General features: G+C 45.5%; 3 protein-coding genes across 6 annotated transcripts in view; 2 read left to right on the forward strand and 1 right to left on the reverse strand.

Moving 5' to 3' along the window:
• The first annotated feature begins 25,947 nt into the window (after positions 1-25,947).
• LOC136519702 (potassium transporter 24-like) lies at positions 25,948-31,116 on the forward strand. Of its 2 annotated transcripts, none has more exons than XM_066513075.1 (9): positions 25,948-26,747; positions 26,898-27,381; positions 27,479-27,532; positions 27,722-27,946; positions 28,053-28,105; positions 28,976-29,099; positions 29,187-29,441; positions 29,585-29,991; positions 30,124-31,116. In XM_066513075.1, exons 1-9 carry the CDS (start codon positions 26,703-26,705, stop codon positions 30,757-30,759), a joined length of 2,283 nt encoding a protein of 760 aa, XP_066369172.1. In that variant the 5' UTR covers positions 25,948-26,702; the 3' UTR covers positions 30,760-31,116. The 2 variants fall into 2 exon arrangements, with proteins under 2 accessions (XP_066369172.1, XP_066369171.1); XM_066513074.1 differs by having other exon boundaries at positions 25,951-26,747; positions 27,686-27,946.
• A 35,475-nt stretch (positions 31,117-66,591) lies between these two features.
• LOC136522069 (uncharacterized) lies at positions 66,592-71,133 on the forward strand. Its single transcript, XM_066515858.1, has 7 exons — positions 66,592-67,046; positions 67,127-67,210; positions 67,304-67,489; positions 68,165-68,335; positions 68,858-69,067; positions 69,227-69,315; positions 69,953-71,133. Exons 1-7 carry the CDS (start codon positions 66,944-66,946, stop codon positions 70,637-70,639), a joined length of 1,530 nt encoding a protein of 509 aa, XP_066371955.1. The 5' UTR covers positions 66,592-66,943; the 3' UTR covers positions 70,640-71,133.
• LOC136522070 (uncharacterized) overlaps positions 70,308-71,925 on the reverse strand; it is a 4,544-nt gene continuing 2,926 nt past the window's right edge. For 2 of the 3 annotated variants that reach the window (XR_010775778.1, XR_010775777.1), the window contains exons 7-9: positions 71,888-71,925; positions 71,474-71,708; positions 70,308-70,436 (exon numbers count right to left, since the gene is read on the reverse strand). The exon at positions 71,888-71,925 is cut by the window's right edge and continues 277 nt beyond it. The gene's annotated coding sequence lies outside the window, so the exon portion shown is untranslated. Of the gene's footprint in view, positions 70,437-71,473; positions 71,709-71,844 lie in introns of those variants that run through there. The other variant, XM_066515859.1, reaches the window with a different exon arrangement.

Raw genomic sequence — 71,925 nt, forward strand, 5'->3', positions numbered from 1 at the left:
AATTCTGGCCAAAGACAGCAACGCGCACCTTTCCTATTTTCCTCGCCACAACGTACGGATAAAAACACTATTTGACTAGCAAAGTTGAATTCGACAATAATTTAATTTAGAATCAGAAGAGGCAGCAGCAATTCGTATCCTCCTGCCTGAGAGAGAGAATTAGATTATTACATCAGGCTGACACTCACACGGTGTCATAAATCTGGTGTGGGTAACTGTAGTTTTCATGAGTGGTTGGTGCTAGCTAATTAATTAGTATTTGTCAATACCAATACCATAGCTAAAAAGGCGTGTTTGATTTCGCCATAGATATATATGGTACAGATTTAGGCCTGAATGAGAGGGCAAAAAATGAGGATGGCCACGTTAGGTCACGGCAAATCTCCATATGTACTGGTAAAATCTATGCGTGCGACCTACTCGTGATGATGAAGATATGTAATGCTGCCATGTTGCTCTGTTGGAATTAAGCGCGAATTAACCATGATAAGTCATGTTAGTATTGTTGTAGTAAATCCTATCTCTTCTCCTTAAAAGAAGCTTTTCCACTCATGTGAAAATAAGGTATATATCCTGTCAAACATTTCTTTTCCAATTTAGCGTGAAGTATCAATAAGTGTTTGCAACACGATAATTAAGATATTTTAACTAGTACTCCCTCCATTTTAAATTGTAAAACGTTTTGGTTTTTTAATACATAGATACATGTATTTTACTATGTACTTAGACATAACAATAACTAGGTACATAACAAAACTTATTCTAAATTAGATATTTTGGTTTTCTTAATATATATATTTTACTATGTACTTAGACATAAAGCATATCCAGATTCATAACAAAGCTTAATTTACATCTAGTTACATAATCTGCATCTCAATTATACCACCTATTCCATTATGAAACTTAATTTAAATTAACACCTTAATTTACATTTAAATTCCCATCATGTCATTATGATAGATAATCTAAGCAACCTCTAATATTTGCATCTAAATTACAACTTTTGCCATTTCAAAAATAAAATAAAACTATCTTTCTAAATATACATCTAAATCACCAAAATCTTCTATTGTGAAAATTATTTATGTAACCACAAATATATACTTCATCCGTTCCAAATTATAAGATGTTTTGGCTTTTTAGATATGTAGCTTTTGCTATGCACTTAGATATACATTACATCTAGATACATAGTAAAAGCAATGTATCTTAAAAATCTAAAACGTCATATTTTGGAACGGAGGGAGTAATAAGTTACCCATTTTTATTACTATTACTGTATAAAAATCTTACTTAAAAGAAAGTAAACATACATGTTCTTCCTTAGTAAAAAATATCCTTTAATGACTCCTACACTTAATGAAACTAAAACTTATACTAAAATTATATTAATAATGCCTATGAAAATAACTTAGGTAAGTTGTTAGTTTAGATAAATATATGCATTTTATTATGACACATCCACATCAATAACTACAAGCACACCTCATGCGTTGCTGCAGAAATTACGGTTGATTTAGAATGAAATTCAACTACATATAATTACTTATATCAAGGAATAAACTATTTTATTAAGGATGGTGTGACACGATGATGTGCACAACTTATTCACATACTCCATCACAGTCATATTTCCTTGCTTCAGCTTCAGAAACTCGAACAACTTCCTGTTCAGCAAATCAGTAGGAATATAGTACTGACGGAAAGCAGTGGTAAACTCCCGCCAAGTCACAAGGTGGTCCACAGACTGCATGGCGTTGAAAGTGTCCCACCAAGCACTGGCAGATCCTAGAAGCTGTTGTGCGGCAAAGCGCACCTTTTGCTCATCCGTCACATTGAGCAGCTAAAACTTCTGCTCCAGAATACGAAGCCAATGCTCGACGTCCAAAGGCTGCGCAGTTGGCATGAACGTGGGTGGGTGTGTCCCCAAGAAGTCCTGTTAGGAACAGGGCCTCCTAGGACCACGGGCACCACCCCCGTTCCCACCATTGCCATCGGGGCCTCCACGGGTGAAGCCACCAATAGCATGTGCCAACATCTCTAGGGCACAGATTGACTCGCGACGAGCAGCCATCATCTCAGCATAGGTCATTGGAGGCGGTGGTGGTGGTGGAGGAGGAGGACCAAGGAGTGGGGCCTCATGGCTCTCCCCATTGGCATTGCCATGATCATCGCCACGACCATTTTCACCCTAGTCTTCACCAAGACTACGGCCCGTCCCAGCACTCACGCTCCTACGACCAAACCTCAGGTTTATCTGTAAACATATAGGAACCCACTGTTAGGGACCAGGCCTCCATACTTAGAAACAAACGACTAGAGAGATGATAAGGCCCAATAAATGGTTACAAGCGAGAACTTTTCCTTAAGAGTTAAAGCATTTCTCTTTATTTATTATCCTATTAATTTACTACTCAAAATTATACATGTGGGGCAGTTTAGTTTAAGCAAGATTCTCTTTTCATGATGCATGGATAGACCTATTCGTTCGCTCAAGCCGAAATATAGCGGTATTTGTATAAAATTTTGGCATAGCGCACACTCACTTCCCATACAGTAACGATTCTAACGTAGCGTAAGTTAGTGTACCTGTAGAAATTGATTAGATAAAACCAATGCCACTATCCTAGATAGACCATATCACTAGAGCTTATACTTATTTACGTAAATTTATCGCATCCTATTTTTCACAAATCTTTTGTTCGTCAAATTTTAGGTTTTTGAAAAGAGTTTTAATACTCATAGACTTATTATTGGATCTGATACCACATGTGGCAGAAACACCTGAAATAACACATTTTTGGAGGCGCTCGTCTTCCACTAGACACTAAGCACCCTGAAAGTTAGCTACATCAGACAGTTCCGTCGAGCATACCCCATGGGAGAACTCGAATCAATCCATGTTTTACCTCTAGAATCTAATAATGAGTACAAGCTTATAATACTTAGTTTATTTTATACAACAAAAGTTTTTAGAAATTATTTATTACAATACCATGGTTTAGAGTGCGATAATTAAACAACCAAATAAAAATAAACATCTAGCGGAACAATACAAGGATCTATCTGTGCCCACTAGCAGAATCCTCCACACAAGAGCTACTCCTCAAGTTGTACCTGTAACAGGGTAAAATAAACCCTGAGTACACAATGTACTTGCAAGACTTACTCAACTAGTGGGAATAGTTTCCTGACTCTAGGGGGTATGATAGGCAATATAGGTTTGTTGTTTACTTTTTATTTGCGAAAAACATTACTAGAAGTACGTCCTTAGGATCAAGTTTAATTAGCAGTCATGATTACTTCATTAGCTAACTATTCTAGGTAAGCACCTATTCTACTTTTAAGCAAGGGTTGAGCAATCAGAACCAATTTATCATCTTTCATCTTCTAGTTCTTACTACGGTGCTAGACCATAGCCAAGTTGTACCATCTCATAGAAACGGTGATTCACGAACCAATGTATCCCAGCTGGGTACCTCGAAACACACATCCCGTTTGTACCACAGGCACAAACAAGACCAACCTATTTGTAACACCCAAAATTTTTACCACAAATTAGCAATTAATTCTTAGCCTTTATTATATTTTCTAAGTATTTTTAACTTAGGCCAAATAATAAATATTGGTTAAATAAAATAAACTATAAGGTTTAGAAATATGTTTATTGCATTCATGCCGAAGCATATTGTTTTTTTTTGGTTGAGTGTAGGGCTAGTTGATTTGAAGTTTGCATTCAAAACTTATTTGAAATTGGCTTAAAAATGAAAATGGAGAAAATAGAATTTGATAAACATTTGATTTGAAAAAAAATAAGAAAGCCACCTTCTGGCCCAACCCAGCCAGCCCGGCCTTCTTCACCCTCCTCCTCCCGTGGCCTGCTTTGCCTGGCGCGGCCCACCTGGCGGCTGCCCCGCGCTGACGAGCTGACGCACCCCGCGCGGCCCAGTTTGCCACCCGCGCGCGCGCTGTCAACACGGCCGGCCTTCACCGCTGAGCCAGCCCACCAGCGCAGCCACCTCGGCAGCGGCCCGCCTTGGCTTCATCCGCGAGCGCCTTGCCCTTCTCTCTCTCTCGCTGCGCGTCTAGACCCACTCGTCAGCCGCGTCGTCCACCTTCCTTCCCCGGCGCTCCCCTTCCTTCTTTTGCCCGGCCATGGCGCGGCATCGATGGAAATCCACCGGCGCCGTTTGGAAGGTGCCGAGCCCCTCCCTACTTCCCTTCCTTTCTTGCCGCAGCCACCCGCCTATAAAGGCCGAGCCTCCCCTCAGCCCTTCTCCATCTTTGCCTGCTACCGAGAGCTACCACCGCAGGTGAGAACCCCCCCTTCCGAGCGCGAACGCCGACGCCAAGGCCACCCGAAGCACCATCGGATCTTCCCGCGCCCGTAGGTACTTCCCATTTCACGTTTTGGCATTGTTTTGCCCGGCTGCACCCTCACCCGCGTGCCTCTTCTCTCTCCAGCTCGCGGCCGCCGTCGACGACCAGCCTCGGAGCCTTCCCGAACGCCACGTTCCCCTCCAGGCGACTCGCGGTGAGCCCCTCCACCTTCCTGTGCCCTCAGATCTCGCTTTGGCGCCCTAGGAAGCCGTAGCCCAAGGTCCGGGCGCACCGGCCATGGCGCCGCCGGCCTCTCTTTCTTCCCCGGCGAGCCACCTCCCGGATTTCGCCCTGCGCCGTTGGATCTAGCGTGGATGGCCAGGATTAGGTACCGGTTGGGTTTAAGTGGCCGGTCCACCGTAGACTCGTGGACCCAGCGCACCGTGCCGCATCAGCGCGCCCACGCCCGCGTGGTGCACCGCGCCCAATGAACAGCTGCCGCGTGTCGATGAGTCAGCAGCCCGGTCAGTCGTCGGGTCAAACCCCAGTCAACTGAGCGCGTTTTGCAGAAAAGCCCTCGCTTTTTCCAGTAATCAACCCGCGGTCCAGTCCAGTTCAAACTAATTTTTATTTAGTCCTGTTTTTATTCATTCAAGTCCCTGAAGTTTCTAGAAATAGTAAGCCCGGTCCAGATTTCATTTAAATTCAGATTTTTAATTATTTTAATTCGAAAATAGGTTAGTTTATTTACAGAATTGCCATTACATCTTATTTCATGCATAACTTTCACGTTTTAAGTTCGATTTGAGTGATTCTTTCGCTCATGTGTTCGTAGAAATGCGTAGAACAGATCTGTAAGCTTTTGAACATATGTTTTCACTGTTTGGTGTACTGTTCTAATAGAGTTCTATCTTGTATGCATGTAATGATTGGAATGATGCTTGATTGATGATTGGATCACGGTTAGAGGGTGAGCTATTCGAGGTGACTGAGGACCCCTAGCAGGATCAGCAGTATTCCCAAGACGACTTTGAGGAAGGCAAGTGTACCAAAGGCCCCTTGTTACCTATGAACTACTACCACTTACATTCATGCATGAGTTTAATTTGAATTGCCTTTAAGGAATTTACCTAGATGATTTATTGTACCACATATCCTTGATACCTGGGTTTATTGGGTAGGCATTTTGGATAGATGCTGCAGCGCTTAATATGAAGTAATTGTTAAACATATTTAAAGACTATATGCAATGTGATAAAATAGAACTTTTTAGCAATAGATAGGGGGCTAGAGTACGGGGTTGAGTACTCTAGTGCCTCTCCATAAGGACTTTATCCTGAAGCGGCAACCCAGGAGGGACCGTACAACCCCGAGTGTCAAATGGCTCTGACTTTAGCCTATTATCTAGTTTGTACTAGCTCGTCTATAGCTCCAGTAAGGGGTAAGAGGGTATCTTTCCTTTTTCTGTTAGGGTGTGCACCGTGCTACGATGCCCACGTGTGCCATTCCTTTGTAGCTACGATTTGTTAGTGCAACTAGCTAAGGGTTTCATAGTGAAACTCTGCCACACTTCCTAGGAAGAGGTGTAGTGGGTCTCGCGAACCCCGGCATTGGGAATCACGGCTCGGTGGGTAAAGATGTACAATTTCTGCAGAAATAATTAACATGTTATAACAGTCGTGCTCACGGATACGAGCGGTCTGGATCCTTCGAGATTAGTGGTTACTGTGGATGATGGATGGTTGGGAATTGAGACAAAGCTGGATGATACTTTAATACCACTTGGGAATTGGGACTGTTCATTAAAGTAGTAATTTAGGTTGCTAAAAAAATTGATCAACTAAAATTGCGAACCGCAGTCAAACAGTGTCAAGCCTATTTGAGCCTCATAGATCCCTTTGTTATACTTGCTAAGCATGGTGAGCTTACACTTGTTTTACATCCAATGAAAATCCCGGATGGGTAACAGATAATGGATATGAAGAGTTTCCGGAGGATGTCCAGGACTACTAGGAAGACGTTCACCAGTTGGAGTCCCTGTGGCAGTTGGGCTAGTTTTTCCGCTGTGTTTGTAATAATATTGCCTTTGACCAAACTTTGTATTTAACTTTATGATGAGATATGCGATGTAATAAGTACTTTACTTTGATACTACTGCAATTTGTGATATATGTGTGTGTTTGGACATCCTGGGCGCACATATATGAGTACTTGGTTTTGCTTTGCAAAATTGAGTGCGACAAATTGGTATCAGAGCTATAACTGACTGTAGGACGAACAACCTAGATAGAAATGGACGTTTTTAGGATTTCATTATCTTTATTTTACTACTTTTACTTTGCTATAAAATTTTTGCTTATATCCTGTTCTTTATCTGTTGCCAAAATTATTTTGTTCTAATACTCAATCTTTTCATTCTTGTAGATGGCCCGCACCAAGCAGACCCTGCGCAAGAGGACCATTCTGATGCCCACTAGGAGGACCAGGTTCACTTTGGGCAAGCGTGTCCTGGCACACCTTGTGGAGGCTCTAAGGAACCAAGAGGAGGAACCGCCTGTGGAGGTACCCATGGGGGAACCTCTGGAGGACTTGTTGGAGGATCCAATGGATGAAGAAATAGAGGAGGGACCCATGTTCGAGGGACCCATTGAGATAGAGGAGTCTGAGGAAGATCCCGAGGAAGTACAGGAACAAGGTGGCCAGGAGGGAGCAGGTGACCCCGATGATGGAGATGGTTCTGACGATTCTGATGCTGATGGAGGTGATGATGGTAATGGTGGAGATGGTGGAGACGATGGAGATGGTGGAGACGATGGGGATGATGACAATGATGATGATCACAATGCACCGTTGGCTCAGGGATGGACTGCGGAGATCCACTACGACTTGGAGGGTGATGGCTACTACCACCCTAGGCTTCTTGCACTTGTGCATCGCTACCACCCTGGAGGCACTGTTCAGTACAGGATGGAGCATTGGACCCACCCCGACTACACTGGCTTCTAGGAGACAGAAGTGTACATCCGAGAGGGGACTCAGGTGCGCTACATCCACCGCGCCACCACTGCACGGCTCACACGTGCGGCCATCATCAGGGATGCAGCTCGACAGGCGTTGATGGTCAACCATGACCGTCACTTCGATGACATCGCCTGGGAGGATGACTGCTATCTTCCCCACCGTCGGAGCGGATAGTCTACGTGCAACATCGCTACACCACTTGGAGAGGCAAACCTGAGGCTGAGGCCTACCTTGTTGTGCTTGGCTGAGACCCACACTGACTTGGATCAGGCCCTGGATGAGCTCGATGTCATGGGGAGGGCCTACATGCAGCTGGCTCGTGAGAACGCTACACTGAAGCAGCAGCTAAGAGGTCCAGATGTGGAAGATTCAGGAGTACCCGCTCAGTCACCCCCGAGGACCAGAGGAGAGTCTGGAGACCCCAGCACCAGCACCACCATCGACCCGTACCCATAGGAGAGTCTTAAAAATATGTAATAAGCATGCGTAGCTACGCGAGAGAGTATTTAGTTTCTTTCTTTTAATGGTTGGACAAGTGTTAGTTGCATGGTTGGATGTTTATCATTATGAATAATGTTTGATTTGGATCTTTGATATGATTGTGATGACTTGTGGGCATGTCCACGGTCATTTAGTTAAGGTTAAGGTTTAGGGATATTATGAATAAATAGTTGGGTTTCGTTTTATCATGCTGTCCATTCTGTATCTTTCGGAACAGTCTGTCTTTATCGGTTCATATCTCGTAATCTAGATACTCAAAGGTCATGAAATTTTTATGGAGATAAGTAGACTTCAACATCTTTCTTCTAGCTCTGGAATCACCTCAATAGCTATTATAAATTGTGAGATACAACTGTTGTAAGTCGAGGTTTCTGTGCTGTTAGGATTCCAGAACAGTACTTCTTATCGTCTGAATTTGACTAAGTAAACGTTGGAATCTAAAAAAGTGTTCTAAACGAAAGTTGTAGAGAATTCCATAAGCTTTCCAGAAAGGTATGCTACGCAATCATATGATAAACAGAGACTGAGATATGCCCATTTTACAGCACTGCTGCTATCCAACTCGCTGGAAAAATTCAGAACAAATATCTTCTTGCATACCCTACATATATCTCTTGTCTACACCTACTCTTGTTATACCAGTATCTTGTAAGAGTTATATGCTTGGACATGTGAGACTTATATGATGCCTCTACAGATGGTGAACACCAGGAGGAACAACTAGGGAGGCGAGGAACCGCCACCACCACCCCTAGTCTCCATGGAGCAGCTGATGATGATGCAGACCCAGTTGCTTCAGCAGATGGCCCAGAACATGCAGAACATGGGGCAAGGGAATGGAAATGCACCCCCTCATGTCAGGGATAAGAGGGGAGAGTTTCTGAAAGGACACCCACCTGTATTCAAGCACTCTGTCGATCCACTCTAAGCTGATGATTGGCTACGTGCCATTGAGAGGCAACTGGAGATTGCCCAATGTGATGATAGGGAGAAAGTTTTATATGCTTCTGGACAGTTGCAGGGAGCTGCACAGGATTGGTGGGACTCATTCTGCTTCGGCCGCACCGAAGCTAATCCCATCACTTGGGCTGAGTTCCGTAGTGCCTTTCGCACTCATCACGTGTCTGCAGGACTGATGAAGATGAAGAAGAAGGAGTTCTTAGCTCTCAAGCAGGGGGGTATGACTGTTGCTGAATATCGTGACAAGTTTATACAATTGTCATGGTATGCACCTACTGAGGTAGACGAGGATGGAAAGAGGTAGGAGCTGTTTATGGAGGGCTTGAATGATGGTCTCCAGTACTAGCTGTTGTCCCATACCTTTGCTAACTTCTAGCAGCTGGTGGACAAAGCTTTAGTGATTGAGAACAAGCGCCGCCAGATGGAGGACAAGAAGAGAAAATTTCAAGGACAGCAATCTGGGAGCAACTCTCGCTTCCGTACCAACCCTCAACAAACTCAACCTCAGCAGCGCTATCAAGGTCAGATAGGTCTCAACCGCAACCAGCAGCAGCAGCGTGCACAGCAGCAGCAACAGTAGTACAAGGCACCAGCTCAGCGCCGGCAGTAACCCAACAATGTACCAGTGAGGAATAATGCCCCCAATGCTCCGCAGAGGAATGGCGCACCAAAAGTGCCAAATGCAGTTAATGACAACAAGTGCTTCAATTGTGGAGAGCCGGGACATTACTCTAATAGATGCCCCAAGAAGACTAACTCACAGTAGAACTACGTTCGGGGAAAGGTGAACCATGTTACTGCTGAAATAGCTCAGGAGGCACCGGATGTGGTGATCGGTACGTTTCTGGTCAACTCAAACTCAGCTACAGTACTTTTTGATTCTGGTGCTTCGCATTCCTTCATAACATATACATTCATAAAGAAGCATGGTATTCCAGTAAGTGTTATGAAGAAACACATGTTAGTAAGCTCACCTGGTGGGGTAATGAAAGTAGAGTGGATATGCTTAGCTGCTAGTCTCAGCATAAGGGGGGTAGAATTTCAAGCAAATCTTGTAGTCATAAATTCCACTGGTATCGATGTCATCTTGGGTATGGATTGGCTAAGGTTGCAGAAAGCAGTTATTAATTGTGGTAATAGCTCAGTGAATCTTATCACTTCAACTGGAGAAGAAGTGGTGTTTGTGGCAACTTAGTCTGCTACAGAAATCTGTCGGGTTAATCAGTTGGAGGGCACAACCTTAGAAGATATAAGGATAGCAAATGAGTACCCGGATGTCTTTCCCGAGGAATTGCTAGGTATGCCACCTGACCGAGACATCGTGTTTATAATTGAACTTTTACCTGGAACTGCACCCATAGCTAAGAGACCCTATAGAATGAGAGTGAATGAATTAGCAGAACTTAAGAAACAACTAAGGGAATTGCTAGATAAGGGTTATGTTCAACCTAGTTCATCACCATGGGGTGCACCAGTATTGTTTGTAGAAAAGAAGGATGGTACACAAAGGATGTGCATAGACTATAGGTCACTTAATGAGGTCACAATTAAGAACAAGTACCCATTGCCTAGAATTGATGACCTATTTGACCAATTGAAAGGGGCTTGTGTGTTTTCCAAGATTGATCTTCGATCTGGATACCATCAGTTGAGGATAAGGCGTACTGACATCCCCAAGACCGCCTTTGTGACCCACTATGGACTGTATGAGTTCACAGTCATGTCTTTTGGTCTAACTAATGCACCTGCCTACTTCATGTATTTGATGAACAAAGTATTCATGGAGTACCTTGATAAGTTTGTCGTCGTGTTCATTGATGACATACTAGTGTATTCTAAGAATGAAGAAGAACATGAAGGACATTTGAGATTGGTGTTGCAAAAACTTAGAGAACATCAACTTTATGCCAAGTTCAGCAAATGTGAGTTCTGGTTAAAAGAAGTATCTTTCCTTGGTCACATAATCTCTAATGGAGGAGTAGCAGTAGATCCCAAGAAGGTTAGAGATGTGTTGAGTTGGAAGCCACCTAAAGATGTTAGTGAGATTCGGAGTTTTCTAGGTATGGCTGGGTATTATAGGAGGTTCATCGAGGGATTCTCTAAGTTAGCCAAGCCCATGACTGCGTTGTTGGAGAAGAATGCCAAATTTGTATGGACTAAACAATGCCAGGACAGTTTTGAGGAGTTGAAGAAGAGACTGACTTCTGCTCCAGTGCTCATCTTACCTGATCTCACCAAAAGTTTCTCTATCTATTGTGATGCCTCACGGCAAGGTCTAGGAGGTGTTCTTATGCAAGAAGGCAGAGTTGTTGCCTACGCATCTAGACAGCTGAGAAAACATGAGCTAAATTATCCGACTCATGATCTGGAATTGGCAGCTGTGGTGCATGCTCTTAAGATTTGGAGGCACTACTTGATTGGTCATAAGTGCAAGATTTACACGGACCATAAGAGTCTGAAGTATATATTCACGCAATCAGATCTGAATTTGAGGCAGTGTAGATGGCTCAAGTTAATCAAGGATTATGATTTGGATATCCACTATCACCTGGGAAAGGCTAATGTTGTAGCAGATGCCTTGAGTAGAAGGAGTTATGTGAACATGGCCTATACAACTCAACTACCTAAAGAGTTGTGTGAGGAGTTCAAATACTTGAATTTGGGTATTGTGGCCAACACCATGGAGTTAGAGGTAGAATCCACTCTGGAACAAGAGATTCATAAAGGACAGTTGGGTGATGAGAGGATCAAGGATATTGCAGAGCGTATAGTGATTGGTAAAGCCCTAGGATTCCATATGGATGATCAAGGGACAGTATGGTTCGGTAAAAGGATTTGTGTGCTAGAAGTAAAATCTATTAGGGAGTCTATCTTGAGGGAAGCTCATGACTCAGCCTATTCCATACACCCAGGAAGTACTAAAATGTATCTTGATCTTAAAGAGAGGTACTGGTGGTATGGACTAAAGAGAGATGTAGCAGAACATGTGGCTATATGTGACACGTGCCAAAGAGTGAAAGCAGAACATCAGAGGCCAGCAGGTTTACTACAGCCTATGAAGATACCCGAGTGGAAATGGGAAGAAGTTGGAATGGACTTTATAGTTGGATTACCCCGTACACAGAGAGGATTTGACTCTATCTGGGTGATTGTTGACCGATTGACAAAAGTGGCCCATTTCATTCCGGTCAAGGTAACTTATTCGAGTGCAAAGTTAGCGGAGTTATATATGGAAAGGATTGTATGTTTACATGGTGTACCAAAGAAGATTGTTTTGGATAGGGGTACACAGTTCACATCATATTTTTGGCAAAAATTGCATGAGTCAATGGATACGAAGTTGAACTTCAGCTCAGCTTACCATCCTCAAACAGATGGACAGACCGAAAGGACAAATCAGATCTTAGAGGATATGCTAAGAGCCTGTGCTCTGCAGTATAGGACAAGTTGGGATAAGAGTTTACCTTATGCCGAATTCTCCTACAATAATAGCTACCAAAAGAGTCTTAAAATGACACCGTTTGAGGCATTGTATGGCAGGAAGTGCAGAACACCATTGTTTTGGAATCAAACGGGGGAAAGCCAAGTCTTTGGACCAGATGTTTTGCAACTGGTAGAAAAACAAGTGCAAACAATGAGGCAAAACCTAAAGTTTGCACAGTCCCGACAGAAAAGCTATGCGGACACAAGGAGAAGAGATTTGGCATTTGAAATTGGTGATTTTGTCTATCTCAAAGTTTCACCTATGAAAGGAGTAAAGAGATTCCACACCAAGGGAAAGTTGTCACCCAGGTATGTGGGACCATTCAAGGTCATTAACAGGAGAGGAGAAGTTGCTTACCAGTTAGAGTTACCGGAGCAGCTCTCAGGTGTTCATGATGTTTTCCATGTGTCATAACTTAAGAAATATTTGAGAGTACCTGAGGAACAACTACCCTTGGAAGAACTAGATATCCGAGGGGATCTACCATACAAAGAATATCCAGTAAGAATCCTAGAAACAGCGGAGAGAATCACAAGGAGCAAAATAATAAGAATGTGCAAGGTTCAGTGGAACAGACACTCAGTGGATGAGGCAACATGGGAAAGAGAGGAAGATCTGAGAACTGATTATCCCAATCTCTTTGAACCATCCGAATCTCGAGGACGAGATTCATCCTAAGGGGGTAGGTTTGTAACACCCAAAATTTTTACCACAAATTAGCAATTAATTCTTAGCCTTTATTGCATTTTCTAAGCATTTTTAACTTAGGCCAAATAATAAATATTGGTTAAATAAAATAAACTATAAGGTTTAGAAACATGTTTGTTGCATTCATGCCGAAGCATATTGTTTTTTTTGGTTGAGTGTAGGGCTAGTTGATTTGAAGTTTGCATTCAAAACTTATTTGAAATTGGCTTAAAAATGAAAATGGAGAAAATAGAATTTGATAAACATTTGATTTGAAAAAAAAATAAGAAAGCCACCTTCTGGCCCAACCCAGCTAGCCCGGCCTTCTTCCCCCTCCTCCTCCCGCGGCCTGCTTTGCCTGGCGCGGCCCACCCGGCGGCTGCCCCGCGCTGACGCACCCCGCGCGGCCCAGTTTGCCACCCGCGCGCGCGCTGTCAACACGGACGGCCTTCACCGCTGAGCCAGCCCACCAGCGCAGCCAGCTCAGCAGCGGCCCGCCTTGGCTTCATCCATGAGTGCCTTGCCCTTCTCTCTCTCTTGCTGCGCGTCTAGACCCACTCGTTAGCCACGTCGTCCACCTTCCTTCCCCGGCGCTCCCCTTCCTTCTTTTGCCCGGCCATGGCGCGGCATCGATGGAAATCCACCGGCGCCGTTTAGAAGGTGCCGAGCCCCTCCCTGCTTCCCTTCCTTTCTTACCGCAGCCACCCACCTATAAAGGCCGAGCCTCCCCTCAGCCCTTCTCCATCTTTGCCCGCTACCGAGAGCTACCGCCGCCGGTGAGAACCCCCCCTTCCGAGCGCGAACGCTGACGCCAAGGCCACCCAAAGCACCGCCGGATCTTCCCGCGCCCGTAGGTACTCCCCATTTCGCGTTTTGGCGTTGTTTTGCCCGGCTGCACCCTCACCCGCGCGCCTCTTCTCTCTCCAGCTCGTGGCCGCCGTCGACGACCAGCCTCGGAGCCTTCCTGGACGCCGCGTTCCCCTCCAGGCGACTCACGGTGAGTCCCTCCACCTTCCCGTGCCCTCAGATCTCACTTTGGCGCCCTAGGAAGCTGTAGCCCAAGGTCCGGGCGCACCGGCCATGGCGCCGCCAGCCTCTCTTTCTTCCCCGACGAGCCACCGCCCGGATTTCACCCTACGCCGTTGGATCTAGTGTGGATGGCCAAGATTAGGTACCGGTTGTGTTTAAGTGGCCGGTCCATCGTAGACTCGTGGACCCGGCGCACCATGCCGCATCTGCGCGCCCACACCCGCGTGGTGCACTGCACCCAATGAACAGCCGCCGCGTGTCGATGAGTCAGCAGCCCGGTCAGTCATCGGGTCAAACCCCAGTCAACCGAGCGCGTTTTGCAGAAAAGCCCTCGCTTTTTCCAGTAATCAACCCGCGGTCCAGTCTAGTTCAAACTAATTTTTATTTAGTCCTGTTTTTATTCATTCAAGTCCCTAAAGTTTCCAGAAATAGTAAGCCCGGTCCAGATTTCATTTAAATTCAGATTTTTAATTATTTTAATTCGAAAATAGGTTAGTTTATTTACAGAATTGCCATTACATCTTATTTCATGCATAACTTTCATGTTTTAAGTCCGATTTGAGTGTTCTTTCGCTCATGTGTTCGTAGAAATGCGTAGAACAGATTTGTAAGCTTTTCAACATATGTTTTCACTGTTTGGTGTACTATTCTAATAGAGTTCTATCTTATATGCATGTAATGATTGGACTGATGCTTGATTGATGATTGGATCACGGTTAGAGGGTGAGCCATTTGAGGTGACTGAGGACCCCCAGCAGGATCAGCAGTATTCCTAGGACGACTTTGAGGAAGGCAAGTGTACCAAAGGCCCCTTGTTACCTATGAACTACTACCACTTACATTCATGCATGAGTTTAATTTGAATTGCCTTTAAGGACTTTATCTAGATGATTCATTGTACCACATATCCTTGATACCTGGGTTTATTGGGTAGGCATTTTGGATAGATGCTGCAGCGCTTAACATGAAGTAATTGTTAAACATATTTAAAGACTATATGCAATGTGATAAAATGGAACTTTTTAGCAACAGATAGGGGGCTAGAGTACGGGGTTGAGTACTCTAGTGCCTCTCCATAAGGACTTTATCCTGAAGCGGCAACCCAGGAGGGACCGTACAACCCTGAGTGTCAAATGACTTTGACTTTAGCCTATTATCTAGTTTGTACTAGCTCGTCTGTAGCTCCAGTAAGGGGTAAGAGGGTATCTTTCCTTTTTCTGTTAGGGTGTGCACCGTGCTGCGATGCCCACATGTGCCATTCCTTTGTAGCTACGATTTGTTAGTGCAACTAGCTAAGGGTTTCATAGTGAAACTCTGCCACACTTCCTAGGAAGAGGTGTAGTGGGTCTCGCGAACCCCAGCATTGGGAATCATGGCTCGGTGGGTAAAGATGTACAATTTCTACAGAAATAATTAACCTGTTATAACAGCCGTGCTCATGGATACGAGCGGTCTGGATCCTTCGAGATTAGTGGTTACTGTGGATGATGGATGGTTGGGAATTGAGACAAAGCTGGATGATACTTTAATACCACTTGGGAATTGGGACTGTTCATTAAAGTAGTAATTCAGGTTGCTAAAAAAATTGATCAACTAAAATTACAAACCGCAGTCAAACAGTGTCAAGCCTATTTGAGCCTCATAGATCCCTTTGTTATACTTGCTAAGCATGGTGAGCTTACACTTGCTTTACATCCAATGAAAATCCCAGATGGGTAACAGATAATGGATATGAAGAGTTTCCGGAGGATGTCCAGGACTACTAGGAAGACGTTCACTAGTTGGAGTCCCTGTGGCAGTTGGGCTAGTTTTTCCGCTGTGTTTGTAATAATATTGCCTTCGAGCAAACTTTGTATTTAACTTTATGATGAGATATGCGATGTAATAAGTACTTTACTTTGATACTACTGCAATTTGTGATATATGTGTGTGTTTGGACATCCTGGGCGCACATATATGAGTACTTGGTTTTGCTTTGCAAAATTAGGTGCGACACTATTCCACTCCTGTCACGGGGTCTATGTCCCCATCCAAACTTGGACTCTAAGCCCCCACACTTGAGACCCGGTCTCAATATGGTGCTTAGACCTCCACCTTTCCCCGCCTCCAATCAGTCAGTTTGGAAAGAGCCGGAACCCACGACAAGAGCGTAACGAGCCTTCCCGCTCCCATAAGAAAGTATGTGCTTAGGATAATAAGTCTGTGACCTAACTACCAACCACACCAAAGATCAGCTCAGAATTTAAATTAGAAAACCATTTACTAATTCCTTATGAAAAAGAAAACTAAATCTCCAGCATGGCCCACACGTGAGGCCCACACAAAGTAGCGCACGCGTGGTGGCCCATGGATGCGGCCCACGCGAGGCTAGCCTGCAGCGTGAGCGGCCCACGGCGGGGGAATCCCGTGTGCGCTTGCATTTATGCAAAATAGGCCTCAAACTTACTCCAAATCACAACTAAGTACTAACACTATTTCCCCATCTCACAAGCCTTCTCACTTAACCCCCGACCTTTCCCTAATTCACCAGCGTGCATTGCTAGTGACTCAGTGCATGGCGGTGTGGCGAGCGGTGACACAACGCGATCACGTCGACCACTAGAGGCTCGCATTAGCCTGTGGGTTGGGCCGACCTTCAACTATGGTCCAACCGCCTACACCAAGCAGCAACGCGGGGCAGCGAGGCGCGCTGGAGCGAGCTACAGCAATGTGCGGTCGTCTATGGCGGCGTTGCACCCGCTCTGGTGAGCTAGGGCTGCTACAGACCTAATTGGCTCACGCGTGAGCATCAGGAGGCTACCATGGACCAGGAAGAGGTGACGGTTGGGGTGGAGGATGGCGATGGAGGGGTGGCCACGTGCGGCTAAGCCATGCGGCGACGCACCGTGGTGGCACGGTTGCATTAGCGGTGATGGGGAGGCGGTAGCGGTTCGTCTAGCGTGCGCAAGGTGGAGAGGGAGGCAAGGAGAAGCTAGTAGTGCAGGTGAATTGGCTCAGGGTGGTGGTAGGAGGGCTACCCTCGACCACGGTCGATCATGGCCTTATTGGTACGGTGGTGGGAAAAGCTCTAAATTAGAGCTTAGCAGTGCATGCTTCATGGCTGGGTGGGGTTGGACAGCTGGAGAACTACTGGTAGGGCCATAGACAGGCAGAATTGACTGGAGATGACCTCTCACTGCCTAACGTGCTGGCGTGGCTCTGACGACGGTAGCAGAGGGAAAGAGGGAGAGGGGGCCAAGCTTTGGCCATCCTCACCTTGGCTGCCTGTGGTCGACCAGACTCACAACCATCTCTGCACACTCGCTACATGACACATGACCAGACCATGTGCACGTGTGGGGAGCCAAGTGGGGGCATGGCCTACGCGGCCGCAGCGCCATTAAGGAGAGGGAACGGCGTGAGTGCAGTCAGGACACCCCATGTGCACACGGTGGCAGAGCGAGCGGCAATAGCACAGCATGGCATCGCGATGGCGTCAGTAGCGGCAACGTGAGGTAGGGCAGCAGTGCACAGATGCAATGACGAGGTGATGGCACTAGTAGTGGCTTTGTCGCGACACGGGGCGGGGCAGGTGATAGCAGTAGCGTGCCGCACGGCGGTGCTAGCGATGACCGGGCCACAGCCAGGCCAGAGGCAGCCATGGCCAACCACGTGTGGTAGCACGCGCACGCGTGACCCGTGCGGTGACGCCAAGCCCCTGAGCTTGGTGACCGCGTCCACCCGGTGAATTGACCCGAGAACGTGTTGTGCACGAAATTTAAAGCACCTATAACTACTAAATGGTTGCTTATGGACCTAAGCCATCTTTACCTTGCTCAAGAGGGCTTATAAGGCTACCAACTCGAGCTAAAACACGACACCACTTCTTAACTCGATTTTACAAAATAAATCGCCAAACATTGCATTGTCTTGTTGTTTATAAACTTGAAAATATTCTAAGTCTTTGAGCTGAACTTGATTCCAAGTTGCATTTCCAGGCTATTAGAAATGTTGGCTAGCAATGTTATTTTTCCACAGCAAGTATTTCATTGTCAACTACAAAGTTCATATTCCGAACTTTATTTATGGCCACATATATGTTCTATAGCATTTTTGTTCAATAAAAATTAGTTTTAAACCCTACTTGATACATATGAGTTATGGAATAGCTTATCATTTAACATTTTTATTGATCATCTCAAGTTACAAAAATATTATCTACACATGCACTATCACATAAACATGATGCTCATGACATGGTTTGGTAATTTGTTTAGGGCGTAGCACCGAGAGTGTTATAGCTCTCCCCCTTAAATAAAATCTCGTCCCTAGATTTCATGTGAGTGCCTAGTGTGGGAAAAGGGATAAGAAGTAACTTTTAACTTAAACCATTATCTTGATACTTCGGGGAGAAGATGGGGATAATGTTCTAGAATATAACTCTCCTGTTCCCAAGTTGCTTCGTCCTCCAAATGATTTTGCCAGTGGACCTTATAGAATTTCACCACTTTGTTCCTAGTGACTCTCTTTTTCATCCAAGATTTTGACAGGGTGCTCAATATAGGAAAGATCAGGTTGGAGAGGGAGTCCTTTAATTTCCACCACTTCATCAGGAACCCACAGACACTTCTTTAACTAGGAAACATGGAAGACATTATGTACTGCTGACAAAATATCCTGAAGTTGGAGACGATAAGCAACAGATCCACACCGCTCTAAAATTTTATAAGGTCCAACATAACAAGGAGTTAACTTTCCACAAACTCCAAACCGATGCACACCTCTCATCGGGGATACCTTTAGGTACACATGGTCACCAACTTCAAACTACAAAGGTCTTCTCCTCTTATCCGCATAAGCTTTTTTGATGGTTCTGAGCCGCTTTCAAATGACTCTAAATAACACTGCCCTATTCTCTTGCTTCTTTGATAAACTCAGGTCCAAAGTAACCACGGTCACCCACTTCCACCCAGTTAAGAGGTGTCCTACATTTCTTGCCATACAAAGCCTCGAAAGGTGCCATTTGAATGCTCTCTTGATAGCTATTGTTATAGGAAAACTCAGCTAAAGTCAAGTATTCGTCCCACTTTTCTGGATAAGAAATGGCACAAGCTCTCAACATGTCTTCAAGTACTTGATTGATCCTTTCTGTCTAACCGTTAGTTTGCGGGTGTCGGCATGAAATTTTGTCTCGTGCCGAGGCCCATGAGTAAGCTAGAAGGGTCTGCTCGATGGAGCTAGAGATCCACCTAGCTTCAACACAGGGATTATCGATCCTGCGCACTCCTCCCGAGACATGCTAGTTAATTTGACCCTGTAATTGACAATGAGAGAAAGCTAATCAGTAATTCAAGGCAAAACATGTCAGTGTTGCTAGACAGTCCCAAATGTGTGGCTCTGATAGCCAATGTGGAAGGAAATCAACTAAATAGCTGATTTTAGCATACTCATAAGAATAAACTAGTTAAAGCTCATGAGGTTGTGGAAGAAAAATCAATTATCATTTAGGATGAATATTGTTATTTAGATAAATATTAGTCAATGGCAAAGGATGTCAACAATAATCAGTTTATGCTAAGCCAATGACTGCAAGTAACCGAATCCCTTTTTATATAAAAGAAGCATCTCATCATCATTTAACCATTTAATAGTGATAAATCTAATGAACATATTAGATCTCATCTATCATTATGATCAGTGGGGCATGAGGTAGAATCATGCAGGCCGTAGAAACAACAATAAATTCGACGACCCTAACTTATTACTAATATCAGTGGGGCATAAGGCAGAATCATGCAGGCCGTAATACAATAATAAGATCATGGTGCTAACACATCTTTCAACCCATCTTTACTTCAAAGGTCTCGTGACGTGAACTGCATATGTGAAAACGCTCGATATCGGCTAAAACAGCCAATTCATGCATAGCACACAGTCAAGGTCATGCCCTGTCAGGAACAAATCTACCAAATAACGATCCCCACTCCATGGTGCTAACAGTGGGGTGTGAGGTAGAATCACACAGACCATGATAACGGGCCATGGAATGGTTCTCGTTAGCCAATAGATCTATTCAAGACCAGACATGTCTTAACTGCACACTATGCACGATCAAGATTGACATAAAACAGTCGATAAAACATAACTCATTGTTTAAGGTGTAGATTAGATCAGTTTAGATTAATAAATGATGGGTTAAAAATGATATAAGGCTGATCTAGATCAATCTCAATCGGGCGAAGTGATATTGTTGTAATTAAATAAATAATGAAGGCAATAAGCAATATCGGTAACTTAATGAATCTATCCGAAGGACGTCACCCTTAGATAGAGCCGATAACTTGACCTTAATCTAGTTCAAGTAGTGGAGGTCGACCGGATCAATGCAACCATACTTGAACTAAACAAGAGTCAATAACTAGCTTATACCAGAGTCACAGTGGAGGTCGATCAGATCGATGCAGCCGTACGAACAGAAGTATAAGCCATGACAGTACTTACAAACAAGCCAGATGTCAGCCAGACCGATGCAGCCCTGCTCACTGAAGAACTCACCGAGATTTACTCTACTCCTACTCCTAAGGGGTGGTCGGAGCCGAAAAAAGTAAGTAATTTATATTTGATTGATTGTGTGTCCTTTACAATATCCAGGGGCCAATATTTATACCCGAAACATACGCATGAATCCTACTTAAGCATGACTCATCACAATTTTTGGCCTAAGAGAAAACATCCCTAATTTAAGATAACTTGGACCCTAATCTTTCCGTTTTTGTAGAGTCCAACATGATTTTCTCGGCGCCGATCATAGCTCTTGTCGTTATCTGCTGGCGCTATCTGAAGAAAACCGATTCCAGTGCTGCATTCGAATTAGCTGATACCAACCTTCATGCAATCGATTCCTTGATGACATGATCTTAGAAGCTTTCGAGTCCCTGTAATTCTTCTTCCAAATTTTGGTATAAACAACGGGTGATAAGCTAAACTTCGGAGGAGATGAGTTCCAAGACATTTCTGGAGTTGCTCCCAGAAATAAGACACAAAGACTGACCCTCTATGAGAAACAATGGTAAGAGAAACTCCATGTAGGGTCACAACCCAATCAAAATATAACTTGGCATACTTCTTGGCTGAATACCTTGTATCCACCGGGAGGAAATGAGCAGACTTGGTAAGGCGATACACAATGAGCCAAATAGAGTCGTACCCCTTTGCCGTGCGGGGCAAACCCACAACAAAGTCCATGGAAATATCCTCCCATTTCCAAACAAGTATAGGCAAAGGTTGTAGAAATCCAGGCATACGCATATGGTCCACCTTAACCCTTCCACAAATGTCATATTCTGAGATGTATTTGGTAATATCCTGTTTCATATTTGGCCGCCAATACAAGTGACGCAAATCATGATATATTTTGTTAATTCTCGGATGAATGGATAATTTGGAGTTGTGAGCTTCATCCAAAAATATGGGTTATCCATCGGGGCTTGCCTTGGGTAGGCGCAGTATCAGTCGAGTTAGTCAGTGGTGGCTCCGAGACTTCATCCCTTATGAGGACCTCCTCCTCGTATTCCTCAACGATCTCCTCAAACTCGCGATCGTCTGTGGTCAATATCTCCACCAGCTCGTTCTCTACATGCATGCGATGATGATGCAACATTTAGCATCTAAGCAACAACAACTCTTAAAATAAGATTACACATAGCAAGCTACAAAGCTAGCTCTAATGAGTAAGGTACTAAGCTAACCACCACCTTTACCAAGCAAGGTGTTGGGTTCACTAATCGACGTTTAGCTTAGCAAACTAAGGATATATATCTATTTCTACTAATGATTTAATGTATATTGAAACAAGGAGCATTTAACTACCCTAGTGCTTAGTCTATCCTAAGGTTGCAAAATTTACAATGAGCTACAGCGACGCGCGACCATCCACAGTGACGGCGCACCCGCTCTGGTGAGCTAGGGTTGCTACGGACCTAATTGGCTCACGTGTGAGCATTAGGAGGCTACCATGGACCAGGACGAGGTTATGGTTGGGGGTGGAGGATGGTAGAAGAGGGGTGGCCACATGCGGCCGAGCCATGCGGCAGCACACCGTGGTGGCATGGTCGCATTAGCGGTGACAGGGAGGCGGTAGTGGTTTCTCTGGCGTGCGTAAGGTGGAGAGGGAGGCAAGACGAAGCTAGTAGTGCAGGTGAATTAGCTTGGGGTGGCAGTAGGAGGGCTGCCCTCGACCACGGCCGATCACGGCCTTATCGGCACGATGGCGGGGAAAGCTCTAAATTAGAGCTTGGCAGTGCGTGCTTCATGGCTAGGTGGGGTTGGGCAGCAGGAGAACTCACTGGCGGGGCCATAGATGTGCGAAATTGACTAGAGATGACCTCTCGCTGTCTAACGTGCTGGCGTGGCTCTGATGGCGGCAGCAGAGGGAAAGAGGGAGACAGGGTCGAGCTTTGGCCGTCCTCACCTTGGCTGCCAGCGGTCGGCCGAACTCACGACCGTGTCTGCGCACTCGCTACGCGACACGCGACCAGACCACATGTGCGCGGGGAGGCAATTGGGGGCGCGACCTATGCGGCCGAAGCGCCATTAAGGCGAGGCGATGGCACGAGCGCAGCTGGGATAGCCCACGTGCACGTGGTGGCAGAGTAAGCGGCAGCAGCGCACCACGGCGTCGCGGTGGCGTCGATAGCGGCAACACGAGGCAGGGCAGCAGTGCACGGACGCGACGACAAGGTGATGGTGCCGGCAGTGGCTTTGTCGCGGCGCGGGGCGGGGCAGGTGACGGCAGCAGCGGCTCCGCACGGCGGAGCCAGCGGCCAGGCCACAACTATGCCAGAGGCAGCCACGGTCGGCCATGCGCGACCAGCGTGGTGACGCCGAGCGCCCGAGCTTGGTGACCGCGTCCACCCAGCGAACTGACCCGAGAACGTGTTGTGCACGAAATTTAAAGCGCCTATAACAACTAAACGGTTGCTTCTGGACCTAAACCATCTTCACCATGCTGAAAGAGGGCTTATCAGGCTACCAACTCGAGTTAAAACACGACACCACTTCTTAACTCCATTTTACAAAATAAATCACCAAACATTGCATTGTCTTGTTGTTTATAAACTTGAAAATATTCTAAGTCTTTGAGCTGAACTTGATTCCAAGTTGTATTTTCAGGCTATTAGAAATGTTGGCTAGCAATGTTATTTTTCCACAGCAAGTATTTCATTGTCATCTACAAAGTTCATATTCCGAACTTTATTTAAGCACCACATATATGTTCTATAGCATTTTTGTTCAATAAAAATTAGTTTTAAACCCTACTCGATACATATGAGTGATGGAATAGCTCATCATTTAACATTTTTATTGATCATCTCAAGTTACAAAAATGTTATCTACACATTCCATCATATGCATTATCACATAAACATGATGCTCATGACATGGTTTGGTAATTTGTTTAGGGCGTAACACCGAGGGTGTTATAGTCAGGCTGCCTGCGTCGGGTTCGGGCGAAGAGAAGACTTGCGTGGGGGGAAGAAACAAGCGAACGAGAAAATAGGTAGTCTCTGATGGGCCAACAGGAATGGGCAGTGGGAGGGCGGATTTGAGTAGCCAACAAATTTATTGGGTCTAGTAGGTAGTTTTCTGGAGTTGTTTTTTCACCCCCACTACCAAAGTTAGGGATTAAATTAGGGATATGTAGCCTGTTTAGATAGTCTACTGAAGATGCTCTTTTAGCTTATAAAAGATATAGATACGATTCTATACATTAAGTATCTCCTTAATTTGTAGAATATTCTATTGGATCTTATCTCCTTTTGTATGGAAATAAGTATCTTCTGTTTTTCATTATATTATATTTATTTTATATGAGTCTCAACTTTAAAAGTAATTAATTAAATGGGTTCAATACGACATACTATGTAGGTACAGTAGGTTGCTTTATGTAGCACTCCGTACGTATGATGAATACGATAACCGATAGAAGCAACAATCGCCGCCATTTTCCGGTCGTAGCACGCAACAAACTCACCGTTTACTTTATTTGCTCACCGACTCCCACAGATCGGCACGTCACTGGCAGCGACGGTACACGCGAGGAGAAAAACCTGAAAAGGAAAGGAGCGATCCTCCCCGGCCAACCACGCCTCCCGTCCGCATTTCTTTTTTTTTTTTTTTTAGTTTTATTAGCCCCCGGAGCGGAAGACGGAACAGCATCGGATGCAAATGCAGGTCGCATCGCAGCAGCAGACAGCCGGACACATACCTAAGACCTAACAAAATCCCAAAGCCGATACCGCTGACGCGCGGCGGCGCCCCCACCACGGCATCGTGACCGCGCCGCGGGAGGCGTCGCTTTCGCCAGCCACCGGCCGCGCGTACGGCTCCGGGCTCCGGCAGCAGCAGACGCCGCCGGCTCCCGGCCTGGACCCTGTCATCTAGGCGTATTTTTTTCAAGGTCCCGTCGCCGTCTCGCCCTCCGCCACTCCACGCACGGCGGTGCACATGCTATTTTTTTTTCCTGATTTCCTTATCATGCTGGCCGCTGGATCGACGATCGACGGGTTCTCACCAGCTGTTCTGTGCCAGTGTAACAGGCAACCTTTGGAGAGCGACGGCCGGAAGCTAGGAAAAACTTCTCTACTTGATACTTTATCAAAACTACGAATCACTAATCAGCTGGCTTATCAGCCTCACAACAAAACAGCTTCAGCCGACTTTAATACCAGCCGAACATGCCCTAAGGAACGTATTTTTCTCTCCTTTTCTTCGAAGTCTTGCTTCATTAAATTACTTGCTCTCTCAGCCTCAGAATAATAATCAATATTCAAGTACTTTATGCTAAATTCTATGGCCATATTCGGCTTACCCCATATTCAGCTTCAGCTTGTTCGGCTTTTTTTTTTCAGTCGGAACAGTATTTTCTCTCCCAACAATTCAGCCGAAACCGTGTTTTTCAGCCAGTTTCATCCAAATTTCAGACCAGCGAACGGGGCCTATATAGCAATCAATGTCTGAGGGCATAGGCTTAGCTACTCGCTCGGTGAAAGGCTTTCCTGGAAGAAAGTTGAAGACGACTTCTAAGGAACGTATCTCTCATCTTTCTCTCTTCACTGGGGAAAAAATAGCGTAGAAAAAAAAGTAGGACCAGATCATGCCAAGAGCTCTTCACCTTATTGATTAGAGGGTGTTTGGGTCTTTAGTCGCTCCTAAAATTCATGTCACATTGAATGTTTATATACTAATAAAGAGTATTAAATATAGATTAATTACAAAACCAATTACATAAATAGAGGCTAATTTGCGAGACGATTTTTTAAGCCTAATTAATCTGTCATTAGCACATGTTTACTGTAGCACCACGTTGTCAAGTCATGGACTAATTAGGCTTAAAAGATTTGTCTCACAAATTAGTCGTAAATTGTGTAATTAGTTTCGTAATTAGTCTATATTTAATACTCTATGTATATATCTAAATATTCGATATGACAGAAATTTTAAGAGGATACGTAGAAACCAAACATGCCCTTAGGAATCTTGATCAGAAACCACCAGACCATGTCTCCCGATAAAAGATGATCCCCTCGATGGATGTCAGGCCTCAGATCAGATATTCAGACATCAGACCACAGGTGTCGACCCATTCCCGATCCCGGCTCGGTTCTTCCTATCTTCTTGGACTTCTGGTGCAGGCGCAGGGTAAAAAACTGCTTGTGAATTACCGCGACGACATTAGTTTCTGATAACGGTGTCTCGTCGCCTTTCTAATTGGAAAACCAAGCTTCAGAATGAAACGAGGGCGAAATGGAATTGTGTGGGAAAAGGAGCTTATCTTTGGCAGTGATAGTCACAGCTGGAGATCCCACCCACGGCGGCACAGGCCTAAAAGGAGCAACCGCATATCAATTTCGCCTGTGATACGGTCATGATACCTGAAAATACTCCTCCCTGCTGATACTTCACCCACTCATCACTCCCCCAACAACCAAAGTTTTAGGGGCTGTTTGGGCATGGAGCCGGTGAAGCTGCAAATCGTGGCTTCTATGACTCCTTCTCTTTGTAGTTTATTTTTCTTCTTGAGGAATAAAATGGCTCCTTAGTACCGTGCAAACAGTGATGAGGAACCGGAGCTGCACGGAAGAGCGCCTTAAACTTTTCCCAAGAACATCCTTGTCTCCACCTGCTGACCCTCGCAACTGCAGCTATAAGTACCCGCGCAGGTCTCGCAATTGTAAAAGATTGCTACACAAAAGGTTGGGAGGAACAGGGTTGCAGTAGAAGCCAGTTTTCGCCTTTTCCATCCCCCTGTTCTTGCTTGTGCTTCTCCTTGTCCTGGCCCGCTTCTCGAACTTGGATTTCGATTTCTTCCTGCTCATCAGCGAGGGGCAACTGCCAGGGGGCCGCTGATCTGAAATTTAGCTGATCGAAAAATATTGTTCCAGCTAAATTATTGAAAAAAAAAATACCGTTTCAGCTGGGAAAAAAAAAACCAGCCGAATTACGGGGTAACAGGGCAGCGGCTGCGGCTGTGCTTGTTGCTATAGGAAGGAACGGAAGTGCCGCTTGCTGATTGTCCTGCTTGTCCTTCTCACAAGTCAAGTCCCGAGCCGAGAGAAATCTTCGCCCAAATTCTTGCTTCTCCGCTCTCAATTAGGCAACGCTGCGTGCATGGGCGCAGGAAAGGCGGCACCTTGAGCTGCTGCGTGAGGAGGCGCGAATGGATGCAGAGAGCGGCTGCGGCGCAGCGAGTGCGCGCAAGAAGGTGAGTGAGCCCGGTCGGTCGCCTTTCTCTCGGTCGGATTCCGTCTGAAGGATTGGATTTCTTTTTCTTCTTTTTTTGGTTTGTTTGGTGGTTCGAGAGGCTTGGTGGTGATGGAAGTTTTTTTTTTCTTGTTTCTTGGTGGGGTTGCAGTCGTGGCGGTCGGAGCTGGTGCTGGCCTACCAGAGCCTCGGCGTGGTGTACGGCGAGGTGGCGACGTCGCCGCTCTACGTGTACAAGAGCGCCTTCGCCGGCGGCGACATCGACCACTCTGAGGGCAACGAAGAGATCTACGGGGTGCTCTCGCTCGTGTTCTGGACGCTCACCCTCATCACGCTCCTCAAGTACGTGCTCGTCGTCCTGCGCGCTGACGACGACGGCGAGGGCGGCACCTTCGCGCTCTACTCCCTCATATGCCGCCGGGTCCGTGCGGGCCTCCTCCCTGGCGTCGGCGACAGTAGCGCTGCCGACGACGACCTCAAGGAGCAGCGCGACGGCGCGCTGCTGCCGCCGCCGGTGTCGACCGCGCGCGCGGCGCTGCAGCAGCGCCGGGAGCTGCAGTGGCTGCTGCTGCTGTTCGCTCTGCTCGGGACGTCCATGGTCATCGGCGACGGCGTCCTCACCCCTGCTGTCTCCGGTCGCACCTCCCCTCCTTGCCTCAACCGTCGTTGTTAATGTCTATTGGTTGGTGTTGGTGACAAGAATCTGACCTGTGCTTCTGTTTCTTTTTTCAGTATTCTCAGCGGTTTCGGGGCTCAAGCTGTCAATGGTCAATGAACAGCACCAATGTAGGTCGATTCATTTCTTGCTCACGTTTCGTTTACTGTTGCTTGATGACGATGTGGTACCAGCTGGTTCTGCTCTGATTGCTGCATGGATAGAGACCATTCTGTTGTGTCTATGAAAACTGGATTCTTCTGTTGTGTCATGTTGATTTGCAGATGTTCTGCTTCCAGTAACATGTGTGATCCTGGTAGGCTTGTTCGCCTTGCAACACTTCGGCACACACAGGGTCGGATTTCTCTTCGCGCCTATTGTTTGCCTGTGGCTTCTCTGCATCAGCACCATAGGGGTGTACAACATCATCGTTTGGAATCCCCATATCTATAAAGCCCTTTCACCATACTACATGTACAGTTTTATCCAGAAGACACAGGTTGGAGGCTGGATGTCACTGGGTGGGATCCTTTTATGTGTAACTGGTAAGCAAAGAAGATAGACGATTGCATTGCATGCCACAGTTTAGCTCTGCCACTTTGCTTAAATGATGACGATGAATTGACCCTTGAAAACTGTTCAAACTCTTAGGTTCTGAAACTATGTATGCGGACCTTGGACATTTCTCGCAGTCTTCAATCAAGGTAGGCAATGGAATGAGTTCATGTGCAAAAAAATAATCATGTACAATATAAACTACTGAAACCATATGGCCTATTCAGAAGGAAGCAGAGAGTCTAGAGCTTCTGAACCTGTCTCTGAAGGGCAGCATGTAGAACATTCCATTGTAATTCTGAGGTACAAGCACATAAAAGTGGCTTACAAACATAGACTGCAGTATAGCAGGTTATAGAGCAAAGGATGGCATGCAGATAAGAAATGAAATCAGAAACATTGCCCAAGCAAATTGCATTTTGTTACATCAGTTGAAGTTGAACATTAATTATTTTGTAAGTGGTTAACAGATACAGAGCGGTTAACATATCTGGAATACCCAAAATCTAGATGGGAAGGTTGGATCTGAAACTTCCCTATTGGTTTAAGTACACATGCTTTAGTTTATTAATATAACTAATGGAACTATTATCTGCTCATCTTCTCATTAAGAATTGCTTAAATACATTTATATGAAAACTGGCACTAAGGATGGAGAGTGGGAGGTACAAATCGTACATGATGGCTACAGTTTCTTTCCTATGTTAGAAAAGGAACAGTAATCTAACTGATGGACAGATTAGATGGAATGCCCATGAAGTTTATTCGACTGATTACTGTGTTGCACACTTGCACTAAAAAGAAATGTGATTACTTGGATGCACTTGCACTGAAAGTTTGATTCAACCATGTTCGATTATCTTCCAATTGAGAGTGCTCCAGAAATCACATCATAATATATTATTCGTTCCAATATTATACTCTCAAGATGTGACACATGTCATCTACCCATTCTGATCATCCTAGGGGAAGCTTGTCTAAGTCTAAAATTCTGTGCCACTCCTTTTTGATTCCAACAGATCGCTTTTACAATGGTGGTTTATCCATCACTCGTGCTTGCCTATATGGGACAAGCTGCTTACATTTCACAGCATCACAATTTTGAGAGGAACCACCATATTGGATTTTACATATCAGTACCTGGTACACTCTTTGCCTTTTTATGCTCGTAGACAAATATTCAGTAACTAAATGTCTTTGGTGCTTACTGACGTGATAATCTTTTTATAGAAAAAATCAGATGGCCTGTTCTGGGGATTGCAATCCTTGCAGCTGTAGTTGGGAGCCAAGCAGTTATCACTGGTACATTCTCAGTTATCAAACAGTGTTGTTCCTTGAATTGCTTTCCAAGGGTGAAGATTGTGCATACATCCTCCACGGTACATGGCCAAATATACATACCAGAGATCAATTGGATCTTAATGATATTGTGCTTGGCTGTTACTATAGGCTTGAGAAACACGAAACAGATGGCAAATGCACAAGGTAAGAGCACACAAATTCGCTAGCAAATATTTTTTTTTGCTTTCTGAAAATAACAAAGTCATGAGATATGAACATTTTCAGTTAGTTATATAACTTCAACTTCATATGGATTGAAGGTTAACCCCACTATTTTTTGGTTTCAGGGTTGGCGGTTATAACAGTTATGATTGTCACAACTTGCTTTATGTCACTCGTCATTGTCCTTTGCTGGAACAAGAATGTTGTATTTGCTCTTGCCTTCCTTCTTTTCTTTGGTGCAATCGAAGCTGTCTACTTCTCAGCTTCCCTCGTGAAGTTCCATGAAGGAGCTTGGGTACCTATAATTCTTTCCTTCACTTTCTTGACTGTGATGTGCGTTTGGCACTATGGCACAACAAAGAAGTATGAGTTTGATGTGGATAACAAGGTCTCAATAAGCTGGCTTTTGAATTTAGGCCCTTCATTGGGTATTGTTCGGGTCAGAGGCATTGGTCTCATACACACAGAGCTTGTGTCTGGGATTCCTGCCATTTTCTCCCACTTCGTCACCAACCTCCCTGCATTTCATCAGGTATCTTGTCATGCCTTTTGTGTTCTTTTGACGGTCATTGATGTAAATGCTAATGTTCTTTTATGCTCACATCTGAACACACTAGTGAAGGAATTGTTTAACTTACCAGTGCATGAATGTGTGTTTCGTCAGGTTCTGGTCTTCCTATGCATTAAATCCGTTTCTGTACCACATGTCCAACCTGAAGAGCGATTTTTGGTCGGACGCATTGGCCTGAAACAATACAGACTATACAGGGTAGTTGTCCGATACGGGTACCGGGATGTTCAGCAGGACAGCCTGGAGTTTGAGAAGGCCCTAGTGAGCAGCATTGCAGAGTTCATCCGCTCTGGGGACTCTGACAAAAATGGTTATCCGGATGGTTCAGAGAGTCCTTATGAGAGGTTGTCTATTATCAGCAAAGGCCTGCCATTTCAAGAGGCCGATGGTGAGGTTGAGGGATCACCTGAATCATCTGTTCGGAAGGATACAAACCCAAATTTAGTATCTTCCAAGTCGAGGAGGGTGAGGTTTGTGCTCCCAGAAAATGCGCAGATCAACAGCGAAGTGTGCAACGAGCTGCAAGAGCTGACTGAGGCAAGAGAGGCAGGCATGTCCTTCATCATGGGGCGCTCGTATATGAAGGCGAAAAGTGGGTCTAGCCTGATGAAGCGGATTGCCATAAACTTCATCTATGAGTTCCTGATGAGGAATAGCCGAGGCCCTGCCTACGCGGCTAACGTGCCACATGTTTCCACCCTTGAGGTAGGAATGGTTTGCCAAGTCTGATAGATATAATATCACTGTGGCCATGTCAAGTTGTATAGAGGTAAAAACAGTTCATCTTCTTATACTTGTGTATATATATATAGATCCTAACAAAAGGGTTAGATTGTTGATGAAGCGGGACATCATTGTGGCCTGCGAGGATAGATGAAGTGTGCATAGTTTTCTGTTTTCTCTGTATATTCTTTTTTGTTAGGCTCTTCCTTGCTCTGCTTTTCCAATCTGCCAATGCCGATGTTGCTCTGTGCTATAGTTACAGAGTAGGAGGGAGACCATTTTTGTGTTCATGAATTGGTTTGTGACCAATTAATTGTATGTACTGTATGAGAATCTGAATAAGTTTATGTGGAAATTGTTTCATCCGAGTTCTGAGAGGGGACTGAAAATTGCTATTCGTCACCATGACAGTGATTTACCAGGTAACAGATATGCAGGGTGGGAACTCTGGTAAGCTCAATGAAGTGATCTAGAGATGACACTATGACAGTGATCATGACAGTCACCATAACAGTGATCTAGTCTAGAGATGAATCCATTTTGGTATAGTAAAACAAGATTAAAAAAAAAGAGGAAAACAAATCTCATGGTTAAAGTTGTACATTCTAGTTTGCTTTATAACTAAAAATGTTTCTATTATTTTTCAAGAAAGAAAACACAGAAAAATTACTAACAGAGATAAGAAGTTTTGTGTCTACAATTAGTTCATCATTTCCTTCACTTTTATGCAGCATAAATTTGTTGCTGGCAGGCTTGTATCATATCCGTTCAAAGGTAGATCTTGAAGATGCATTATCTTGTACTATACTCTAGAACTCTGCACCCTCTAATTGCAAATGTGAAAAATACTCTCCCATACTAACCAAATACCACCTTTTAGGTCTTCATCATATCGCTCCTACCTTTTTTGTGTATTTTTCCCATCCCTCTGTTATCCCTTCCCTTGTCCCAAGTAAGCCCTAAAACATGTGATAGAGAGAGTAAATTATATTGGTTGAAGCAAACTCCAGTAGTAAATCGAGCTGCTCATTGGAAACTTCATGTTGTTTTTGAAAATAATTTTTGTAGGTGCACTATAGTTTAGTTAACAGAATTGTATTATTGATACATTTTTTGTGAGAGGAGGGATCTGATTGAAAATTGGTTTATAGCACTGCTTGTATCTGTTAGCATTACAAAAATAGTACATGAACCTGAGCATTAGATGGTTGTTTTGTTCGTCGGTAAACTTTATACTCCTGCATAAGGTGTTCAATGGCAAATTGTTATGGCATCCAAGCTCATTAATTTTTCTTTAATTTAATCTTAGACGCTAATAAGCGCAAACCATTTGTGTGCTACTTCTTTCTTCTATCAAATCTATTCTTTATCTTAGTAGAGCAGTTTTTTTTATCTACGTGGTAGTTTCTGGTTGTAACCAGAGTGCGCTTAGTCGAACAATTTTTCCCAAACAGAGTTTACACCCCCTCGGGTTTCAAGTGAGTAAAGGGGATTATCTTATGGCTCGTTCGGTTGCTTAGGAATGAGGCCCTGGAATAATTCCCAATTGGAATGGTTCACTAATTTATATAATCTTGATAAGCTGGAATTGTTCCTAGGCCCAATCCTAGAAATGCAAACGCACCCTTAATCTGTCCGATTCCTGGAACAAATCATCTTGGGGAATTAAACCCATGGAAGAAACAAGACAAGTATATTGGTATAAACAACTCACATAGTGCCATGTCATTTTGAGGTTGTGGAACCCTATGGAAGAAACAGAGCAAGTATATTATTTAGACAATGGGTTGTCTTTTAACTTGTCTCATAGTAATTCCATGATCATTGTTTTATGCAATGAACAAAGAAAAGTTTATTAGTTATATGGCAACATCTCGTAGAATAGTGAACAAATTTATCTCATAGTTTTAATTTTTTTACTAATTATGAGGCAATTGGTTTACAAATAAAAAACAATGATATCTCTCTCTTATTCTTCTCACCTTATTATTATCTTGTTCCAAATTGTAAATCATTATGATTTTTAGAGATATAGTTTTTATTGCGTATCTATATATAATGTATATATCTATCTAGATGCGTAACAAGCTATGTACCTAAAAAAATACGACTTACAATTTACAACTGAGAGAGTACTAAACAATTTTACTTGACACTGTACAAGATGAATTCTAACCAATTATGACTGCTGAGACCATCACCCGATATAACGGAGTACTTTGCTACCCTAGTATCATCATCCTTTGGACCCGCATGCCAAAGGAGCCGGCACCCTTCAAGGCTTCAACAAGCAATCACGTCGTCGTCCCCGCGCACAGTGATCCACAGCTGGAGGCTGGAGCCCTTTGCTGTTGTTGGCTCGATACTTGGCGCCCCTTTTCGCAAGCTTTTGTCCGGTCAGGGTCGGGCTGACGACTGATGTGAATGTGATCTGATCCGGCCTCTCAGCCGTGCTCCTCCTATCATTGCATATCTAGGCCACAAAAAGGCAAGAGAAACAAGACAATTATTAGCTGCATATATAGTGCACCCCAACAACACTAATCGAGGATTCAAAAGTTTCATAGTAAGCAGGTTTCCAATGAACAATTTTCGAATTTAATTTGTCAGTAAACTTGATTTTTGGAGAAGGAAGGATTGAACGAGTAGTGAACTAGTACATGATAGTAGCAGTAAGGATTGAGCTACCTGGGACAGTCAATTTGCATCTGGAATTGACAACAGTGAATGCCTGCCTTTGTGAATGAAAAGGAAAAGAAATGAAAACTACCGACACGGTATCTTTGGATCTTTGAAGGAGCGATTGGTTGGTTGGTCAAGATCTGAACAATGCATGGTTAGGGCATCCCAAAGACTTTCAGTAAAGAAGGATTGTGCCAAGCCTAAATTAAGCACACTAGAGGAATTATATAGCAGTAGAAGCATGGATACATCAATGGACCTTTGAGCTTTCTTCTTTACTGATCTCAAAAACTACTCTTGAGTTGGTGTGATGGTGAAGACACAAGAAAAGATGTCCATGGATCCTAGAAAGTGAAGAACCTAGATTGCGTGTCACACATGCAAGCGAGATTGTGTGTGTGAGAGAGAGCGCATAGTATGTGTCATGACTCGTGAGAAACGTCCCTGGTGCAAGAATATATGGCTTAGATCTGCTTCTTTTTTCATCCAGAACAGTGTTTTCATCTCACAGATTCCTCCAAGCGAACGGGGTCTATATGTAATATGTTACACGGATATACTCAATGGGCTTCTCTTATAATTCGTACTTTTCAGCTTGTTTTTTTCAGCCAGAACAGTGTTTTTCTCTCACAACAAATCACCCAGAACAGTGTTTCGGTATGTTTTTTCAACGAAGCGAACGGGGCCAATGAGACGAACAACCAAACCTGGTATGGGTGCCGATCGCGCTACGGCTCTGTATATATGTAGCTGTAGTCGTCTCTAGTAGGGCATATCCAATGGCGGACCCAGGACCCAGCGAGGCAACAACATGGGCGGTCACCTAGGCTCCAGCACCGACGAACTCTGAACTATTGATCAAACGGAGTTGCTAGCGCCCGGACGTTCGATCCGGGCGTTTAGCATCGGACGGTGCAAATTCCCGCTGAAACGTTAATATGTGAATAAAAAAATTTCCCGCACCTTACCATGTGTCGGTGCAGAAAATGACCAACACGTAAATATTTATAGTTTTGTCGTACGTTGTGATCGGATGTGGTCTAGCACTCAATAATATAGGGTTTATACTGGTTCAGGCAACGTGCCCTACGTCCAGTTTGAGTAGGTCGGTGACGTTATTCCTGAGCCCAGGTGTTCGAAGTTTGTTGTGGGGTTACAAACAGAAGGGAGTAAGAGGGGGGTGCAAGAGGTCCAGTGAGACTCTGGACCGAAGGGCTGAGAGTGACGAGAGCTCCTACGTGCGCTAAGTATTCGAGCGTGTGCTCTGTGTAGCTTTAGAGTGCCTAAAGCTAGCAGAGGGTGAATCGATCGCTTGTTGTTCGAATGGTTCGAGAGTCATTGATGTTCTCTGTGTTTGTGAGATTGATCGATCTTATTGGGAGAGAACGCATCCCCTTTTATAGATGAAGGGGACGGCCTTACAAGCGAGCGAGAGAGAGTACGTCTACTAAGTCTTGTTGTCCACGCCGTCGGGTACAAGATGATTGTAGACACCCACAATACTGTTTATGCCAAACGCATGTGGGAGGTTTTACCGCATTCACCATGTATGGCAAATGACGGCGCCCACAACACTGTTGATGCCCAGAGGCATGTGGGAGGTTTTACCGTGTTCACCTGGTATGGGAATTGATGGCGCCCACAACACTGTAGGGCAAACGTCAGCTCCCACAACATTGCTTGGGTTCTAACATGCCTAGAAGGTGGCAGGGCACCCTTCTGACATGTCCTGTTGGTACTGTCATGTAGGTGTATAGGGTACGGTCCTTGGTATTGCGGTTGACTTGAGCGCCCTACCTTACTTACTCTACCCGTTTCTTGGGTCCTCACCGAGCAGGCGTCCTGGTCGGTTGGCCCAGTCGAAGAAGGATGTAAATAGAGGTTCGGTGCATCCCCAGTCGGAGACGCGGGTCGAAGTTGGAAGTGGCGTTCCTCCTTGGCCAGGCCTTCCGGTCGGAGAGGCGGGCCGGAGTCGGAAGCGAGCGTTGTTCCTCCTCGGCCAGGTCTTCCGGTCGGAGAGATGGCCAAAGTTGGAAGCGAGGCCTTTCGGTCGGAGAGGCGGGCTGGAGTCCGAAACGGGCGCCGTTCCTCCTTGGCCAGACCTTTCGGTTGGAGATTGGATCGCCCTTTTGGCCTATCGTTAGGTATTTGGGCTGGCCCAGGAGTTACGCGTCGTTCGCAACGTCGTCTGCTGGGCCGAGCTTTTGCTAGGAAGTAGGTCCATGTGGGACCCCGGGTTTATGAACCCAACAGGAGCCACCGAGCCCCGGGCGATTAAGGTAGAATCGTCTGGGGGATTTTCTTGGTTTTGACGGTGGGTGCGCGCTAGCGCACCCGCGGGTGTAGCCTTCGAGCCCCGGGTGATTCGGGTAGAATCGTGCGAGGGTTTTTTCATGTTGCCGGTGGGGAAATTTTTTGTTTCGACGGCGGGTGCACGCGAGCGCACCCGTGGGTGCAGCCCCCGAGCCCCTGGGTGATTCGGGCAAAATTGCCTAGGGGGTTTTGTCAGTGGGCGTGTGTGTGTGCCTTGATGGGCATAGCCTCCTCTTTCCTGTTTCTGACCCATCGTCTCCAGGAGCGCGGTCCCAGGCGTTTGGTCGTAGCCAAGGGACTAGGCGAGATGGAGTCATCAACCAGGGCGCTGGGTGTGCCGAGGGTTCGGGTGAGTCGGAGTCGGAGTCGGAGTTGCCAAACAAGGCGTCGGGCACGCTAGGGGATTGGACGAGACGGACTCACAAATCCAGGCATCGAGCATAGCCGAGGGATCAGGCTAATTTGAGTCGTAGACCCAGGCGTTGAGTGTAGCCGAGGGGCAGCCAGGTGTCGGGCGCAGCCAAGGGATTGGGCGAGTCGGAGTCATGGATCTAGGCATCGGGTGCGCCGAGGGATCAGGTGAATCAGAGTCATGGATCCAGGCGTCGGGCGCGCCAAGAGATCGAGCGAGTCGAAGTCATGGATCTAGGCGTCGAGCGTGCTGAGGGATTGGGCGAGTCAGAGTCACAAATCTAGACATCGGGTGTGCCAAGGGATCGGGCGAGTTGGAGTCATAGATCTAGGCGTCGGGCGCACTGAGGGATCGGCCGAGTCGGAGTTGTGGATCCAGGCACAGCCAAGGTTGTGCCGAGGTGTTAGGCATCCCGAGCCCCTGAGCCCCATTGGTCTCAGAAGGCGTTGGTTGAGCTTCGTGCGTTACCCCATCCACGGTTTCCGCAACCAGAGGGCTGAGCTAACGTCGCTTGCCTTGATGGCTCGAGTGACATGCTCGGTGAGCTCGCTAATGGGTATGTTTGAGTGGAATTCAGGTCCGTCGTTTGTGATGGGGTTGGCATAGCCGTCATGTGGCATTCCACTGCTCCTTAACCCATGTCTCGGCAGATGCCCAGGTCGTTCCGGAGACCGACCCAGGTGGCCCGCTGGCCTCCCCTCGATGGAGATTCTGTGGGCATGGCTCGAGGTTAGGATCGAATAAGAAGGTTGAGATGACCCTGTCTGCTTTTGGGGTAGACTAGGCGAGGGCCGCTGGGGCTCATTTGTGTTTTCTCCCTTGGCGTTGTTTGACACGAGGCAGCCTCGAGCCCTTCGTGGGCTAACCTTCGAACCCCGGTCGGTCGTTGCTCATGTTGAATGAGGCAACTGCCGCTTCATGACGCAACACGGAGCGTTGTGATGCATCAATTGCATATGTGATGCTTCAGATGTATGGGATGAATAAATGACTGTATGAATGAATGTGTGAATGCGTGTATGCAAATGGATGAATGAATGATCATGCATCAGAGGAAATAATGTAAGAGGGATTGGTAGAGTTACCTTGTTGACCTGAGTGACAGGTTTGAGGAGTTTTTATCGGATATGTCCAAACATGATCCAAGATCATCGTTCATGATAGAGTCGGCGTGGCCTGTATGGGGCATCCCTCGACTCCTTACTTGTTTCTCGGCATTCACCTGAGTTGTCCGATCAACTCAGGAAGCTCGTTGGTCTCTCCTGGGCAAAGATCCCATTGTTGGGCCCTTCTAGGTCTTGCCTAGGAAGGTGAAGGGCCGCCTGCTCGCAGTTGCACCTTATTTCCCGTGCCCAGCGTGTGGTAGTGGTGGGCCATGCCCAGGCCACGTCCCATCTGACTAGGCGTCGTCTCGTTGGGCGAGGCCGTATCCCTTCCGCATTGAATGGGGGAAGAGAGAGGGTTTTTCGCCCCAATCCCTCTCCTTTCCCCAACTGCTGCGCCTTCTCCTTAAATAGGGGAAGGGAGAGGGCTTTCGTCCCATTCCTTCACCTATTCCTCATCAGCCTCTTCTCCTTCTTCCTTCTCGCCAAAAGCGTTTGAGTGCTGCGGTGGTTCCTAGGAGAGAAAGGGTAGAGCGAGGGAGAGGAGAAACTCATATATCCGTTCATGAATCCAGAGCGCAATGTCGAGCTAGAGGTCATCCGTTGTGAGTGAGTCAGTGTTGGTCGCCTTCAGCGAGAAGGGGGTGCCGCCACCGAAGGAGGTGGCACACTAGATCCTACGCGAGCTCCTTAATGAGTGGGGCCTAGAGCTGCAGCACCTCAATCAGACTAGAGTGCTACACGTTGCTGGCTTCGTCATCATCTGCAAGGCCTTCCTCGGGATGGAGCCACACGTGGATTTTTTCCGGTAGATCTTCACCAGGTGAGCTTTGTCGGCGGGGAAGCCGCTCAGGACCACGCCGGTGGGGGTTTTTGCCCCTATAGCTGCTAAGGTCAGCCAGTTCATAAAGTTTGATGAGATGCTAGAGACATCATCCAGCTATGGCGGCCATACTTCAGCAGGCAGCATCCCTATCCAGGAGCTGCTCTGTTTGTATGGGAAAGTATAGAGCTCCATGTTCTTCTGCTGAGCATCTATAGCTTGCTGCTTTGGCATTTGCCTATGGCATGTGCCATGGCCTTACTTTTGGTGGATGGTTGGGTCTGAACCCTGGTGGTAGTTATGTTTGGTGGCAGTAAATGCTCTTGGATGATGCCCATGAACTTATGAACTTGTTGCGGTACTTGGTGCCTGCCTCCGAAAGACACCTGGACCTAGACTTTGTCGCCATCTACAGAGGGTACACCGATGACTAGAGCATGAACGCCATCTATGTGCTCGGGGAAAGCTTGCTACCACATGCACAGTTTGGTGGCCAAGCAAGTCTCTGTGTAGTGGGTGATGAGACGCCATGCGAGCGTGGCTGAAGGCATGCGTCAAGAAGATGTCACCCAGCCTACAGATGGAGTGGAGGTTAGGTCGAAAGCTCTGTCCGAGCCGAGCGTTGCCCCATCGGAGGGGGAGCACCTTTTATCTTCGCTGGTCGTGTCGTCAGCTGATGATGTCGGGCGGCCATAGTAGAAGTAGCCAATAGATGTAATAGTTTAAGTTCGTGGGGGAGCCCTCATGTGAACAGTTGTATTGACGAATACATCAATTTTTGTTTTGTGATGAATTACTTCGTTCGGGAAAGCCTGTCCCATCTGTTCCTTATTTTTACCCTAGCATAACTTTGTTTTTATTCTTTCTTTTTCACACCTACCTCTTCGTCCCGTAGGCTACAACCTTAAGAGCCTAGGCATGGCCTGCGAGGCTCAGCTGCTCGTAACCGTAGGTAGTGGCAAGGTGCAATCGGTCGGAATGTTAAAAGTTACGTAAGGTAATTAAAGGAACGAACTACCCTTTTGTTCGGGTAAAAAAGTTTTTACCATAAGATAGTAAAATAGAGAGGTGGTATCGCACCCTCGTGGAGCCCCCGAGTGACCCAGGCTAAAAGTGTTTGGGCTAGGGTGCTTTGCAAGAGGGAATGTTGAATGAAAGAAAATGGTAAGACCAAAATTTTAAGGGAAGAAACGATGTAATTATTCGATGTTCCAAGTGTTGGTGAGAATGTCGCCGTTGTTGTCCTTTAGTTGGTAGGCGCCCGGTCAGATCACTTCGGTCACTGTATAGGGTCCTTCCCATGGTGGAGAGAGTTTGTGCTTCTCCTTGGTCGATTTGGTCCTTCAAAGCATGGGGTCTCCGACCTGGAGGATCCTTCCTCTAATTTTCCTCTCGTGGTACCTTTGGAGAGTCTGCTGGTAGTGAGCGGAGCGAATGATGGTCGTCTCGCGGGCCTCCTCGAGTAGGTCGACTGCGTCTTGCTGAGCCTTCGTGGCTCGGTCATGGTTGAAAGCCTTCACTCTTGGGGCGCCGTGGTCGAGGTCGGAGGGCAGCACTGCTTTAGCTCCGTAGGCTAGGAAGAAGGGTGTGAACCCTGTGGATTGGTTTGGGGTCGTTCTTAGACTCCAGAGGATCATTGGGACCTCTACGACCCATTGTCCAGCGTACTTATTGAGCTAGTTGAAGATTTGTGGCTTGAGTCCTTGGAGGACCATGCCATTAGCTCGTTCGACCTAGCCGTTAGTACGTGGATGTCCAACCAAGGCCTAGTCGATCCTGATGTCGTATCCATCACTAAAGTCTAGGAACTTCTTCCTAGTGAAGTTAGTTTCATGGTCAGTGATGATACAGTTAGGAATACCGAATCGGTAGATGATGTCGAGGAAGAATTTGACCGCCTCTTCTAAGCGGATGTTGGTGATGGGCTTCGCCTCTATCCACTTGGTGAATTTGTTCACTGCTACAAGTAGGTGAGTGAAGCCGCTTGGGCCCTTTTTGAGAGGTCCTACCGTGTCGAGGCCCTAGACCATGAACGGCCAGGTGATGGGGATGGTTTGGAGCTCCTGTGCCAGTAAATGAGTTTGCCGAGCATAGAACTAGCATCCCTCGCACCTGCAGATGACCTCTTCTGCATCTCGTAGTGCGGTGGGCTAGTAAAAACCTTAGCGAAAGGCTTTTCTGACTAGCGACCTCGGGGCTGCGTGATGTCCATAGATTCTGGCATGGACCTCGAGGAGGAGCTGTTTCCCTTGGTTGGTAGGGATGCACTTCATGAGTACCCCCGATGGACTTCACTTGTAGAGTTCATCACCAATGGCGATGAATGTCTTGGCATGGTGAGCGATCCGTCGAGCTTCGGTCCTTCTGGGTGGGAGAACCTCCTCGAGGAGGTAGGTAAGTAGCGATGCTCGCTAGTCATTTTGATTGAGTGCCAATACGGCGATGTCGTCGGGCAACGTTGTCATGGAGGCACTGGTGTTGGAGCCCTCGACCGCTGGGTTGGCATCAGGGTGTGTCTGGATTGGACCTTCTAGGATACGGGTGGATGGCTCATGGAGGTCATTGATGAGGACCCTACTCGAAGATAGATCCTGCCTGGTGGCCAATTTTATGAGAAAATCGGTGGCATCGTTATCCTTTTAGGGGACGTGATGCGGCCCGATCCCCTAGAATTTGTCCTTGAGCTTGCACACCTCTTAGCAGTATGCTGCCATGAGGGGGGTTTTGTAGGAGGACTCCTTCATGACCTGGTCAATGACCAGCTCCGAGTTGCCGCGAACATAGAGTCACGTAGCACCAAGCTTGATGGCGATGCGCAGTCCATTGATGAGGGCCTCATATTCTACGGCGTTGTTTAAGGCTGAAAATGGAGGCGGATGGCGTAGCGGAGCCTACTCCCATCTAGGGAGATCAGAACCACTCTAGCCCCTAAGCTGGGCGCCATGATGGACCCATCGAAGTACATCGTCAAGTACTCGTGGGTGACATCTAGGGTCGGTAGTTAGACCTCTGTCCATTCGGTGACAAAATCTATGATAGACTAAGACTTGATAGCGGTACGGGGGATATACCTGATGTAGTGGCCCATGAGTTCAAGTGCCCACTTGGAGATCTGTCCTGTGGCATCGCAGTTGTGGACGATGTCTTTGAGCGGGTATGAAGTGACGACCATGACTTCATGGTCGGTGAAGTAGTGTAGGAGCTTACGGGTCACCATCAGCACGTCATATAGGAGTTTTTGCACCTGGGGGTATCAGACCTTGGGGTCAGTGAGTACTTCTCCGATAAAGTATATGGGTCATTAGACCTTAAGGTGGTGTCTTGGCTCCTCCCTTTCGATGACTAGGGCGGCGCTCACAACGTGGTTGCTTGCCATGATGTAGAGGAGGAGGGGTTCTCCCTGTTCGGGAGCGATGAGGATTGGGGCCGACGTCAATGATATTTTGAGGCTCTCCAAAGCCTGCTATGCTTCCTCGATCTAGACGAAGGCGTCCGTTCTTTTGAGAAGCTTGTAGAGAGGCATCCCTCGCTCATCGAGCCGGGAGATGAACCGACTCAGGGCAGCCAAACAGTCGGTGAGCCTTTGCACGCCCTTGATGTTGCGTATGGGGCCTATGTTGGAGATGGCTATGATTTTTTCAGGGTTGGCCTTGATGCCGTGCTCAGACATGATGTATCCAAGCATCTTCCCCTTTGGAACCCCAAAAATACATTTTTCAGGATTCAATTTGATGTTGAACCTTCGGAGGTTCGTAAATGTCATGGCCAAGTCTGCGATCAGGTCGTAAGCTTGAGCCATTTTGACCACTATGTCATCAACATAGATGGCGATTGTTGGTTTTAGCCAGTCGACTTGATTGGGTTGGTTGAGTGGGTAGATTTGATTGGCAAAGCATTGCTGCATGCACCACTGATAGGTGGCACCAGCGTTCTTTAGGCCAAGAGGCATGGTTACATAGCAGTACAAACCATATGGGGTGATAAACGATGTTGTGAGTTGATCGGACCCTTTCATCACAACATGGTGATAGCATGAGTAGGCATCCAAAAAGGAGAGGATCTCACATCCCGAGGTGGAGTCGACTATTAGGTCTATGCGCGATAAAGGAAAGTGATCCTTTGGACATGCTTTGTTAAGGCCAGTAAAATCAACGCACATTCTCTATTTCCTAGTCTTCTTTTTAACAAGAATAGGATTGGCAAGCCAGTCAAAGTGGAATACCTCTCTGATGAATCCGACTACAAGGAGTTTGGCAACCTCCTCACCTATGGCCCTGCGCCTCTCGTTGTCAAAGTGGCACAGGCATTGCTTGGCGGGCTTTGAGCCTAGGATGAGGCGCAGCGCATGCTCGGCGACATCCTATAGTATGCCCAGCATGTTAGATGGTTTCCATGTGAAGACATCGTGATTGGCGCACAGGAAGTCAACGAGCTCGCATTCCTATTTGGCCGAGAGCTAGGTCCCAATCTGCACCATCTTGGTAGGGTCAGCGGGGTCGATCCCCACCACCTTAGTTTCCTTGAGTGGATGGAAGGCAGTTGAAGAGGTTGGCTTGTTGTAGTCCTGGACTACTAGGGTCGACAACTCCCTGAGCCACGGGAGCTCCGAAGAGTTGATGACGGCAGTGGCGAGCTCATAATGCTTGTGGTCACACATGAAGGCGTGCGAGAAGGTGCTACCCACAGTGATGATGTCGTTCGGTCCTGACATCTTTAGCTTCAGTTAGGTGTAGTTGGGGACCACCATAAACTTGGCATAGCATGGGTGCCCCAAGATGGCATGGTAAGACCCCGAGAAGTCCACCACCTCGAAGGTAAGCACCTCCGAGCGGAAGTTGGCTCAGTCGCCAAATGTGACAGGTAGGTCAATCTGCTTGAGCAGGTATGCTTGCGCTCCCAGGATCACGCTGTGGAAGGGAGAGCTTGCCGGACGGAGCTCTGACCGGGGGATGCGCATGGCGTTGAGGGTGTTGACGTAGAGGATGTTGAGGCTGCTGCCTCTATCCATCAGCACCTTGGTGAGGCGCTTCTTGCGGATGATGGGGTTGACGACGAGCGTGTAGTGTCCTGGTCTAACGACATAGGAGGGATGGTCCCTCTAGTCAAAGGTTATCGGAGATTCTGACCAGCAAAGTAAGGAGGGGACGGCCGTTTCGGCGACGCACGCCTCTTTGTAGTGCACTTTGTGCTGGCATTTGGAGTAGATGGCATCAGACCCCCTGAAGATCATGATGCATTCCTCGAGGTCGAGAAAGTTGTCCCCATCCTTGCTCGTCGTGCCCCCTTTCTTGGCTACTGCCTCCTTGCCCTTTCCTTCTTTCGGCCCGCCAGCCTATCATAGGAAGCGCTTGAGGAGTTCGCAGTCCTTGTAGAGGTGTTTGATGGGGTAGGCATGGTTGGTGCAGGGGCTATCCATGAGCTTGTTGAAGTGGTCAGGCAGGCCCTGCTAGGGCTGCTTGCCCACATGATTAGCTGTGGCGACCAACACGGAGTTGGCCTATCGGTGCCGATCCTTCTTTTTCTTCTTGCCCCTCTACGTGGAGGGGCCCTTGTCTTGGTCCTTGTGCTTGGCCTTGCCCTTGTCCCAGCCTCTGTTGAAAACCGCTTCAACGACCTCCTTGCCGGAGGTGTGGTTCATAGCAACGTCGAGCAGGTCGTGGGTGGTACAAGGCTTCAGGCAGCCAAGCTTGTGGATCAAGGACTCGTAGGTTGTCCTAGAGAGGAATGCGCTGATGATGTTCATGTCGATGACATCAAGTATGGAGTTGCACCACTTTGAGAACCTATGGATGTAATGCCACAGGGACTCGTTAGGCTCCTGCTGGCAGCTCTTGAGGTCCTAGGAGTTTCTAGGGTGGACATATGTCCCCAAGAAATTTCTGACAAAGATCCTCTTGAGGTTCGCCCAATCACGGATGCTGTCGTGCGGGAGGAATTTGAGCCTTGCTCGAACATGTTCCCCCATGTAGATGGGGAGGTACTGAATGATGAAGTGGTCATCATCCACTCCTCTGGCTCGGCAGGCGAGCCGGATGTCCTCGAGCATATACCAGGGTTTGTCTCCCCGGTATACTTTGTGATGTTGGTAGGCGGTCGAAAGCGCTGTGGGAACAGTGCTCTCTAGATGCGCCAGCCAAAGGACTATGGTCCTAGGCCATCTGGGCTAGGACTCCAGTCGTTGGGTTGGTGACCACGCCTGAGGTGCGTTTCACCGGTCCCCTCAATGGTCCAGTCGAAGCCCGTGCTGCCTGCTCTCATCATCGCCCGATGGACATCATCATCATATTGGGCCTAACGCTGGTTGTTGATGATGCTATGAACGTCTCAGTTTGGCCCGAGGCGTTCACACACAAGCGGTAGGTGTGGAGCAGGCGTTGGGTTAGGTCATGGCATAGCTGCGGCCTCCTGTTTTGTGCCCGATGGCTGTAGAGGCGAGCAGATGGAGCGATGCGTCTAGTGCGTCCCCGCCCCCTGGTGGGGAGAGAGGCCATGAGTCGGTGTCACAACGCAGAGCTCTCCGCCTGTTGAACGACGGTGGTATCCACTAGCGCCTGGAGGTTCCAGTGGACTGCCTACTCCTATGGGTCGACAGGCACGGGAAGGCCACACATAAGCATCACTACCGCAACGATGTTCTAGCCAGCTCGAGCGAACCATGGGGGATTGTTCCCCCCACCAATGATGTTGCGCTAAACCTAGCGGGCGCAACCTCGAGCGCCACTTGCCAGGTTACGTGCACGGGGCGCATCATGGTGCACCGAGCGCGCTGGCATAGGAGGTGGCTGCTTCTACCGCCTTTGTCGTAGAGGGTCTGTAGAGACTCCACTACCATCGGTGGCTGTCCTAGGGCATCCGCCATAGCGCACTCCTAGGACAGAGGGTGGCTAGGTGCCACGACGTCGCCGATGCTAGAGTCGTCGCTCTCAACATCTTCATCCATGAGGTCGTGAAAAGATATGGGAGCGTAGCTCGGCATCCCAACAAATTTAGATGTGAGAGGGGGTGGCGCCAGCATCCTTTGGAGCCCCTAGGCGTATGCGTCCATGGGGGACACGAAGCTATAGGGGAGCTAGTTGCATGGTGGTCGCAGCAGGGACAACGGGGTCCCTCCGGAGAATCAGCAGAAGATAGTAAATAGCGAGTAAATAACAAAGCATACGTTACTCACAGTTGGGTTTGAGCCCAGCATAGGCTCGGAGTGAAGCATAGGTGCCTCATCGTTGAGGTCACCAGGTGGCCCAGAGCCGACGGAGGGCGCCCCTCCAATGGGGGCCAGAACAAGCACCTTCTCACAAAGGCGAAGCACGCCAAGCCGGTCGGCGATGAAGTCCAGGCTTCCAAAGAGGAAGGCCTGGGAAGGCTCAAAGACAGGAGGAACCCACATCCCAATAGGTGGGAGTGCTGGAAACTCCAGCGAGCCGAAGCAAGTCGTATCGCTTGAGCCCGCCACGACAAAGATGGTGGAAAGGTGGGCCATCTGATGACCAAAAGCGTGAATGTACGGCGTTGTCCCCACGGACGGCGCCAACTGTCAGTGCAAAAAATGACCAACACATAAATATTTATAGTTTTGCCGTATGTTGTGATCGGATGTGGCCTACCACTCAACAATGCAGGGTTTATACTGGTTCAAGCAATGTGCCCTATGTCTAGTTTGAGTCGGTCGGTGACTTTATTCCTAAGCCCAGGTGCTCGAAGTTTGTTGTGGGGTTACAAACGGAAGGGAGTAAGATGGGGGTGCAAGAGGTCCGGTCGGACTCTGGACCAAAGGGTCGAGAGTGGCGGGAGCTCCTACATGCGCTAAGTATTCAAGCATGTACTCTATGTAGCTTTAGAGTGTCTAAAGCTAGCAGAGGGTGAATCGATCGCTGGTTGTTCGAATGGTTTGAGAGTCATTGATGTTCTCTATGTTTGTGAGATTGATCAATCTTATTGGGAGAGAGCGCATCCCCTTTTATAGATGAAGGGGATGGCCTTACAAGCGAGAGAGAGAGAGAGAGTACGTCTACTAAGTCTTGTTGTCCACGCCGTCAGGTACAAGAAGATTATAGGCGCCCACAACACTGTTTATGCCAGACGCATGTGGGAGGTTTTACCGCATTCATCATGTATGGCAAATGATGCCGCCCACAACACTGTTGATGCCCAGAGGCATGTGGGGGGTTTTACCGTGTTCACTTAGTATGGGAATTGACGGTGCCCACAACACTATTGGGCAAACGTCGGTGCCCACAACATTGCTTGGGTTCTGACATGCCTGGAAGGTGGTAGGGCACCCTTCTGACATGTCCTGTTGGTACTATCTTGTAGGTGTACAGGGTACGGTCCTTGGTATTACGGTTGACTTGAGCACCCTACCATACTTGCTCTGCCTATTTCCTAGGTCCTCACTGAGCAGGCGTCCCCGATCGGTTGGTCCCAATTAGCTCTAACTGCACCAGTCGGAGAAGGATGTAAGTAGAGGTTCAGTGCATCCCCAGTCGGAGATGCGGGTCAGAGTCAGAAGCGGCGTTCCTCCTTGGCTAGGCCTCCCGGTTGGAGAGGCGGGCCAAAGTCAGAAGCGGGCGCCGTTCCTCTTTGGCCAGGCCTTCTCGTCGGAGATTGGATCGACCTTCTGGCCTATTGTTAAGTATTTGGGCCGGCCTAGGAGTTGCACGTTGTTCGCAACATCGTCTGTTGGGTCGATCTTTTGCTGGGAAGCAGGTCCATGAGGGACCCCTGGTTTATGAACCCCAATGGGACAAGGGGTTGTTCCTAATCTTTTGGTGAGTGTGGAAAAACTCGATTTGGGCTGGATTCGACGTTGGTTGTCCGACTACAACGACCACAAGGTTGTTGCGCCTTAGCAACAGGTACATCAGCTCCGATTGTGATGTTCTTGCCATGCCAAGAACACCATGAACCTACAAGCAACCGAGAACAAGCAAGAACAAGATGAACAAACAAATAACTCATGGATTTAAGCCAAAGGCTGAACCTAAATCACAAGTTGGGGTCTTGAAATAAGCAAATCGGGTGGTCTAGCCAACACATGCGTTTACAAGGAAGAAGCAGCAGCTATCTTGCATCTAAACAAAACCCACCCTCATTCTGATGGCTGCTGGTTCTATTTATAAGGAGGAGAGCACAAGGCGGAGTGGGAAACCCTAATCTTGGCATCCCTCAATGGGCTCTAGTCAGTACAAGACCTAGGCCCAAGCTGTAGGTCTGTGCATCCTTTTGCTTGCTGCGCATAGCTTCGGTAGATTATGATAGTGGGGTTGGACCTATCTAAAAGAGGACGACGAGCTCTTTCCAACAAGTCAAAAACGAGCTCTTTCCAACAGTATCAAAGAGTTTTGGTATTTTTGATGGAGTGTTTCCTGCTGTCTCGAGATGAGCTGAGCACCCCATTAATGATGATTCCCACTTGTTCGGCTGCTCCATCCTCATCATGGGGTCTAAACATGAGGCAATGGGGTCTTGACCAACATTCCTAAGAATAAGCCAATCATCACCATGATTTAGTAGCATCCAATTCTGAGACGAGTTTGTATGAACAGCAAGGAACGACTTTACCTGATAATTAAGTTGTCATGCTTGAGCTCTTGTCATCGGACCTTGTTGTGCAGCAGGTGTGGTTGTATCAATGGAAGGGATGTTCTCATCATCCTCCCCTTCTTGCACTTGAGTCGTCCTCGACTCTAGTTCATCCTCTTCTCCCAAATATAGCTTCAAATCTACAATGTTAAATATGGGGCTAACCCCAAAAGCTGCAGGTAGCTCAAGTTTGTACGCATTATCATTAATCCTTTCTAACACTTTAAAAGGACAATCGGCTCTAGGCAACAACTTAGACTTCCACAAATCAGGGAACCTATCTTTTCTCAAATGGAGCCAAACTAGATCACTAGGTTAAAAAATGACATGTTTCTTTCCTTTGCTACCAGCTAGTTTATACTTTGCATTCATCCACTCTATTTTCTCTTTAGTGGTTTCATGCAATTTTATCATCAGTTCAGCACGTTGTTTAGCATCAAAGTTCACTCGCTCTAAGGTCGGAAGATGTAACAAATCAATAGGAGCACATGGCACAAACCCATAAACAATCTCAAAAGGGCTTTTCTTAGTGGTAGAATGTTGTGAACGATTATAAGCAAACTCAACATGAGGCAAGCACTCTTCCCACATTTTTATGTTCTTTTTCAAAATAGCCCTAAGCAAAGTAGATAATGTTCTATTAACAACCTTAGTTTGGGGATGACAAGTAGTGGAAAATAAAAGCTTAGTCCCTAGCTTAGCCCACAAAGTTCTCCAAAAATGACTAAGAAATTTTGCATCCCAATCAGAAACAATGGTGTTAGGCACACCGTGCAATCGAACAATCTCACGAAAGAACAAATTAGCAACATGTGTAGTATCATTGCTCTTATGACATGGTATGAAATGTGCCATTTTAGAAAATCTGTCCACAACAACAAACACACTATCCCTCCCCTTCTTTGTTCTAGGCATTCCTAAAACAAAGTCCATTGAAATATCTTTCCACGGTGCACTTGGAACAGGAAGAGACATGTATAAACCATGAGGATTAAGGTGTGACTTAGCTTTCTAGCATGTTGTGCAGCGAGCAATGAACCTCTCCACGTCTCTCCTCATCTTGGGCCAAAAGAAATGACCAGCAAGGATGTCCTCTGTCTTTTTCACACCAAAATGTCCCATGAGTCCTCCTCCATGTGCTTCCTGCAATAATAACAAATGCACGGATCAAGCTGAAATGCATAGCTTGTTAGCTCAAAATACAAACCCATCAGCAAGGACGAATTTGTTCCAAGTTTGTCCCTCTTTGCAATTCAGCAACACATCCTTGAAATCATCATCATGAGAATATTGTGCTTTAATTGTTTCTAATCCAAATATTTTGAAATGAAGTTTGGACAGCATGGTATAACGCCTAGACAAAGCATCAGCAATGATGTTATCTTTACCCTTCTTGTGTTTGATGATATAAGGGAAAGATTCAATGAACTCAACCCATTTAGCATGCCTACGGTTTAGTTTTGCTTGGCTTCGAATGTGTTTCAATGACTCATGATCAGAATGTATAACAAATTCTTTGGGCCATAAATAATGCTGCCATGTTTCCAAGGTTGTAACTAAAGCAAGCAATTCCTTATCATAAGTAGAATAGTTTAGACTAGGCCCACTCAATTTTTCGCTAAAATATGCTACATGTTTGCCATCTTGTACCAGCACACCACCCAAACCAATTCCACTAGCATTGCATTCAAGCTCAAAGGTTTTATTGAAATCAGGAAGTTGGAGCAAGGGTGCATGAGTTAACTTATCTTTGAGTGTGTTGAAAGCATCCTGTTGGGCTGTAGCCCAAGTGAAGGTTGCACCCTTCTTAGTGAGTTCATGCAGCGGGGCTGCAATGGTGCTGAAGTCCTTCACAAATCGATGGTAGAAACTAGCAAGTACTAGAAAACTCTGCACTTGTGTGACCATGTAGGGAATAGGCCAGCTATGTATGGCCTCAACCTTGGCTTGATCAACTTTGATTCCCTGCGGTGTCACAACATATCCAAGAAAAGAGACTCGATCTATGCAAAAGGTGCACTTCTCAAGGTTGCCAAACAAGTGTGCATCCTGTAGAGCATTGAAAACGGCACGCAAATGATCAAGATGTTCCTCTAATGATCTACTATATATCAAGATGTCATCGAAGTATACCACCATGAATCTGCCAATAAAATCATGTAAAACCTCATTCATTAATCTCATGAAAGTGCTGGGTGCATTAGTCAATCCAAAGGGCATGACTAGCCATTCATATAAACCAAACTTAGTTTTGAACGCTATTTTCCATTCATCTCCTAGCTTCATGCGAATCTGGTGGTAACCACTACGCAAATCAATTTTAGAGAACACAATTGAGCCACTCAATTCATCAAGCATATCATCTAACCTTGGAATAGGATGACGATATCTGATTGTGATGTTGTTTATCGCTCTACAATCAACACACATGCGCCATGATCCATCCTGTTTAGGAACTAAAAGCATGGGAACGGCACAAGGGCTAAGAGACTCACACACATAACCTTTGTTGAGCAATTCTTATACTTGTCGCTGAATCTCTTTTGTCTCATCCGGGTTGGTCCTATACGGTGCATGATTAGGCAAGGAAGCCCCAGGGATGAGGTCAATCTGGTGTTCTATCCCTCAAATTGGTGGCAGCCCCAGTGGTACCTCCTTTGGAAAAACATCGGCATACTCCTGCAAAAGATTAGTGACAGCAGGAGGCAAAGAAATAGATGTATCTTCAAGTGAAAATAAAGTTTCTTTGCAAACCAAAGCATAGCAAACAGTAGTACTAGCATCAATCTCATCCAAATTAGATTTGGTGGCAAAGTAACAAGAGCCTTTTAGCTTGATCTTATTTTTATTATGATGAACAGATTTGCTAGACTTCTTCTTATGTTTCTCAAGTTCATTAGCGACAATCTGATTTTTCACTAGCAACAGTCTGATTCTTAACTTTGCTAGCTCTAGCACTCTTAGAATAGTCTTAGGGGACATGGGGTGCAACACAATCTTCTTGTCATTATGCATAAAAGAGTATTGATTTATTTTACCAAAGTGCAAGGAATCTTTATCAAACTGCCATGGTCTACCTAACTACATAGAGCATGCTTGCATAGGCACAACATCGCAGTCAATGGAATCATGATAAGAACCAATGGCAAACTCTACCCTTACCAATCGTGTTACCTTCATCTTGCCGCTGTTGTTAAGCCACTGAATGTAGTAAGGTTGCGGGTGTGGTTTTGTGCTCAACGAAAGCTTCTCCACCATTTCAGCACTTGCCAAGTTGTTGCAGCTTCCTCCATCTATGATCACACGGCAAGAGCGTTCCTTGATCACACACTTGGTTTGAAACAAAGTGTGGCGCTAATTTTGTTCAGCCCTCTCCATTTGGGCACTTAGCACCCGCTGCACCATGAGGCTCTCATAGTGCTCAGCAGCTTTAGCCCCAATGTGCTCTTCATCTTGTTGGAAATCATCTCCTTCCGCTACATTGTTAGCAGCAAGCAAAGCATATGTTTCTTCATCAAAATAACTAGCAGAGGAGTACCCACCATCAACTTGCACAACCATCACATGTGTGCTTGGGCAGTCCTTGCATACATGGCCATATCCTTTGCAGCGTAGGCACTGAATATCCCTTGTTCTCCCCATGGATACCACTGAGGATGAACTCTTGGCAGATGTAGCCATTGCTCCTCTAGTTGGTTCACTTGGGCATGGTACAGAATTTATTGTAGAGGAGCGTGGCTTGATGGTCGAGGAAGATTGTGGGGGGTGCACATGTTGATAGTGCAGTAGCATTGGAGGGTGTCCATGGGCTAGCACGACCTATAGGAATGTTAGCCCTCATGCTAGCTCGTCGTCCCTGCACTTCTTGTTCAGCTTTACAAGCAAGGTGAAATAAACGATTGACAGAATTATATTCCTTGTAAGCTAGAATGTCCTGAATCTCCCAGTTCAGCCCACCCATAAATCTAGCTATGGCACCATCCTCATTTTCCTCTAGCCCGCAACCAAGCATACCCATTTGTAGCTCTTGATAGTACTCTTCTACAGATTTGGATCCTTGCCTCAATTGTTGCAACTTACATAAAGATCACGGGCATACTAAGAAGGAACAAATCTGGCCTGCATGACCCATTTCAAAGCATCCCAAGTTGGTGTGTTATTTGGGTTCTTACGATGGTATTCAGACCACCAAACAGAGGCAAAGTCAGTAAACTCACTAGTTGCAGCCCTAACACGTTTGTCCTTAGGGAAATCATGGCAAGTAAATTTCTGATTAATAGCTAATTCCCAACTAAGGTACATGTCAAGATTATACCTACCATCAAAAATAGGTATGGTGAATTTAATCTTGCCAAATGAGTCATCGGCACGTACCTCTTGCCATGGTGGGCGAGGACCTGTCTCATGGCAGCGGCGATGTTGTTCGATGCGTCGATGACCATTCACCTCCTCATTAAGCTCAGTGTCCACTGCATATTCTTCTTCATCATGACTAGTAGCGCTGCCCATGGTGGTGGTGTTGTTGTGTTTGTGTCGTTCAAAACCATCACATCGATTCTGTTCCATCCTCTCTAATTGCTCCAAGACACCTACAAGACATGCATTAACAGAACCAAGAGTGCCTTCCAAGGAAGCCAACTTGGTGTTGGTCTCAATCTGAGCCATCTCCAATTGACCAAGGCGCTCATTTGTGACACGAACATCTTCATCAAGGTGTTCAGCATGGAGCCTCACTTTGCGTTCAAAGTGTTGCAGCAAGGCTTTCGATCGAGGTGATTGTGGAGGGGTCCTTTCACCTTCTCCTACCATGGTTAGAATGCAGTAAGGGAATCATAAGAAAATATGTCCTACCAACTAACTGAATTAGGTGACAACAATTTTCATTCTCTTAGCATGTGCAATCGAGTTCTTACATGTCCTTACCTTGCTAGGCAGATGGTGTTGGCGACGACAAGAACAACACAAGTAGTAGCAAGTAGAACCCTGTGATGTTGTAGATAATTTGTGGAGCTGTAGGTGGCTTAAAAATCAAGGTACAGCTGGAACCATGTTAGTCAATGCAAGTTGAATAAGTGTTCAAAGATAGTACCGTGCTAGTCCTAGGCTAACCCGTTCTAGAGACGCGAGCCTAGACACAAATGTTGTCACCGGACACTAGCAAACAATGGAAATGATGAGAGTAAATAGCATCAACTTAACCCTTCTTTTTTTGTTTCTTTCTTTCCTCCTTTTCCTTTCTTTTTCCTTTCTATTTTCTATTGTGTTTTCTTTTTCTTTTCTTTTCGATAAGTAGCACAAACTGAACTTTTGCAATATGATTATAACAAGATTGCAACAAGTAGCATAGACTTTCTTTTACTAGGGATAAGGATTGCAACAAGTAGTACAAATATGCAATTTGAACTCTCTTATTTTCAAAACTGAGTGTACTCAGATTTGCACCAAAAGGATAGGTGCATAAGGTAGTGTTTGTGTAGGCGCGGCTGAAGGTGATGGTGGTGAGGGTTTCAGCGAAAAGGTGGAGAGAGCAGCGGTGCTTTTTGTGGTGGTGGTAGTGGTATTGGTGGAGATTGCAGTGGCTGAAGTGGGGGGAAAGGCAACAACGGATTGTGTGGTGACTGAAATGTGACAAGAACTCGAAACTCTAAAGAATTAGAACCTAAGAACCAACACTTGACACCATGATGTAAACCACAAACTCAACACGCAAAGAACTAAGCTGATCAGCAAGGCTCAAACTTGTGTTTGGAATTTCAATTTTATCCTATTTTTATATTTCTAGACTATAGGTAAAGTAATGAACGGTAAATCACTCACCAAAAAACCTTGCTATGATTACCACATGATGGGACAAGGGGTTGTTCCTGATCTTTTGGTGAGTGTGGATAAACTCAATTTGGGGTGGATTCGACGCTGGCTGTCCGACTACAACGACCACAAGGTTGCTACGCCTTAGCAACAGGTACACCGGCTCCGATTATGATGTTCTTGCCATGCCAAGAACACCATGAACCTGCAAGCAATCGAGAATAAGCAAGAACAAGATGAACAAGCAAATAACTCACGGATTTAAGCCAAAGGCTGAATCTGAATCACAAGTTGGGGTCTTGAAATAAGCAAATCGGGTGGTCTAGCCGACACACGCGTTTACAAGGAGGAAGAAGCAGCTATCTTGCATCTAAACAAAACCCACCCTCATTCTGATGGCTGCTAGTACTATTTATAAGGAGGAGAGCACAAGGGGGAGTGGGAAACCCTAATCTGGGTGTCCCTCAATGGGCTCTAGTCAGTACAAGGCCTAGGCCCAAGCTGTAGGTCTATGTATCCTTTTGCTTGCTGTGCACAGCTTTGGAAGATTATGATAGTGGGGTTGGACCCATCTAAAAGAGGACGACGAGCTCTTTCCAACAAGTCAAAAACCAGCTTCATTGGATCTCGTATCATGGAGTTATGGTATTTTTGATGGAGTGTTTCCTGTTGTCTCGAGATGAGCTGAGCGCCCTTAATGATGATTCCCACTTGTTCGGCTGCTCCATCCTCATCATGGGGTCTAAACATGAGGCAATGGGGTCTTGACCAACATTCCTAAAAATAAGACAATCATCACCATGATTTAGTAGCATCTAATTCTGAGACGAGTTTGTATGATAAACGAGGAACGACTTTACCTAATAATTAAGTTGTCATGCTCGAGCTCTTGTCATCGGACCTTATTGTGCAGCAGGTGTGGTTGTATCAATGGAAGGGATGTCCTCATCATCCTCCCCTTCTTGCACTTGAGTTGTCCTCGACTCTAGTTCATCCTCTTCTCCCAAATATGGCTTCAAATCTGCAATGTTAAATATGGGGCTAACCCCAAAAGCTGCAGGTAGCTCAAGTTTGTACGCATTATCATTAATCCTTTCTAACACTTTCAAAGGACAATCGGCTCTAGGCAGCAACTTAGACTTTCAAAAATTAGGGAACCTATCTTTTCTCAAATGGATCCAAACTAGATCACCAGGTTCAAAAATGACATGTTTCTTCCCTTTGCTACCAGCTAGTTTATACTTTGCATTCATGCACTCTATTTTATCTTTAGTGGTTTCATGCAATTTTAAGATCAGTTCAGCATGTTGTTTAGCATCAAAGTTCACTCGCTCTGAGGTCGGAAGATGTAACAAATCAATAGCAGCACGTGGCACAAACCCATAAACAATCTCAAAAGGGCTTTTCTTAGTGGTAGAATGTTGTGAACGATTATAAGCAAACTCAACATGAGGCAAGCACTCTTCCCACATTTTTATGTTCTTTTTCAAAACAGCCCTAAGCAAAGTAGATAATGTTCTATTGACAACCTCAGTTTATCCATCAGTTTGGGGATGACAAGTAGTGGAAAATAAAAGCTTAGTCCCTAGCTTAGCCCACAAAGTTCTCCAAAAATGACTAAGAAATTTTGCATCCCGATCAGAAACAATGGTGTTAGGCACACCATGCAATCGAACAATCTCACAAAAGAACAAATCAGCAACATGTGTAGCATCATCGCTCTTATGATATGGTATGAAATGTGCCATTTTAGAAAATCTATCCACAGCAACAAACACACTATCCCTCCCCTTCTTTGTTCTAGGCAGTCCTAAAACAATGTCCATTGAAATATCTTTCCACGGTGCACTTGGAACAGGAAGAGGCATGTATAAACCATAAGGATTAAGGTGTGACTTAGCTTTCTGGCATGTTGTGTAGCGAGCAACAAACCTCTTCACGTCTCTCCTCATCCTGGGCCAAAAGAAATGACCAGCAAGGATGTCCTCTATCTTTTTCACACCAAAATGTCCCATGAGTCCTCCTCCGTTGGGTACAAGATGATTGTAGGCGCCCACAACATTGTTTATGCCAGACGCATGTGGGAGGTTTTTTCGCATTCACCAAGTATGGCAAATGACGGCGCCGACAACACTGTTTATGCCTAGAGGCATGTGGGGGGGGGGGTTTACCGTGTTCACCTGGTATGGGAATTGATGTCGCCCACAACACTGTAGGGCAAACGTCGGCTCCCACAACACTGCTTGGGTTCTGACATGCCTGGAAGGTGGTAGGGCACCCTTCTAACATGTCCTATTGGTACTATCCTGTAGGTGTACAAGGTGCGGTCCTTGGTATTGTGGTTGACTTGAGCGCCCTACCTTACTTGCTCTGCCCATTTCCTGGGTCCTCACCGAGCGGGCGCCCTCGGTCGGTTGGTCCCAACTGGCTCTGACTACACCAGTCGGAGAAGGACATAAGCAGAGGTTTGGTGCATCCCCAGTCAGAGACGCGGGTTAGAGTCGGAAGCGGTGTTCCTCCTTAGCTAGGCCTTCCGGTCGGAGAGGTGGGCCAGAGTCGGAAGCGGGCACCATTCCTCCTTGTCTAGGCCTTCTAGTCGGAGATTGGATCGCCCTTCTGGCCTGTCGTTAGTATTTAGGCCAGCCAAGGAGTTGCGCGTCATTCGCAACATCGTCCGCTGGGTCGAGCTTTTGCTAGGAAGCAGGTCCATGAGGGACCCCTGGTTTATGAACCTGACACCATGCTTATCTGTACGTCTACCCGCACGCCTGACATGCCAGCCCTGACGCTTGACCCGCCCCCATCCACGAACCCCATCCCCATCTGTTCACCCCGCCTGCGCAGGCGCACCCCCGCCCCATCGTGCCCTCAACCACCGGCCCCAAGCACGCCGCACGCCATGTCTACCGGCCACTGCCTTGCCTCGCCCCATTGTCCGGTGCCCCTGACTCTCTGAACAGCATGAAACACGTGCTAGATGAAACACTTGAATGCAACATACGTCTGAAACAAATAAAACATCTGGAACATACACTTGCAACATATGTGTAAAAACATATGCAACATCCAGATAGATCACTTGCAACTTGCAACATGAAAACACTTGCTGCAATAGGAGACTAAAATAGATGAAACATTTTAGAACATACCATTGCAACATATGTGTGAAAACATATGCAACATCGAGATTAAAATGATTGCAACATACGTCTGGAAAAAGATGAAACATTTTGAACGAACGCTTACAACATATGCGACATGTGTAACAACCCCTGATCTAATTTTGCAACATCCATATGAAACAATTACAATATACATCTAAAATGCCTGAAGCACTTGAAACAAACATACATATGCAACATTGGGGAAGGAAGGCTAGGTCGGTCGATTTCGGTCATCGGGGTCGAAGACGGCGGCGAGCGGCTGCGCGCGAGCACCACCGCCACTAGTACCAGGCATGGCTTGGTGGTGACGGTGGGGGATGGGGGGCGAGGAGCGCCATGGCCGTCGAGTGGGGGGAACTCAGTCACCGGGGTGAGAGAGGGTGGCGCCGAGGGTGGGGAAGAGCTGCCCACTCGCTTGCAGCACCGCCGTGCCACCTCCATGGATCTTGCTGTGCTCCATTTATCTCGCCAGGGTGGGGGAGAGGGCCATCAGATCTATGGCATTGGGGGCTCCCGGTAGGTGAGGACACTGGGGTGGGGGAAGGGGAGCCACCAGGGGAGGGGAGGAGGACGTCGGGGTGGGAAAGTGCGCGCACCAAGGTGGGCAAGCGAGAGAGAGAGAGAGAGAGAGAGCGGAGTAGCAGGGAAACATGAGAGAGGAGCTCGTTGGATAGGTGGCACGTGTGGAGCAAGTCGAGGCGGCCAGGAATTGATTTTGGAGAGAATTATGTATTTGTCACTGAAATAAATCAGTCTTTCGTATTTGGCACTTAAAATTTGAACTTTCTTATCTAGCACCAAGTTAAAATTTCCTTCCCTATATGGCATTACCGTCCATTTCATCCATTCATCTGTTAGTTGACAATTTTGACAGTGTCAGTTTTTTCTTAGTGTGACCAACATACCCTCTGTTACTCATGCATCCAATTTCTCCCTAGACTTTTCGAGCGACCGAGCGCTCTTGTCTCCCGTGAGTCCATGACCTTCTTCCCTAAAAAAAAACACCAAACCCTAGATTGATGGAAGGAGGAGAGGATGATGGAGCAGAGGATGTTGCGGTCGGCGGCGCCTAGCACCAGCTGCGCGTGCCCTCTGGCAGGGCAACCTCACCCGACGGGGCCGATGCTCTGGCCAGCCCGCGGTGTGGCGGAGGCAGCGCGGCCCCTCCGGGCAGCCAGCAGCGTGGTAGAGGCGACGCGGCGGCGGCTCCCGATGCACAGGCCACATGGCAGCCTCCTTAGGCCAGATCAGGAGGATTGTGGGGGGCATGTTCTTGGATCTGGAACGGGACAGAGTTTTCTTGCACTTGTTATTTCTGAGATTTGCAATACCTTTTTTTGTGCTAACCCCTGCTACATATCCAAAAGCTTGGGAAGACAAGCAGTGCACCTAGCGAAGTCCTTTATTGAATACTCCCTCCGTCCCTAAACGTCCGTCGTTTTCGCTTCTCGAAAAACAACTTTGACTAAATATATATTAAAAAATATTAATAGTTATAATACATAATTAGTATCATTGGATAGATATTTAAATTTAGTTTTTTAATAAATATATTTGAAGATAGAAATATTATATGTATTTTCTATAAATCGAGTCAAAGTTATCGACATGTAAATCGTGACGACAAACATTTAGGGACAGAGGGAGTAATTCGTAGTTTCGGTGATTGAGCGAGAAATATGAGTACTTGTATACTTCTGATGTTCAATTGTGGAGAACTTTAGATGATTGGCTAGCTATGACACCAGATGCTCAAACCTGTACTATTCTAAGCATTTGTGGAGAAATATATGTTTGTTGTTGTCTTCATGTCTTGCGATGATCTGACAAGAATATAGGACCGACCAAACTGAGATGAGCGGGCTGCTAAACTGCATCAAACAATTTTTGACCAAGCTAACTAGACAGGGCAAATCCCTCCCGTGCTAAGCCTACCCCAGCGGGACCAGCTCTTGCCTTAGAATTTAGAATTTATTATTTATTTATTTGCAAACTTCGATTATTAAAATCTCATATTTTAGTTCACAATATATTTATGATATTTATAATTTTCTTATTTGACAATCTATCCATCTATTATTTTTCTATTTAGCATCATGTATTTCTGCTACAAAGAAGGGCATTCATGTCATTTTACCAACCACTTGACGCCGTTACTAACTCAAATGGACGACAGTGCTGTTTAGGGAATGAAATTTCAACTTGGTGCCAAATAAGAAAGTTTAAAATTTTTAGTGCCAAATATGGAAGACTGATTTGTTTCAGTGCCAAATACATTATTCTCCCTTGATTTTGTTTGTTTATTTATTTATTTATTAGGCCAGCGGCGCTTGCGGTAGTGAGGTAAAGCTGTGGTGCACGTCATGCCACGCGTCAGGAGTAAAGTCGCTGACGTCGGACGTCCTATTTACAGCACTACTATCGATCAAATCACGCTATGCAGTGAACTTAAAATTAAAAGTGTGTAAACTTATCAGTGTCTTAAGCTTCGCCTAAACTCTTTTGGAGCACTGGGTCCCCTATTGGGCGGGCTTGCTCATTACTTCATACTAAATGTACATACGCAATCATGACGTCATATCAGTGTGCGATCCCGTTGGGTACAACTTCTCTAGTAAGCTTTAGGAGCTGTTTGGTATAGTTTTTTTTTTTTTTGTAAAATGGGTGAAAAAAATCTCCTCACAAATGGAGTAGAAAAAAGCCCGGTTTTACAAGGGATGGACGCTCCAATGGGCACCCAACGTTGCCGCGAGTACAACCGGGACAGGTGAGACCAGCATGGGAAGGGGCGACGACACGGCGGAGGGGAGGGGCATAGGCGAGGCCGGCACAGGGAAAGGCAGAGGCGGTGCTCCCATACGAGGAGGAGCCGAGGTGGCGTGCTAGTGCGGGGAGGGGCTGGGCGGATGAGTCGGAGCGTGGGGTGGGCGGATGAGTCGGTGATTTGAGGTGAGATCAGATCATTTGATGTCCTTGCTGGTCTGTTGAAAATTAGAATTGAGATCTGCAAAGCATACTGAAACTTGTGGGCTTGGAACATCGATTTTTCTGATCGAATTTTGCAAATCTACTTTTTGCGAACCCAGGTATACTCAGATAAAACAGATTTACATTATTTTTTTTTGGCATTCTTCATAGATATAAAATTCGCCTCATTTTGAGTCCAGATACAAAAGTTATGATTGTTTTAAGTAAGGCTGTCCAAATCGAAGTTTTATGTGGACACGGGATGCAAATCAATGGTGATACGGGATGACGGTGGGTGGAGGGATCAACACAAACTAGAAAAAGAACGCGATCTAAACCAGCAACAAAACCTTGACCTAGGAGACAAACTCAACATGGCGTTCTCTGAAAACTGAATTATGCAAAGGCTATAGCACGTATGGTTGTATGACAGAAAATAAATATGATAGTGGACTATGGGACAAAAACAAAACACTCTCAAAATATGGTAAGATGCGAACCTGGTGGTATAGCTAATGATCTTGTACCCCAAGATGGGTCTTGCATGGTGTATCCACGTCCCATGAGTTACAGGGGCCACGTAAGATGTCTCTCCAAGGTTCATAGAATCCTCAAAGTTTTCCCTAAACACATTGAAAGTGCTGATGTTAGGTAACAACAAATTCTTATTTATGTTATTGTATAAATATAGAAATGAGCTCACCTTGTCCATGTAAGATGTCTCTCCAAGGTTCATAGAATCCTCAAAGTTTTTCCTAAACACATTGAAAGTGCCGATGTTAGATAACAACAAATTCTTATTTATGTTGATGTATAAACATAGAATGAGTTCACCTTGTCTTTAACTTTCATATACTTATTTATACGCGTCATGTCCTCGTCACATGGGCTTATATACCTACACATGGATATAAGTAGGAATGGATTCGGCCGCAATGAATGGAATACGGATAGCACCATTTACTACATTTTAATTCGAATCCAGTTATCAGATACGAATACAGATATTATCGGATATGAATGTAAAACAAATGTCTATTCGGATATTTACTAGATTTTGACGAATAGCACCATTTACTACATTTTAATTTGAATCCAGTTATCAGATACGAAAACAGATATTATCGGATACGAACGCAAAACAGATGTGTCGAATTTGGATTTGCATTCGGATATATCTATTTGCTTGTCAATAGTTTAAATAGAATAAAATCATTATGCCTATAAATGATATGATTATATAACAACGGTAGATAATGAAAACTCATAAAATCATTATTCCTGAAGGCATTGTCATGGCAACTGGCATCACGTCTAGCACTCCTCGTCCGGTGATGGCAACCTTTTGCGTTATTTGGGAAGTCGGAGCTGCCGTCCTGTTGACGAGCTTGGCAACGTATCTGGTTTGTGTAGAATTTGGGCTACTGTAGCACTTTTCGTTTTTATTTGGTAATTAGTGTTCAATCATGGACTAATTAGGCTTAAAACGTTCGTCTCGCAATTTCCCACTAAACTGTGTAATTAGTTTTTTTTTCCATCTACATTTAATGCTACATGCACGTATCACAAGATTCGATGTGATGAATACTGTAGCACTTTTTAGGAATTTGAAGGGGAACTAAACACGGGCTAATTGAGAACTTTATAGAATTCGTTTTCTCTAGCCGCTGCTGGACTAGAGCTCATGGCTGAGCTCGTAGTTGTAGGTGTGATACAAGTTGTGTAGCCGACAAAAGTAGCGTTTGCATGGTTTTCGGTCCAGTATAAATTGGGTCAATTCTCTTTTTATTGATATAAAAGCCAAAATATATGTTCTCGGATCTTTTAAACAAAAGACAACTCATAAAATAACATATATAATAAACAATAAATATATCAATAATTAAATATATAAAAAATCAATAAAACTATAAATACATACTCCCTTCGTCCCATAATAAATGCACTTCTAGAGTTTAAAATTTGTCCCAAAATAAATGTATCCCTAGATATGAGACAACCTAATTCTAGTTGTCTATTTCTACTTTTTTCCCCAAAGTGCAATGATTACATCTTTATAGAGATATATATATAATTTTCTCACTAACATTGACGAGAGAATTACCTATAAGGCCCCGTGAAACTCACTTATACCTTCTATGGCCCTGAAAAGTTCAAAATTTCTTGTATGGCCCTGTGTTCAAATTTTAGTGCCCTATATGACACTACCATCACTTTTGAAGGCTAACACCGTTAAGTGTCCATGCGAAATGACCAGAATAACCCTGTCGTAGAAAATGTACTGGTTCCTTATATGACACTGCTTCATATGATGTTGTTCCCTCTATGACACTGCCTATGTCTATGATTTATTTAGTCATTAAAATTCATCCATATTATATTAATATGGTTAAAAATTTGCAAATGATTTTGTTTTTCTAATATGCGCCACTGGCAACCCCCGCACGCTGGAGGCCGCACGCCCTTGCTGGTTGTGCCCCAGCCGACACCCGCCCGCAGGAGGTCACGCGCCCCTCTCTTGGAGACCACGTGCACCGGCCGCGGCTCTGGCCTGGTGGCTGCCCGCCCCGGCCGTGGATCCGACCTGGTCCTCCCTGGCCACGCCCCTCTCCCATCTCCACACGACGTTCGGTAGAGAAGATGTTGCGTTTCATGTTCTGGCTTGTTTCAACCACAGGGTCATTTTGGTCACTTTCAGATTGGTCGATCATATTTAACAGAAGTGATAGTAGTGTCATAATGGGCACTGAAATTCGAACACAAGACCATACAAAGAATTTGGAACTTTTCAGGGCCACAGAAGATATAAGTGAGTTTCACGGGGCCTCATAGGTAATTCTCTCAACATTGACATCTTCACCAAAACTCTAGAAATGCACTTATTTTGGGATGGAGTGAATATTTAAATAATTTCATCAACATGTGAATAACTAATGTACTCAAAATTAGTATAATTAGCCATATCAAAATTAACCTTTATATATTGTTAATAATAATAAAACCCATATAATGTTATTAGCCATATAGGTAAGTTGCGAATAGTTTAAATGATACATATTATTTGTTATACTAAAATTAATATTATTTACATTACTAATTAGTCATAGATATAAGTTTTAGATAGTTTTATGGGTACTTTGTATTTGCATATACGAATAATAGTGTTCCACAATGTGCCATTCCATGGACACCTAGGGGCGCTTATGCGCTAGGCGACGGGTACCGTGGAGCCTAGAGGGGTAGGCAGTACCTAGGAGGTGCCCGTCGGCTGGACAAGGCATCCCTGGTGTCCCTATGCGCAGACCCATGAAGGTAGGGATGTTGAGCAGTGGGGGGAGGAGGCATGGGTGGCAAGGAGCAGGCGGGGTGTGGATGTCTGGTGGCAAAGGCCGGTGCTATGGATGGCGGTGGAGACGGTAGATGTGTGATCGTGCATCAGTAGACACAGCAGGTGCAGTTAGAGGAGGCGGATGGCGGTGGAGATGGCAGGCGCAACCTAGAGGAGGCAGACGCGGCAGCGAAGACGAAGGGAGGAGGCTGGTGGCGGCAAAGACAAAGGTATGCAGAGAGAAAATAAAGTTAGGGACTCGGGTGCATCATGCGTGTGAATGGAAGGAGGCAGGGGAATAAGATGGGGTTCGATAAGGTGGACTGGGCTCTTTGATAGGCCTTTCTGTCCAACTTTTAGTCCACACGTCTCCTATTTTTTCTTTTATTTAAGGTGCTTTAAGGTAATATATGTATGTGTACAAAAAAACATAGGAACCACCTTCAAAACGCCTAGGTGCGCCTACGTTAGGGATGGATTTCGAATACGGATTTGGATACCACTATTTATCATATTTTTCGAATTCGATATGAAAATTGCCGGATACTAATACAAAACAGATATCTTGAATTCAGATTTGAATTCGGATATCTACTTGATTTTGAAGATAACATGTATCTATTTGCTTATCGATAGTTTCATAGTATAATAAAACTAGAAGCATACCCCGCGCGTTGCCGCGGGATTTTCTTAAAAGTAAATATGTTATATATATATATATATATATATATATATATATATATATATATATATATAGTATTACTATATGGTATTCTGTATATTGTGTATGTATATGAATTTGATTTATATATTATTTTATTGTATCACTGTTAAAAAATTGGTAAGTTAATAGAAGAAAAACCAATAAAATATTTAATCACATTATAGAAGAATATGTGATGAAACAAATAGCATATGTAGCTGATTTGTAGGTTAATAGACTAAAGATTAAAAGTATTACGCATAATAGAGATGACATGGATATTTTTTATAATTAATAAGAGATAACATGGATATAGCTTGCAAGTTAGTGGGTAATTTAGTGGGGAATGATGTGGACATCTTTTATGAAGAGATAGAACATTTAGTGGAGTCACTTAGTGAAGAATGACATGAACGTCTTATATGAAGAGATAAAACATCTAGTGGGATTTAACTTTATAAGAGTATATAGATCATTATGTTAAAGGGATTTAAAGTACCCTCTCCGTCCTGCTTTGTGTGTCGCTGTGGCAGCCAGTACTTGTGTCCACGTTTACAGCTTGTGCAGTGTACCTAGACCCTCTCTCTGTCCCTATTCATTTCATCTCTGTTGTAACTTGTCAGAAGCCAAAACGACTCTGATAAGACTGTCTCCAACGGCGCAGGCAAACGGTGACCCATACCTAAAAAACCTCGTGCACAGTGTTTTGCGTCCTGAAATTACGCTCCAACAAAGGACGTAAAGAAGGCAGGCATTTTGCGTAGCAACGGAGTCGGAAGGCAAAAAAGCGTCATCGAGAACGACGACGCAAAACACTGCAGAGAGAGAGGGAGGAGCGACCGATGGAGGTCGGTGGAGGCGCGACTGCCATCGTGCACATCGATGCCGGGCACATCGACGCCGGGCCGGAGCTCGGCCGCACGGTGGCGCCGGATCCAGAGCTCGCGCCTCCCCCTCGAAGCGTCCGCCATCCCGGTCGGACCCGCCGGCCGCGGCCGCGCCAGCCGCTGTAGACGCCGCGCGCGCGGCGCAAGCGGACGGAGGAGTCGGAGGAAGATGATGTGGAGACGGAGGCGGGTGCCTTCGGGCCGGGGCTCGGGAAGAGTGGGGGCGGCGTGGAGGGGGACAGGAGCCGCATCGCCATGGATGCTGGCCGCGCTTGGCCTTCGGACTTTTGCGTCTGTCGTTTCACGTCTCGGAGCTTTTCCCTGTGCGTGACCTATAAGAAGGAATGCGTCCCGTATTTGCGTTCGGCCCGTTCGAGACAGTCTAAAGAGACATAGGGAGTATAGCTCTGTAACACCATGGATAAACACAACTACCAAAAATAAAATATTTTTTATCAATATTTCAATAATTAAATATATAAACTATAAGAAAATTATAGATAATGTATATTAATTACTAAATTTAAATAAATAAAAAATTCTAGAAGTATATAAATAAAATAAAATACTAATTAATATGATTAGCCATGTAAAAATTAATTAAATTTAAGATTTATATACCATTAATAATATTAAAATTACATTAGCTATAGATAGCTTTTAAATAATAATACTCACTCAGTCCACAAAAGAATGCAATTATCATATTTCGAGGAGTCAAATAGTTTGAAGTTTAACTGAAATTATATAAAAAAACTAATAATATTCATGGGACAAAATTAGTTATAGAATATATTTTCATAATAATTTTATTTGAAAACATAAATGCTAATACTATTTACTATGAATTTGGTCAAACTTAAGCCAGTTTGACTGGCACGATTCCTATAATTGTATTCCTATAAGCGGAGGGAGTACATATCATTTGTTATATTAAAATTATTTCTATTTACATATTTAATTAGTCATACTTATAAATTTAGATGGTTTCAAAATAATTTGTACTTCGCAGATAAGATAGTATCAGATATTTCATATTTTATCAAATACGAGAATAATCTTCTAAAACAAATGCGTATACATCCATTTAACATCTATATTTAAATAGAATATGAATATGGATATCCATATTTACACTAAAAAGATACAGATATCAGATCTTTCAAATATCTGGACATCCGCATCATTCTAGTCTAGCTTCACCTAAGCTCTAGGCGGAGGGTTAACGCCTACCTGCGTCTAGCGCCTAACGCAACCCTGACGAATCATGTCGGATGTTTTATATTTTTTTAATACGAACATAAAATCTGATAGAGAAAAAAATCATAAAAAACAAAAATACAAATAAATCTATTTAATATCTATATTAAGATCGAATACGAATAAAGATATTCATATTGACGTAAAAACAAATACAAATATTATATGTTTAAGATCTTTTAACATCCAGATCCATCTCTAGTCTATCTAGATATAAGTTTCTTAGCAAGTATCTATTAATATTTATATTAAGATCGAATACAGGAACACAGATATTCATATTGACGTTAAAACAAATACAAATATTATGTTTATCTTTTAACATCCAGATCCATCTCTAGTCTAGATGTAAGTTTCTTAGTGAGTGCCAAAAATCCTGATGCTGCATTTGGATGGAGATTGGGACAGGGATAGAGATAGAGATATCCCAACCTACAAAGGGTCCTACAAAGGGTAATATTGTATACTAGCCGTCCATTCTTTATGCCTCATTTTATCTTAGCCGTTCATCTATTTTTCTTTCTCAATCTCACTCCCTATGTCCCTGCATTGTATGCAAACCTCACATGATGGATTTGATAAAGAATGGGTGATACCCATCGGGTATAAACCCACTCTATCCCTACCTACATCCAGTGCTGGGGTCCACAACGCAGAGGCACTCCTCCCCCTTCCTAGCCGGGACCACCACAAAACCTCCCGCCGCCCCACGGAACACGGTCAGAGAGAGAGAGAGAGGAACGAACGGTGCAGCGTGGCAGGCAAGGCGGCGAGTAGTAACAGCAGCAGCAGCAGCGCCGCAGCGGCCAGCGCGGGCGAGAGCGCCCCCGGACCTCTCTTGCGTCTCTCATCACGCTCCCCCTCCCTCTTCGCTTTACTACGCCTTCTCTCTATCTCTTTCTCTCTATCTCTTGTCTCTTCCCTCCTTTTCCACCCGGCGACGGCGAGCAAGAACTGCCGGGCCCCAAAAGAGGCCGCATTCTTGTTGCTTTCTGAACCTTCTTTACTTTGTCCTCAAATGGCCTCGTCGCCCCCTTCACATCTCCCTTCACCATAGGCGCCGCACAGGCACCTCTGCCCTCTGCTCCTGCCCCTGCAAGCTCCTCCCTTTCTCGCCTCTTGGTTCTTGCTCTGTCAGCCCAGAGGCAGAGAAAGCAAGCAATGGTGGCCATGGCGGCGCCAGGGCGAGCGGCGCTCCTGGCCGTCGCGCTCCTCTTCGGCGCCTTCTTCCCGTCCGCGTCCGCCGCGTCCTCCTACCCCGCAAGTGAGCTCCTTTCGCGGCGCCACCGTCTGGTTCGCTTCGCTTCCTCCGCTGATTAAGTTTTATTCCGCGTCGGGTGGCAGGGATTGCGGGCAGGCTCCTGTCCACCACGGCGTCGGCGGTGGCCAAGCAACTGTGGTCGCTCAAATCGGCCGCCACCAAGACGGGTAATCGCCGGCCCGTGGCGTCGTCATTTCCCTCTCCGATTCTCGGCTTATTCACTCGCTTTTTGTCACCGGGTGTGCCCTGCTCCGGCTCAGCGACGGCGGCCGTGGCGGGGCGGTCCATGGTGCGGTACGAGGGCGGGTATGCGGTGGACACGGTGTTCGACGGCAGCAAGCTGGGGATCGAGCCGCACGCCGTCGAGATCACCCCGGCCGGCGACCTCCTCGTGCTCGACTCCATCAACAGCAACATCTACAGGGTCCAGCTGCCGCTGTCACCATGTGAGCACGCTCTGCCTCCGACCACTCCCCTGTCCTTTTTCAGGTTTTTCAGTCTTCATGGGATTCTACTAAGTGTGCTGCCTCTCTCGATGATGTGAGTAGTGAGTGAGGAGTTCTGGGTGGTTGGTAGGGGCTCATGTTGCATGCTAACTTCATCAAGGGCTGTTCCTCGATTGCGAAATGACTGTTATTTTCTTCATTGCTAGTAAACCTCGTATGGACAATATGACATGATAGTTCTTTGCCACCTTTGTCACTTTCAGTCCTCATGTTTGTGGCGTCATTGTTCAGGAGTTTTTTTTTCCCTTCACTTCCCTTTGTTTATGTACTGTTTGTTTACTTCCTCGGTTTCACATGTCAGAAGTCGAGCAAATAGACCATGACTTTTTGCTCACTAGGAAAAATATTTGTATGAATTGGTTGCCTGAAATTGTTTGCAATATCTCTGAAAAATGTCTCATGTCACTAAAGGTAGGTGCCACTTGGAATTTTTACACTGCAACTTCACTATGAGCAAATGCTATATCAGTCACACTTCCCTCACTGCAACAAGATGGCTTGTATTTTAGGAAGTGAAGTTGTCATTCATGTTACTTTTAGAATAAGATGCTTCCTGGATTATATCCAAGCAATTCGATTCTGATGGATCTTCTGAAAATGGATCTAACAATGCAGATAGCAGACTAAAGCTCCTTGCTGGTTCTCCAGAAGGTTTATCTGGCCATGTGGATGGAAGGCTGAGAGAAGTGAGGATGAACCATCCTAAGGGTTTCACTGTGGACGATAAGGGCAACATTTATGTTGCAGACGCTATGAACATGGCAATAAGAAAGATCAGTGATACAGGTAAGCTAAAATGGCCCATTCTGAGGTAGTCCACATGGCATTGTCTGGTCCCCCAGGCACCCTCTGTTTGTTCTGTGGTTTTCCTGGAGCTTCTCCAGCACTTATTAACTACTTGTGCCCAAAATTGCATCCCGAACTAGGTATGCTGTCAGTGTGCCTAAAAATTGTTTCTCCAGCAGTTATTTAGTAATAGATACCTAGAGGTTGTGCTAAAGGGAAATCTAACCAGCATTCTACTCTTGTCTCTTGACTAGCAATATAGTTTGGTTCAAATTTCTACAATCATTTGACCTTCACTGTTGATTTTCTGTTCAAATTCTTTTAGCACATTCATGTTTCTCTTGTAACTAATTTCCTTCAGAATGAACTAATCAATTTACTTTCTTCGGTAGAGATTACCACTAATTGAATCTAGGTTTAGGTAAAATTTGTTTGGAACTTCTTCTGGAGCTATCTATTGTAAATATCCTTGTTTTTTTATATTGTAGATTAAGTTCTGACATATTGTATTATAATATTTAGGGGTTACAACCATTGCTGGGGGAAAATCAATTAGAGGAGGGCACATAGATGGGCCCAGTTATGATGCAAAATTCTCAACTGATTTTGAGATCCAGTACATTAGTAGTAGCTGCTCTCTCTTGGTCATTGATAGAGGAAACCAAGCAATTCGAGAGATTCCACTCAACGATGATGACTGTGCATATCAGTATGAAGCTGGTTTTCCACTAGGTACATTGCACTTAACCTCTCCACTCGTATTACTTGACCATATTTTACTTCTGCTCTGTAAAGTCAGTCATATGGGCACTGCATTCAGTGCTCAAATGACATAGCAAAAATGAATACAGGGTTTGAATAGTAATTACTTTTGATTTTGAATGCTCACAGGGTTTGCATTGCTTTGTGCTGCTGGTTTCTTTGGTTATATGCTTGCATTGGTCCAACGCCGGCTTTTAGGGATGGCATCAACAACAGATGTAAGTTTGTCATACTTTTCTTTATCTCTATCACCGCCCCCCCCCCCCCCCCCCCCCCCCCCCCCCCCCCCCCCAACAAAAAAAAAACAAAAAAAGAGAAAAGAAAAGGTGACATAGGCACATTGGTACATTTGCTGTCAACAAGTAAAATTTATAACTAGTGTGTGGACCACAGTTTGTAGGCTTGCTGTAAACCAGCACATTGGTACATGCATATTTCACCATCACCATCAACCTTTGGCTACGCTACAGCTCATATTCTTATATTCATAATCTTGCGGCTGCAGCCTGTGCACTCGATATGTCTGATACCAATCCCCACAGCTACTAGAACTGGATGTGTGCCATAACAGTTAAAATGCAAATCTTTTATGGTTCAAGTAATAGATGTTTAGATGATATTTCAGCTTTAGATAACTGATTTTGTTAGTTAGGTAATTGAACAATGATAATGTATTGATTCTGAGGACACATCTATAGAAGAGTGCATAAAAAATAAATGACAGTTTAATTTGTTATTATCGTATTTTAGACCGTTATTAAAGTACAAATGATGACAAAATGCATTATCTTTGCTATGTCACTCATGTATTAATTTACAGTTGCATCTTTATTAAACTAAAATTTTACCTCACAGGAACCTCAAGCGCCTCCAAGACCTAGCATTGCAAGTATCCCTCCATACCAGAAGCCTTTAAATCCTTATGTTTGTCAACCATTCATCCCAAGAGAAGAAACTGCAAAACAGGAAACTGAAGAGGGGTTGTTCACCTCAGCTGGCAAACTCATTGGAGGGGCAAAATCATCTGTGGCTGAGATATTTGGTTTCAAGAAGAAGCGCGTGAGCAGCCCATACCATCAGCAGCAACGAAGAGCCAACCCTTGGCCAGTGCAAGAAAGCTATGCCATCCCACATGATGAACACCCTCCAGCACTGGACACAAGAGCACCAACCCCTCAGAAGAACTACAGCTTGATGACAAAGGAGCCTGAGAAGATCCACTACGTCCGCCATGGGCACCCGTATTTCAATAGCTGGGACGGTCACCGTCATCCTCAGCAGCAGCCGGACCCGCAACTGTATCACCAGCAGCAGCACCTGCAGCAGCACAGGCAGTACTCTGCAGGCCCACAGACATTTTACGAGCAGAGCTGTGAGGCTACAAATGAGATCGTCTTTGGCGCGGTCCAGGAGGTGGACAGCAAGCAGCGCATGGTCGAGATCAAGGCCGTGAACTATGGAGACACATTCTATGAGCAGTACGGAATGCGCTACCGCAACAATTTCATTGGCTACAATAACAATAACAGTAACAACTATTGAAAAGCCTGTCTATTTCTTTAATTTTCCCTGCCTCCTGGTTTTTGCCCGTCTTAGTTACATGGTTAGATGTACTGGTTGTCTCCTTATTTGCAACCCTCCACATTCCCTGTAACAGAAAATAGAAAGTGGAGGCAGCAGAAGCTATCTCCTGTTTTGACTTGTACAATGGGGAAACTGGGTGTTGGAAGTACATCGTGATTATATCTTCCTTAGACTATCTGATGTATGTATTTTACTGACATATTTCAGATTTCAGACTAGTAGGTACAGCAATAACTTCTTACATTCCTGCAGTTTTATGGTTAAGATGTGTTGTGAATTGTGATTCCATGGAAGTATGCCTTCCTGACCACCTGGTCTACCAAGGTGGATAAGAACTAATGGCATCTGAGAGCTGCCAAACTTGCCTTGCTTCATGCTGCCTGGTGATTGCTTCAATCTGAAGTCACACCACATTGACTGCCACAGGCACCTGTTCCTTGGATGCCTGTAGCATTTGAGATTATGGGAACGATGCCAGTTACAGGCGATGGATATCACCGAGCCTCCAGGCCCCGTGATGGCACTGAATGCGTTCACCTAAAGAGGACAATCAGGAGACACACAAACTGTGTGGACGGTGGTCATTCTTCAGAGCTACGTGAACAGTTTTATTGGCAAGGGTGTGGTTCTGATGACAGGTAGGCCCTAATTTTCAAAAAGAAAAAAAGACAGGCGGGTCCAGCACGGCGAATACGTAGGCAATCACATGAAAACAGGAGCCAGGTCCAGCACGGCAAATACGTAGGCAATCAAATGAAAACAGGAGCCAATCAAGATGAAAAATGGGATTACCTGCTGCCAGTGATGCCAGGTAGCGTTGTTGCTATCGGAGAAATGAAGGTGCCCTGGCTAAGGAGGATAATTCTGGCCGTCTAGGACCATTGTTAGCTGGGGTGTGGGCTACAGACACTGAGACATACTGTGTCTGAGCTCTGATTACATCGTGATAGGGAAAAGACTATGAGTCTATGACATGTTTCTGACACCTAAGGCAAGCTTGATGCAGAATCAGCGTGAAAACAGGTCCCTGGAAAATTTGAGAAAAAAAGAAGGAACTGATTGTTTTATCATATGCTTTTTAATCTACAATGAGAAACATTGGATCGAAACATTCGAAATGCAAAATATATGGTGATCATACGTTTTTTAATCTACAATGGGAAACATTGGAAATGCAAAATATATGGTGAAAGTAACTCTTCCGACCTGATTGAATTGAACTGGTTCCCATCTACGTCACAATT

The sequence above is a fragment of the Miscanthus floridulus genome, chromosome 18, assembly GCF_019320115.1.
Source record: "Miscanthus floridulus cultivar M001 chromosome 18, ASM1932011v1, whole genome shotgun sequence".
Classification (NCBI taxonomy): domain Eukaryota; kingdom Viridiplantae; phylum Streptophyta; class Magnoliopsida; order Poales; family Poaceae; genus Miscanthus; species Miscanthus floridulus.

Excerpts from the sequence above, each read along its gene's own strand:
- LOC136519702 (XM_066513074.1), top strand. The coding sequence starts at position 26,703 with ATGGATGCAGAGAGCGGCTGCGGCGCAGCGAGTGCGCGCAAGAAG. Across the intron at positions 28,106-28,975 it reads TCTCGCAGTCTTCAATCAAG|ATCGCTTTTACAATGGTGGT; the intron begins GTAGGCAATGGA and ends TGATTCCAACAG. Across the intron at positions 29,992-30,123 it reads ACCTCCCTGCATTTCATCAG|GTTCTGGTCTTCCTATGCAT; the intron begins GTATCTTGTCAT and ends GTGTTTCGTCAG.
- LOC136522069 (XM_066515858.1), top strand. The coding sequence starts at position 66,944 with ATGGTGGCCATGGCGGCGCCAGGGCGAGCGGCGCTCCTGGCCGTCGCG. Across the intron at positions 68,336-68,857 it reads AAGAAAGATCAGTGATACAG|GGGTTACAACCATTGCTGGG; the intron begins GTAAGCTAAAAT and ends TATAATATTTAG. Across the intron at positions 69,316-69,952 it reads GGATGGCATCAACAACAGAT|GAACCTCAAGCGCCTCCAAG; the intron begins GTAAGTTTGTCA and ends TTTACCTCACAG.